Source organism: Phoxinus phoxinus (genome assembly GCF_949152265.1).
Source record: "Phoxinus phoxinus genome assembly, chromosome: 13".
Classification (NCBI taxonomy): Eukaryota; Metazoa; Chordata; class Actinopteri; order Cypriniformes; family Leuciscidae; genus Phoxinus; species Phoxinus phoxinus.
Window position 1 is genome coordinate 21,854,476 of NC_136888.1, and position 72,089 is coordinate 21,926,564.

General features: G+C 37.4%; 1 protein-coding gene across 6 annotated transcripts; it reads right to left on the reverse strand.

Moving 5' to 3' along the window:
* Positions 1-3,587: 3,587 nt before the first annotated feature.
* ccser2a (coiled-coil serine-rich protein 2a) lies at positions 3,588-55,285 on the reverse strand. Of its 6 annotated transcripts, none has more exons than XM_079633223.1 (13): positions 54,600-55,285; positions 42,196-43,333; positions 41,037-41,319; positions 40,694-40,908; positions 28,372-28,468; positions 23,923-24,345; positions 23,194-23,299; positions 21,096-21,264; positions 20,847-20,912; positions 19,730-19,828; positions 18,215-18,325; positions 13,761-13,842; positions 3,588-7,455 (listed from the first exon to the last, which is right to left on the reverse strand). In XM_079633223.1, exons 2-13 carry the CDS (start codon positions 43,291-43,293, stop codon positions 7,364-7,366), a joined length of 2,841 nt encoding a protein of 946 aa, XP_079489349.1. In that variant the 5' UTR covers positions 43,294-43,333; positions 54,600-55,285; the 3' UTR covers positions 3,588-7,363. The 6 variants fall into 6 exon arrangements, with proteins under 6 accessions (XP_079489349.1, XP_079489352.1, XP_079489347.1 ...); XM_079633224.1 differs by lacking the exons at positions 3,588-7,455; positions 23,923-24,345 and adding exons at positions 7,867-9,300; positions 12,343-12,382; XM_079633226.1 differs by lacking the exon at positions 23,923-24,345.
* Between the last annotated feature and the right edge of the window lie 16,804 nt (positions 55,286-72,089).

A 72,089-nucleotide genomic window follows, 5' to 3' on the forward strand; every position in this document is an offset into this window, starting at 1 on the left:
TATTGTGCAACATTGTTTGTCTTAAAGGTTTTCATAGTGTCTGTCTATCTTTGTTTAAAGAAAAAAGAAAAAACATCCTCATCAGACTTAAATATTAATTTCTGTATTCCTAGAGGATATTACAAAAGCTATATGAACAAATATATCCCAAACAAGCATTTGTATAGGAAAAAGTGTGAAGCAGACAATCATCAATCATTGTTATTCATCCAAAATTTTGATTTGAGCTTACAACCACTAAAATATTAATTCAATGGTTACTGATGGACAAAAGTACATTAATGTTTCATCAAACACTGATACAAACATAGGCTTTAACAATGACGGTTGATTCATGAAGGATTAATCTGACAAAACAGCCATTAAAAATAGATCATCATGCAACAGAAATACAGAGATAATCATTAATAACGAATTATCAATAAAGTATGAGGCATGGCAGGCAGAGGAGGTTGTTTGTGTCTATTTCAAACATCCATTTGCTATATAAATGTTTAACTCATTCAAATATGTATTTTTCAAGCATAATTAACGTTGGAGTGTGTATCTCTATATCAGCCATGGCTGATTCTAGATTTGCTTTAAGACAGGTTTACATTGAACATTAAGTGTCTCAACAAGAACCAAAACTGTTTATCATACAACTGTGAACAAAAATATCCCTAAATTCTCAAACACTTATATTCATCAATATAATAGTGAATTGCTTACAATAGCCTATACAAAACGTTAACATGACATAGCTAAAAAAGCAAAATCGACTAATATAATTTCAAAATGTTTCTTGAATTTTGATGGTTTCATTCTCTTGTGTACCAACATTTTTGGACACATTTTAATACATTTTGAAATTAATCTTATTTTTCCCCTTTATTAAACCCATTTACTTTGCCTTCCTAACTATGCATGATTCCTTGAATATTATTTTTTATTATTTGCATATTTGAGTTTTTTCTTATGTGCCATTTTTGGGTTGCGACCCACGCGTTGAGAACTACCGTTCTAAAATGTATCAGTCATGAATTCCTAAAAACACTGAATTCATAATGAACAAAAGCACTCAGTGTACTGCGTGTGACATACATCAAGTATGCTGATCTGTCTAGAATTTCACAGGTTACTGATCCACAAAACAAAGGCATCTGGCAAACTGCCATCCTGTAAAAAATACAGACACTGTGTGTGCTTTTTAAAGGATGGCAGTGCACTTCGCTGAATACATGCAACAGGTTTAGAGATTTGGAACACACTAAAGCCAAGGGCTGGTAAACAGAATATTGCTAGATGAACTGTATTGTATAACATAAACAAAAATGTTATAAATAGTATTGTTCATGATCTCAGAGATGATCTTAGAAAATAGCAAAGATCCTGAAGAATAATACGTACCATAGTAGCGTCCAGTTTGCTGTTTCACACATCCTACATCTGCAGCACTGCGTTGTAAATGCGACAGCAGTATTGTGCTTTCATGCAGACAGCATTAGAGCTGCGGCTCTAAACAGCAAGTAAAGTGATGTCTGGGTTACTACACTGAGCAATTTATTTAATAACAGCCATTGAGAATTATTACAAACTTTGCAGTTTACATGGGTTTAAGTGCTCACTGATTGCATGGTGAAGAGCAGAGGTTCAAGTGGGGCATGTCTGAGTACTTGACACCGTTCTTGTGTTCCTCTTCTCTAAGACTATAAGGATAGCCTATTTAAGCAAGCTGATACATGTTATATTTTTGTACATTTATCACTGCTGGGAAAAAATTCTGCAATTAACTTAAGATAACTTGCCTCATCTTATAAAATATAATTTTTTTGTTGATTGTAATTTTACTTAAGTTCGTTTTTTAAATACTGCTTGTACTGTATATAACCAAAAACGACAAAGTACTTTAAGTTCTTTCCACTGTAATGAGGAAAAAAATCCAAGTGAACGTGCCGGCACATTCGTTAATCCCAGAGGGTTACTCTGTGCTAGTTATTAGTTTCAAATTACAAACATATAAACAAAATTTTTTTTTATAATATTTATATATAATTGTATATATATATATATATATATATATATATATATATATATATATGTGTGTGTGTGTGTGTGTGTGTGTGTGTGTGTGTGTGTGTGTGTGTGTGTGTGTGTGTAATAAAAAATACTTTTTTTAAATAATAGTTTTTTTATAAGTATGATTCGTATTAAGATACTAACCTTGACATGCAGTTATAGACCTGGAAAGATGGAAAGAGAAAAAGTGGACAGTGTTGTTTCCTTTTCTTTAATCTGCTCTTCCAAACCGTCCTTTCTTTCGAGGTTTATCATAGAGAAATGAAAAGACTGCCAGTGCCTTTGTTTTGGACTGAAATAAACAAATGAACAGCAGAAAAACAAACACGCTCTGGAGGTCTGGATAATTACTGACAACAATTATGTAATTAATTTCTTTCACACTGCATTCTCCAATATCTCTGCTCTCCTTCTTTCTCTCTCTCTCTCTCTCTCTCTCTCTCTCTCTCTCTCACACACACAATTTACCCAGTCAAGAGACCATTAGACACACTCAGCACTGACTGCAAAGGTACCCATCTACTTTCTTGACCTCCAGATTACAGCTAGAAAACATGATTGCTGGGGCAGATGTGGTCAGAAGGTCAACACTTTGGTTAGCAACAGTCCAGATAAGGCATACATTCAATTCCCTCTCTGTGCTACAATAGCGATCACTGTCCTGGTTGGAGTTAACACTCCTACAATGAACTTCAAAGCCAAATACACTTCAAACGCACATATACACTCTCCCACTGGCTGACCGAGCAGCCCAATCTCACCTGAGCAGGCCCCTCCGACACTTCCCAGTAGATCAAAAGTAAAAAACTTGACTTTTTGAAAAAGTTACTGAAAAAAGTCCCCCAAAAATTAAGTAAATAAATAAATAAAAGCTTGTAAGCAAGGAAAGCAGAGAGGCAGTTCCCTGCAGAACACTCATTCAGGCTGTACGTCAAAACCACTAGCATTGAGCTCTGAACCGCTGCAGGGAATTGGAGGACGCAGCATCTTCAGTTCAGTGCACTGAGAAACGAGAATGAGTCATTGTCAGCAGCGTGGCGTGCCTGGATCTCTGCCCTTCAAACAATCTTCACACAATCATCAACACCCTGAAAGTGGATAGAGGCTGACAGCAACAAGACATTTGAGAACGACAAAAGCAGATGTATTCTCTCTCTATCTATCTCTCTATCTAGAATATAATTGCACCGTGAAACTGGAGAAATATCATTTATGTACATCTAATGTTTGAAAAAACCAAACAAAAACCAAGCTGAAACTTTTCTTTAGAAAGTGCTAAAGTTCAGTTCTTATTTATCTTCATATTGTCAATGCCGTTTATACACAGTGTTGTTTGGGGCAGACTGAGAATATTAGAGAATTCTTCCTGAATGTGTGGATTTACAGTATAATGAACATGGTGTTATAAAGCAGCCCTAAACATAATGTATTAGGGTTCTGCAGTGCAACACTGCAGTGTAAATGGAACAGCTGCAGGAAGCCGAATAAATGAATGGCTCTGACAGAGAAAAAGCAACAGAGAGCGTGAATCTTATTCCTTCACTTTATTGAAGTCTCACACCTTCCACTGGACCAGGGACAGAACATCAACACACAAACAGCCAAATAAAAGAAGTTGCACACAATAAAATGACAGCAAATCAAACAGATCAGGTCAAAAAGACCACAGTCTCTCCATCGTGGAGGTTGAAACGGGTCATTTAAAGTGCTTGAATTCATTCCTGTTAGTAAACATCTTTTCCTGTCCAGACCAACATGTTGGCAGATGTTGTTTTCAAGAAGCTATAATGGAGCAATAGTGTGGAGCAATGACAATGCTGCATACTCTTGTGTCACAATAGGTGAAAAACACGGCAAGACATGAACTATATGGAAGGAAAAATGGAAGATTTTTTTTGTAAGGAATTCATGGCAAGTGTTTATAGTTTCAGACATTTTCATGCTATCAAAGAATCATCCAGGTGAAAAGAACCCAGAGGAAGGCATACACACATGGGCAGCAAGTCATAAGTAGTTTACACAACAGTAAGAGGTCTTTGTATGAGTGCATTTATTTTAGCAATTTGGAAATCTAAAAACTAGACTTTTTAAAAAAACTTTTTGGATTGTTTTTCCTCTCTCGCTGCAGAACCTCAATGATGATTTGTTAAAGGAAACAGTATCTTTGAGTTGCAGATACTCATGAATCAGTGTTTTTACAGCATGTAAAGAGATGTAGAAAACATCACATTTAAAGCATCTATTAAAGCAAGAAATGCCTGGATGCATGGTTAACAATAATGTTTTTATAAAACTTAATGCTGCTTTACTCGGATTTATCTTAGTTTAAAGGCACAGTTCATCAAAAAATGTCATCACCCCTTGTCACTCCACACCTGTATGACTTTCTTTTGTGGAACACAAAGATGGTTTAAAGAATATGTTAACTGTTTTTGTCAATTCTGTAAGTCAATGGTCCCAGACACACGTTGTTGAACTTTTTGTCATTTCTATCTTGGACCCCATTGATTTTCCTAGTATGGACTTAAACATTTAGCAAAATATCTTCTTTTATGTTCCACAGAAGAAAGTAATTCATTCTTTGGAACAAAATGAGGGTGAACAATTGATGACAACATTTTCATTTTTGATTGAACTCTCCCTTTAATTATGGGTCATAACAATTTTGCCTTGTTAACAGTCAAATGAAAGAAAATGACACAAGCAAATGGAATTAATGTTCTTCTGTGACTTTGCAATAGCAAGACTACAGTCCTTCTGCACACGTATACGACACAATGGGAGACAGATGTAGAGAAAGAAATACAAACAAAGTGTCTCAAGAGCATTACAAAACAAGCCCTCCATTGATTTTCTGCTTAGTATAACCACAGAGTTGGGTGAGAGAGAAACACACACACAAATATCCTTCTTCTATTGATTTTCTTTAGTTGGTTTTAGACATGGCTGCCCATCACTGCTTAGGGTGTGTCTAGAAGTGTGCGGCCCACATAAGAGTGTGTTGTAATACCCAAAGCCCCTCGTATTCTGGGAAAATGGCAGTAAAATTACATTTCGCTTTGGATTAAACATCCACCGTAAAAGTTTAGGGTAAAGTATCTGTATATACTAATATGTATACAGTCTGATATATTGCACATAGACATGGGAGGGAGGTTCTTGCATATTTAAAATAATAGTTCGGATAAGTCCATGTGCTTCCATGCAGTGGATATTACAGTACATTTATGTATTAGAGTGTATTATGTATCAAGGCATGCCAAAAGCAAATTATTTGCCAGATGCCTCATCAACCTTCTGAGACATACTTGTGTAATCTTAAGAACAGAAAACACCATCTCAAGATCAGTAAACCTTTCTTTAAGAAAAAAAACAAAACAGAACCACCCCGAATGTCTTTTTAAAAAAACTACGGTGGTCAAAAGCAACTTACGGCACTAGACAAACAGTCCAATTTATCTCAGTATTCAACATTTTGCCATAAATGGACCTTGGTTTTTGTTTTGTTTTTTATTTATCATTGCTTGTAAAGCCAAAAATAAGTTAGTGCAAAATCAAGATGAAAATATTTTCCAAAAATTAAGAACTCACTCATGTCTCAAAGCAAAAATGTTAATCCTGCAGCATTGGAGCAAACTGAACAGCTTAATAAAGCCATTTTAACTGTAAACATCTTTATAATGTATAAATAATTAAAAAGCATTTTAACAGTTTTGTATGCAACTAATGGGGGGTGAAAAGGCAAGTTTATGCTTTGAGCATGCCATAATCCATAATCAAGAAAAATAACCTTATTAATACAGGAGGCATGAGCCTAATTAAAATGAAAAACTGCTGATCACGACTGAAGCCAAGGTGAAAATAAAGGAAGCACCGACAGCGGCATGTGCGCCCTCCTGCCAAAACAGTCTTTACGTCAAAGCAAGTCTTTAGCACTGAGAAAAAATTAAATAAATTGTAGCTTGGACTTCGTGTTTATGTGGTGAACACAGACAAGGATATGAAATGAGGCATGAAGTAATATACATACAGTTCAAAATCACAGCAGACTGACAGGTTTTCTCTGTGGAAACTGAAGATGAGACTTGGGTCACGAGACACTGACTCCTCTGTCTGTACGACAAGCTCTGGGAGGTTGCGTAGACAATAATATGTGTTTTCGCAGTTAAGCCTCGGGAGGTTGGTGATGCAAATGTCATATTCACCCACTAAATGAGTGGGCGTCCAGAGGGCATGCCGCATGGGAAAATATTCAGACACTGAGGGCCTTGAAAAAGCTCCACAGGCAGTCTATGGCACTTTGTCTTCTTTGACGTTTGTTGAGTAACGCTAAAAAAAAAAAGAGCTCTCTAGTGGCTCTATTTCTATTAGGCCTTCCATTGCTTATTTTCTCAGATTTTGCCTTTTCTTTCAGTCTGAATTTCTGTCAGTCATCCTTTTCTCCAGTTTGTCAATCCATGAGAAGCTCAACTGTATTAACATGGTTATGTATGAATGATGTAATTGTGAGTGGTAAAGGTTTCTCAGTGGTTATGGAATGATGATCAATGACTTTTAGTCTGAATCAAAAGAGTGGTTTTGTGCGACAGAAGCGCTGATTGTGACACTACTTTTTTGTTGCATAGTTAGATGCGATAGCTTATCTTCTTCGTTTAACACTAACAATACCATCTAGTGCAAGCCGCATGTGTGATCATGCGTTCAGGAGGTAGCCTTATCAGTGTTTATGGCTGCAGCTGACGCTCAGTGGATCTTTGGCTTTTCAAGTCTTGTGGAGATACCGAGCGGTACCGAAGCGTTGTGTTCTGGGTCAGCCTCTCTCCTGACCACTGCTGGCCAAGGCTGGGATAGCCGGCCGCGAGTCACGGCGTCATTCCCTGCACTGTAGCATGGCAAACCTCTGGACGGAGGAGGCGGAAGAAGTTGATGGGCCTTGTGGTTCATTGAGGGTCCTGGTTTTGGGTTTGACCCACTACTGCCCCTTATAGGCAGAGTAGGGAGAGTTACCCGTTTGTGTAGACGTGGAGGCTGCAGGACACGCGGGCTGAAGGACAGGGTACGAGTTGATTGCAGGAGTTTGTTTTGATGGCTTTCTGGGGTTGGTCTCACAATCTGTTCTCCAGCCCACTGTGATTCACTCTCATTGTTGTCTTGTATGCGAAGGTGGGTGCTAAGCAACCAACTCAGCTCCTCTGGGTCAGGAAGAGATTTAGACACGTGAGGATCTCCAGCAGGAGGAAGAATTGGGTCGGTGGAGGGGACTGGAGGACAGGACGTAGAAGGCTGTTCTCCTTCGGTGCAGGCATCACTGTGGCCCCCGGTGGGGACTGTTCTTGCTAGCTTTCCCTGGATGGGGGGCTCGTTGGGGATGCGACTGATGGGCTGAAGTATTTGAGGCTGTGAAGGACAAAATAGAACAGTATTTAACATAATAAACTAGAACATACTGTAGATCTGCAATCAGTTGATATGATCGTTTGGGACTGAAAATTGTGGTGTTTGTGATTGAAAACAGGTGTGACTCTCGAATTGTCCCCAATTCATAAAGCAGCTTCCAGGAGCAGTTACAGAAACACTGTACGAGGGGATAACTAATGTGATAGCTGTGAATAACAAAAGTGATTTAAGTAAATGTCAAAGATAGAGACTACTATAACATCGGAAAGTATTCACAAATTTGAGGGGGGGGGGGGGGGGGGGAAACTCCTATTGAAGTTCATTCATCAAATCTTAATTATCCGACAGCAGCTGCTGTTCACTAGTTGCATTCACACAGCAACAGTAAGTCAAATTCACTCTTTGTTGTGAGTCATCATTCGCAGTGCTTCACAGGAGGGAGTTGTCGCTGAGAGATATTTTGGAAGTTTACTTGTAGTGATTCTCTGATCAGAGTAGGTTTCTTTGCAGAATAATGGGTAATGTAGTTTTTCACCAGGAATTCAAATGTTAAACACAATCGTAAAAAAATTAAAAAATAAAGTAGGCTGGCGGCTTCAACAAAAGCATACATCAAATCCCCAAAATATTCACAAATCGAGAAAATGAATGGGAATTTTACTTCTGGAACCCAAATATTGCACTATTACAATTCAGTAAATTCCTCTTCCTGTAATTCAAATTCCAAATCAACTTCCCGAGGGGTGTGGCAGATTCTTCAATTCTGAATTTTACACAAAACTGTATCTAGCACTCTAAAACAGCACTGAAAACTGTATTCTGCTGCTTTATGAACATCGCCAGGTTGATGAGACGATAGCGGTCAGTCGTCCTGTCGACAGTTCAGTTCCAAACAGAGTGCGACTGTAACAGTGTGGATTTAAATGTATGAGCATGTATACAGGTGAGTTTCAGTAAACACAACTGAACTGTGCACCATGACAGAGGCATACGTCCTTGTTATCTTCTCATTCACTCTCTCTGTCTCTCATGGGCTGTTTTTGCTGAATAGCACAGCTCTACTTTAAACCACACCACCCCCTACTGGCTAACAGTGGTTTCATGCAGCCTGACACATTTCTATTCAGCCAGAGACCATTTGTAAGGTGTGTATTATCTCCAGATACTATCACAAAACAATTTTATCACAAGCCCGACCACACAGGGTTGAGAAAATGTCAGACTGAAGAGAGGTAAAGCATTACAATTTAAAACACCACTAGAGAGAGCAAAAAACAACAACAGCTAACAAAAAAACAAAAACATGCTTGTTCTCCACTTTAAGAATACAGAATACGAGTGCAGTCTGGGAACAAGGGAGTAAAAGTGTGAGCGATGGTTTGTGCATGTGTGCAGGAGAGTTGTCGGTGGCGTGAGACAGTACAGACAGTCACATCCTCTACGTGACGTTACAAAATCTCTGGGGTGGAGAGACGTCAGCAGACACCTGGAGATAACATCCATAATGCATTCATCTCTGTCTCTTAGTGAGAACAGACGAGTCTCAGAGACTGTAACCTTTTAAACCCTGTGACGACATAAATCTCCGTTCACACTGAAATCGTTTTTAATAACAAGTTTGTCACTCCAAATGCAGATAATTTCGGACATTATTTTCCATGCATTTTTTCTTTTCATGTGAGCTTCAGTCTTTACTCCTTTTGGTAGTTGTCGCATCACATCCCAGCTCACTTGTATGCGAAACTTCTCAACTTTGTCCACTTGCAGGACACGGCCAAATTGACAACGTCACGGTCAAATTGAAAATGACTTCTGGTAACTTCCGGAACCTCAGTGTGAAAGGAGCTTAAGAATAAAAGCAGATGCAATGAGTGCCCCCTACGTGAGAGACAGAAATTTACACAACTGATAACTCCATTACTCTTTTCATGCTTTCATAAAAGAATTAAATGTTTAAAACAGATATTAATGAGCCATTTATACCAATAATTGATTTGTCTCAGTCAACAACTACACATCCAATTTATTTTAATGTCTTGCTTTAATGTTGAAACCCCCAGTTCCAGAGGATGACTCTCCCATTAAAAAAATAAAAAGATCAATATTACTTGCCAGATTAATTGTTTATAATTTATACAATATTAATTGAACAGTGGTGTATAGTTATCTCATCGTGTTGTCATACTGGTGTTTCTGCAATGTCATAAAAGGAATAAGCCACTCAAGGCCACTTTTACAGTCATTTTACTATGGTTAAGGTATGTTCTTAAGCATAATGCAAGGATGAGTACCTAAAGCCCCCTCAACGGTGGTAAAATTACTGTAATGAACAGCCTCACAACCGTATTACTTTTATTAAACAACAGTAACAGCATTATGACAAATGACACCAATTTTCAATAAACAATTTGCACACGATAAACAATTATTCTGCCAAGTGATATAGTTCATTATACTGACAGTTTTGGGGTTGCCAAGCAACATATAAACTTAGAAACAACAGAATTCATCACAGGTGTTTTTATCGGCTTTGAACAAGGCTCATCACATCTAATTACAATTTAAAGTTAAAAAATATCTGTTTTATAATACAATATTATTAATATCATGAAAACAAAGGAATCCAATCATGCAGCACCAAACAAACAACAGCAACAAGACAGTAAAATGAAAAACAAAGTTGAACAGATTCTATGCCGAACAGATTCTATATTAATCTTTGTAAAACCTGTCTTTTATAACGCCGCTACAGATGAGGATGTGCTAAAATTGCAACAGTGGCTTGCAGGATGCTTGCAAGACTATTATAAATCCTAATAAATTATTAATTTTTTTTTTTTTTTTTTTTTTTTATGGAATGAAAAAAAAAAAGGCTTTTTCTAAGGCAATTAAAATGTTCCTGAAAGTAAAAGCCATTTTTGTTGTGGTGGGGTAAATGTAAATCTGAACTTTCCCCCCTAAAGGCCTAGAAAAATAAATCCTTATTATTAGGCCTTGAATACCAGTAGTCAAAATTGCAAAAAATGGTTTGTAGAATGCTTGCAAGACTATCATAAATGAGCAATGCTTTGCACTGTATGCCACTGTTTTCTAAAAACAATAATTACAATTCATAGCTTTACTGTAGTTTCATTATATTGCATAATTTCTAGCTATTATTGCAATAATAGCTGGAAATTACAACTATTGTTGCAATAATAGCTTTTTCTTGTAAAGAAAACTTTTCTGATTGAATTAAATATGGAAATATATTTTCCTGAACCAAACAAAAGGATTTTAAAGAAAAATTTATAATCTTTTGTGGTGGGGTCCAAGAAAAAAAAAAAATCCTTATTATTGAGTCCTAATAAGCACATATATTTTAAAGAAGCGCAGGGAGAATCAACTGCCTCTGAAACGTTTCCTAAGATAACATTTGTAACACGATTGCTAGATATTACAACAGAAAGAGCTGTAATAAAGTCTGGCTCTAATTCAGTCATTCATCTTACTATAAGATTTGGCTGATGCAATGTGGCCATTTTGATAATAGAGAAGGTTTTTAATATCCTGAGTTTGTAGAAGTGGAGGTTATAATGTGAATCCCGAAGGAGTTATTGGATCATTTTATTTTAATTGTCCTCTAAAACTGTTCAGTGTCTCCCAGTGCAGTCACAAGACCAAGGACAATTGCACCATGGGCTAATTCCCTGCTTGTGTGTGTGTTTGAGATGTTTGAACCCTGGTCCACCTGTGCAGACTGATGTCTGTTTGGATAAAGTCTCTTGCTGAGAGAAGTGGTGAGTCTCCCAGAACACACCAGTATACACTGTAGCACCATTACAGCAAAGACAGATCTGACACAACCACAGCAATCACAGCCCATGGAGGAAGAGATGAGAGCAGACACATTAGGATTTCAGACAGGTGGTTGGGGCCAAAGATTAAAGGGGTGGTATAATACCCCTTTTTACAATATGTAAAATAAGTCTGTTGTCCCCAGAGTGTGTATGTGAAGTTTTAGCTCAAAATACCCCACAGATCATTTTTTACAGCATGTTAAAATTGTCCCTTTTTGAGGGTCAGTAAAAAACGTGTCGTTTCGGGTGTCCCTTTAAATGCAAAAGAGCTGCTGCTCCCGGCACAGAGGGCGGAGCTTCAAGAACTCCTGTGTTTCAGCAGCTCCGATTACCTCAAGCAGACACCCACTAAAATGTCAGAAACTGTTCTGCCTTTTATGTTTAAACTGGAGTCGGACAATGATGGAGAGACTCAAGAAGAAGTGACAACATGTAGAATGCAACAGGACGTTTATGAATGGTTAGTTTATGAATTTATGTTGCTGATGTGGAGTTAACTATCTTCAAGTCTTTGATTAGCATATTCTTTCATGATACTCTATAAAATCGCTAGTGTGGGAACTGTTGTTAGATGCCTACAGAGTGACATGCTATTGCATTTGTGTTTCGTACTGTACTGCATGTGAGCAGACTCACAAATGTGCTTGACTACAACAACTCTTCCTCTTCTCAACAACTGCATTCCCGGGGGTGGGATTTATGTAAATTTTAGGAATGTCGTGTAGTCCCTACCAGCCGTTTGTTGTAGTCCTTAAAAATCTATTTCTTTAAAAGCAAATATCTTCCTTTGCTTTGAACTTTGAGCGTTGTAACTTTGCAGATGTTTTTTTATGCTCAAACAGCAACATTACACACTAACTAAAGTTAGAAAAGTGAAATCATAATCAACCACCCCTTTAAGGGGAAAAAAAAGTCTCATGCCAAGTCTCAAGTATGTGTGAAAAAATTGGAATCCATGCTTTAAAAATAAAACTCAAACAAGCATGCATTGTTTGTTCACGTCACGTGACCATGCAAAGGGTGAAGCTTTTAGTAGAGGTTACTGTACCACGCTGTGTCGCGGAAGTAATGCACAAGATGCTCCACCCCTGTCCCCAGGTATTATCGGATAGGCAGAGGGGGAGAAATAACACAGAGCACAAGTTCATCCAATCAGGAAACAGGAAGAGGAAAGAGAAAGGGAAAAGAGAGGAGGACAAGGAAAGAAGAAGATAGAACTGACAAAGCAGTGGAGTAAAACCAAAAGAGAAGGAAGGAAGAGTAGAGGAAGATCTGTAGAAGAAGAGACTGAACATAGTCTGACATCTGCTCTATAGCTACGGACATGTTTACAATCACGTAAAACACACATTCTCTCAAATGATCACAGCTGCCTGCCTTCCTTTGCTCCCTACCTGTCTGATGTTACAACTGCAAATTAAATTTTACTAAAATTTACATTTTACTATTATTATATGCACTACTGTTCAAAAGTTTAGGGTTAGATGATGCTCACCAAGGTTGCATTTATTTAGCTGCATTTATTACAAAAAGAAATGCAGTAAAAACAGTAATATTGTAAAATATCATTACAATTTAAACCTTACATTTTATGAAGCTGCTCATAAATTTTTACTCACATTTTTTTGCTGTCACTTTCAAACAATTTAATGCATTCTTATTAAATAAATTAATACTTAACCCCAAACCTTTGAACAGGAGCATCTTATTATTATTATTATTATTATTATTTCTAATTATTTTGAGATTGCCACAAATTAATTTAATTCCTAAAAACATCAGATTTATTATTTTATTATCTTATTTAAAAATAAAAAATAAAAATTTAGAGACCAAAACAGGCTTCCATGCCTATCCCAGGTTAATGCGCAGAGACATTTCCCTGAGGCTTTTGCAACTCTGTGTTTGGTCTGACATGTCAACTTCTAGCTCAGTCAATGGGATGAGTTTGAGGCAGGGCTACCTGTTTGATTATTTATTAAATAGATTTAGAAAAATATTCAGAAAATGTAATTTTCCCAAAGCAAATGAATTTGACTGCAAAATTCCACAATCCGTAAACAAACACACCTGAAGACAGGGCTCGAAGCACGGCCATCTACACAAAAACACACAGTGTAACAGCTGATGTGGTCCAACCAGCGCAGTGACCCACCTAGACCTGAGAGACAGTTCAAAACTGCCCAGTGGGGAACTGCTGACTGTCTAACCTCTTAAACCACTTCCTCTTTCATCTCTCTCACACCACATCTCCTCCTCCTCCTCCTCTCTTTTAAGACTGATATCCTACTTACACATCTCTGACTCACTCCATGATGTGACTATATTGCGCATATATATTTATAAACCAACAGGGATACAGCATATGAAAGAGAAGGGAGCAGAGATGAAGAGTCAGGGTGAGGCAAGAAAGCTGAACATATTGCCAAAGGAACGGGGTCAGAGGTCAGGGGGTTAATGACTCACTTTGTCGGCGTTGAGGCATGCTGGCACGAGGTGTAGCCTGGTACTGGCACTGCCAGGAAGAGAGGAGAGGAGTGGGTACAGCCTGCAACACACATAGAAAAACCGTGACGCACACACGGCACCCGCACAGCTGCGGAGAGAGACAAACCCCAGTGAATCTAGACAAACACACAGTTTAGAAAGAAAAACTCTTTTGCAAGCACATCGCACAGAGAAACGGCGCACATCTCATCTCCTCTGAGAAGACAAACTACCATCAATGTCTGAACATCAGACTAAAATACCAGCGGGGAACAAGCCGTGAATGCATGAGCCACAACACAATACGTGCATGCAATATTCCTAGCCAACAGATGCGGATCTCACAGATAATATTTTCTTTTTTCTGTGTAAATGGCACATGCACTGGGGAAATTTCTGAGATAAGGAAATCACATTTTCTTAGGTTATATGTACATTTACCTCTAATATTTTGTCAGGCTCAACAGTAATGTTCGTAAACATCCAAACCTGATCTTGAAAACGGATTACATACCATTTAGAGGTACCTTTGAGAATTTAAGATATAAAGGCAAATAAAACAAATTACACAACCTGATACCCAGGAAGTGTGCATGGTCTTGCTGACCTGTGATATTACATATATACAGTAGTGGTCTTGCTGCCCTGTGATATTACATATATACAGTAGGAACTCCATGACTCTAGTCTCTCTTTTCATTATGGACAGACAACTAGACCTGTTTACCTTTATAACTCAGAGTATGCTTACATGCACAGTTTTATTTGAACAACACTTTTCTTTTTTCTGCCTAGTCAAGCTAGTGTTCATCTGTCTGTCCAAATACTGTTGAAATGACCGAAAAATGCACAAAAATATATGAAGGATCATTTGAAGCAAGTGCACAACACTAAGGCCAACTGCAATCCAATTAACATGGCAAGTAATTCAGCTTTGCAATCACAGGAATAAACTGCATTTTCAAATGTAACGAAACAGAAAACGGTTATTTTAATATTTTAAAATGTTACTGGTTTTATTATATTTTTTATCAAATAATTGCAGCCATTGCGAGAATGAGACAAATCTTACTGACCGTAAACGTTTGCACCGTAGTGTACATGCTGGCAAAAATCAAGCAATATTTGCATTATGTCTAGGTCTGTTAAACTGACTTCGTAAAAACTTGATGAAATGTTTTAGTTTTTACTGAAATTGAACAATATGGGTTTGAAGAATTTGGCAGCAAGTAAATGGGAACTTATTTCTTTGATACTAATTGTACTTTTGAACTGACAAAAAAAATCTGTGGCATTATTTTAAATTTACAATTTATTCCAGTATAACTGATTTCAGATTCATCCTGCTTTGCTGTTCCTGGTAAAGGAACAAATCTCACCTTCCAGTCACTGCCTGCTAATCTTAGTTATCCGTTTAGCATTAGGGCAAGGGTTAGTTCTATGAATGGATAAGAGGAAAGTTTTTCCAAGAACAACAAAGGAAGTCCATTAACCATCCATGGTTGCAGATTTGTGACATTACATTACAATAACAGATCACTAATAACTTATTTTATGAAGTCATGCAAATGTAACTTTTAACATGAGGGATGGTTAACCTAAAAAAAAGAAAATTATGTCATTTATTCACCCTTCATTCCAAACCTGTATAACTTTCATTTATAAAAACACAAAAGATTACCTGTATTTGAATGTCTAAGGCCCCTACATACCAAGTCTTCTAAATCCATATGACAGCTTAGTATGAGGAACAGAATGTTTAATTGCTAATGACAGTTAATCTTGCTTGACAGCCGTGATGACTTCACTTTCATCATGTGTGACCCTGGATCACAAAACCAGTCACAAGTAGCACGGGTATATGTGGCAATAGCCAACAATACATTGTATGGGTCAAAATTATAAATTTTTCTTTTATGCAAAAAATCATTAGGATTTTTACCAAAGGTAGGGTAGGTCAGAATTCGCCTTTGGCTAAGCCACGCCCTAGAATGTAGATTGACCAATCACAGCGCAGCCAAGAACGAGCTCCCACAGAGGCTCCGACACTTTTTCACGGCGCTCCATTGACTTCAACGCAGGCGGCTCATATTTTTGGTCTCGGCAGGCCATTACGTCGTCGTTTTATAAAAAATATGGTTAAACGTTGTGCCTGGGGCATTTGTAACACAGATACGCGTTTCCCAGAGAGGTTGGAGGGGGTGTCCGTTTTTTCCCCTTCCCAAAACCGAAGTTAAATACTGACAAGTGTCGTCTTTGGATTAAACTGTGTGGACGTCCTCTCAGTCAGCGAAACCCCTCAACATCAACAACACACTTTTGTCTCTAAGATACATTTAGCTTTTAACCTTACTGTGAAGTTATACTAGTTAGACAGATTTATGCTGGTTTAGATGTATGATTTCGGTTATCTACCCTAATTGTTGATACGCTAGCACACGCTGCTAATAAACACAACTTTATACTCGCGTAGTCCGTTTGCTTTGTAAATAATAACGATTATAGAAGTGAATAGAGACCTACCCAGCTTTGCATGAACAGTGTTTCTCCTGATATTGTTAGTCACAGCCTCCGTCTCGATTAGGATATGCTGTGGTTCATTGTTTGACTGTGACCGTTATGCTTTTGCCTCTATTTGGATGCCTTGTTGTTGCTCGCGTTTCACCGTTTGTCTTGAATAAAGCCTTCAAACGCATACTGCAGCCCCTTTTGCCTACTTCTATTGGACACTTTATTTGCTGCTTTATAAAAGTCTGATAAAATTTCAGCAGGAAGAGCCGTCACAGCATAAGCCATGTTGATACCAAACCAGAGCCCAGATGAAGTTGTCGGAGGTAGCAACAGTAACTAAGGGGGGCGGGGCTTAGCCAAAGGTGAATTGTCTAAAAAAAACTTTTATTCAAATTTGTTTAAACTGTCTTTATATACCAATGCATAATTAAAATGCAAGTACTCTGAAATAGAGAGTATAAAAAACCGAGTGACTCTAGTGTATTTAATCTTCAATAAACACAGCTCATTAATTCCATTCACTCCCACCTAAAAACGGGTGCGCGACTGCGTGCACGTGGGCAGAGCCAGTAATAACGGCGGTAGTCATGGCGACGGAGAGTGACAGTCGCGCAAGCCAATCCTGTGATTCGTCCCGAATGGAAATAATGAGCTGTGTTTAATGAAGATTAAACGGTCTAGAGTCACTCGATTTTTATACTCTTTTTATCAGAGTACTTACATTTTAATTATGCATTGATATATATAGAAAGTTTAATCAAATTTGGTAAAAGGTTTTTATATAAATCCTACCTACCCTACCTTTAAGATATTTTGTAAATTTCCTACCGTAAATGTATAAAACATTTATTTTTGTGAGTGAATGCAGCAGAACCGCAAACATAATTGGACAACTTTAAAGGTGATTTTCTCATTAGTTTTTTTTTTTTCCACCCTCAGATTCCAGATTTTCAAATAGTTGTATATCGTAAAATATTGTCCTATCCTAACAAACCATACATCAATGGAAATCTTATTTATTCAGCTTTCATATGATGTATACATCTTAATTTCACAAAATTGACCCATGTTTTGTGGTCCAGGGTTACATATGGAAAAGAGCAGCAGGACATTCTGCTAAATATCTTTAATGTCCAACAGAATAAAGGAATTCATACAGGTATGGAAAACTAAACTGTCAAGTATCCCTTTATTGTTCAAACACTAACATGCAAACTGAACACCAGTCCTATTGTTCCCGATCCCCAATAATTCTGTTTCTCTCTCTTCCTCATTTCCAGTTTCAAATTCTCATCCATCTCTTGTTACCTCCCTCATCTCTCTCTCCTCCCTGTAATCTTTCCTGACTCCAGTCTTTCTCTGTGTGCTGTTGGCTTTACTGATTGTGTGCCGGTCTTCAATAAGAACACGTCCCCTGGTGAACATCCCAGGCTGGGGCTCTGAAAGCTAAACCACCGGAGTTGGTGCTGTGCGGCTTCACTTAAATAGGAGATGACAATCATTCTGCACTCTGTAGTAGATGCCCGTTTTCCCGTAGCAGCTGCAAATTGGCTAAATCGGCACCTCGGCAAACAAGCCTCAGCTCAGGGCGTCCCGAGAGACCGTCGGGCTATTTCACCACGAAAAACGAACAAGAGGAAGGTAAGGCTGGAGGAAAGGAAAAGAACAGAAGGAATGTGTTGTCTGATTTGTCACCCTGACAACACATTTGCTTCCCCCTTTTGTAAACAACTGGCCACCTATAAAGCCTAGAGAGTTTTTAAGGAAACAGGAAATAAAAACGAGGCAGACGGCTCACCAAGGACACACACACAGATACACCAGTCACAATACATTAACATTTTGGGAGAGTTTAGGGTGCCTCCATGATGCGATCAAGTTGACATGCATGTTTCTAGGACAGAGAGTGAGAAATAACTCACAGCGGGGTGATGATGGGGCGGTCGCCACACCGTCTGAGTGGATTTATCATGATGCGTTCTTCTCTCACCTTTGGCCCCTGACTTCAACTGATGACACTGACATCTCACCGGCTGAAAGAGAGAGAGAGAATTAAAGCAATAATAATTAGATTTTTACACTTGCTAAAGAAAAGAGTGGTTTGAGTGTCTTGGCCATTCAAAACTTGCTCCCGCAATGCTAGATTGTTGGCAGTAGTTTCCAGGGTGTTACTAGTGGAAATAAATGTATCTGTTTTTATGACCAACAACTAGACCAAATTTTCATGTTGGCTCATCATTTTTAACCGGTAACCAATATTAAGAACTGATTATTAATTATTGTTTTATTTTTGACACGTGACATGACTAAAGAAATCATAAAAACTACAATAAAAGCATGACTTATCATCAACAATCATAATAAATTAAAATAAATATTAAAAAATGTAATGTTCTATTTATGCAATCAAAATTTTCTTAGAATTGATAACCATTTTTTAAATATTTAAATAGAAAACTTCAAATGCTAGAATGCTGTAAGTATTTTCTAGGGCATTGCTGGTAGAGAGAAATTGATAAATTTTTTAAGACCAATAACTACACCAAATTGTTCCGTTTAAGTTTTTATATAACCACTTATTAAAGACCTTATTACTAATTATCGCTAATTTTTGATACACACCATGACAAAAAAACTAAACCATTAAACTACAATAAAAACAATGCATTGCAACTGACCATTATTAATATTTTTATTGAACACATTATTCATACTAAATTATTATTTTGTTAAATTTATGCAAAGCATGTAAAACTGATTTTCTAGAACCATTCTAAAAACATTTAAATAGAAAACTCTGAAAAAAAGAGCACCCTCAAGGCTCTACGATATTTTGATTATAAAGGATGATTTTATTTTATTGTTCACTAGGCGAAAATCAGGTTGCTGGTAACAGAACCTCTTCTCAATAAGCTGCACAATTTGAGGTATAATTTATGCCAGTAGCACAAGAAGTAAAGAGTTTGTTAAATTCCCTAACCAATATATAAGCATGTAATATTGAAGCTTGCCTTAAGCACGTACTCTTGTTCTAATGTAAAGAAATCTCATTTGCTTTCATCTTTGCTTTGCAATCAGCGTAATGCAAAAGAGGTGAGTTTATTAGCGCTAATGGTATAATTGCTCACCGAAGGTGACAGTAATTGGGATTAAAGGTTAAAGTGCATGTGTTGATGCGCCATTTGCTGCAGGTTTTTTGGTATTTTTTTTGGCTTGGAGCAGTGATGTTAATGAACAGTATGAGATGTGGGTTTGTTCTGAGAACATCCCGTCCTGATTTCATCTCATTCATGCAGACATGGAGTTAGCATGGCTTTAGTATCTTCCAGCAGACCCTGCAGGCTCTGATTAGCCACTCATGTATTATGTATATTCAATCAATACAAAATGGTCAAAATGAGCACCAGTTTAAATGTGTCAGGAATGGTGATGCTCACAGATTCTTGATGCTGTTGATGAGTGAGCCGTGTGATGATTTTATCTTTATTTTTCAGCTCTTCCCTGAGATGCGCCACCTCCTTCATCAGTTCCTCCATCTGACACACAAATACAAAACAACTAATAAATGCATACACAAATAATATGAAACTATATTGTCTACATAAATAATGCATGTGTACGGAATTGAAAAAGGGGGCATAGAGTTGATGTCAATTTGTAGGCCAAAACAGAATGCTAATTCACCACATGTTCCCTCAGGAATTACTAATGGCTTTTTAGAATAGCAGTTTGCAATTGAGTATAAGTAGTTCTGTGGTAAACATTAGTTGAGATATATTAAGGTTTCGTTCTACTTCTAAAACTTTAAAAACACAAGCTGTTATATGAGGATTTTCATGTACTTATAGTTTTAGTCTTTATGTAGCAACTTGCTTAAAATATGTGACCCTGGATCACAAAACCAGTCACAAGTCGCACGGGTATATTTGTGGCAATCACCAACAATACATTGTGTGGGTCAAAATTATCGATTTTTCTTTTATGCCAAAAATCATTAGGATATTAAGTAAAGATCATGTTCCATGAAGATATGTTGTACATTTCCTATCATAAATATATATATTTTGTAAATTTGTGAGAGAGAATGCTGCACAATCACAAACATAAATGGACAATTTTAAAGGCGATTTTCTCAATGTTTAAATTTTTTTGCACGCTCAGGTTCCAGAATGTCAAATAGTTGTATCCCAGACAGATTTTTTCCTATTCTATTAAATTAAAGTATATAAGCCTAAAATAAAGGCTTATTTATTCAGCTTTCAGATGATGTATAAATCTCAATTTAAAAAAAAATTATGTGACTGGTTTTGTGGTCAAGGGTCACACATGAACTTTGAAGCTGTTGTTAAGATATGACTACTATTTATGCAGTTGAACAAACCATGGAAGAATCTTCCAGATTAAGCATTCTGCATTTGAAAAACACTTTTCTAAAAACACTTTAGAAATTCCTGAGGGAGCCCATGGCTTGAAAATGCTCATTTTCTTTTTTAGGTTTTAGGACTGCAAGTTGAATAGCTTTATTCAGGTGGGTGTTTATGGGGTGTTATGGACCTGCTTGGCTCTGCTGTCATCTTCACTGGAATCCAAACTCTCTGGAGTAATCTCACCATCATCCATCTACATAAAATGGCAATTTATTCAGAAGATGCATCTCTCAAGTTTACAACTCATCCCTTTCTTTTACTCTTTTTTTGTTTGTTTTACAACTACACGCATACTAAAAGCTACTCAGAGGCTAACAGATGTGTTTGGATAGCTAAGTGCAAATATGACTCATCCAGCTGTGTGCGTGTGTGGTACCTGCAGCAGACTCTTGAGTTTGAGCAGCTGTGATTTGACAGACGAGCAGTCTTCTGCCACGTGCTTGAAAGTGAGCTCATCTAGCACCACCGTGTGACTGTCATGCTGAACTGTGGGATGGAGGGGCCGATGGCCTGTACGACAGGCATCGTAATGAAACCCGACCAGCCTAAAAGAAAGGAGTTCAGATTTAATATAATTTATAGAAAGAAACACAACATCAGTATTAAAGCAGTCATATAATAAAAATAATAAAATCACATTTCTTATGCTCTTTGAAATCGTAAGTGATGAAAACAGACTAATGTGCTAATTACATTAAGTTACTAATGTAACCCCGCTAATGTAACGGAGACATTACGTCAATACTGACGTATTTGGGTCTCGTCTGGGAGCACAATCACCTACAAGTGGTAACTAAATGAGCCAATGGAAATTGGCCAACAATATTTGCATGCCCAGGCACTCCTACGCGGACATACGGGTATAAACATGGCCGGCACTCACTTCTCATTTATGTTTTGCTGAGGAGCCGAGACAGGGATCAAACCCTTCAGCGGTGGTTCAGGGCTGTGGCAGGAGGGACGTAACGTCTATGTTCCCTGGGGTTACATTAGTAACCTAGCCATATTTAGTCAGTCATGTTCGATGTGACTGACTGAATGGGAACAGCTTCATCCAAACTTTATGACATTAACCAATATACACCGACTACTTGACCACCAATATTTACAAATCAACAACAGCTATTCAGTGTTCAGGAACTTGGCTCATTCAGTCATGACGAGGTCATTAGGATGAAGTTGAACAGATACTGCCATTTCAAAATCAACAGACGACATTATTATTCCAGTTTGTATATATCTGGCAATTAAAGTATCCTTAATTAAAGCTTTAAGAATGGGTGGCTGAAGATTATGTGTTACAATGTCTCTCATACCATTAGTCTGACCATAACAGTTTGTGTGGCATATTTCAGTGTGGTTGTTTTGTTAACTTGTCACAATCTACACCAGAGGTCTTCAATCCTGCTCATGGAGGGCCACTGTCCTGCAGAGTTCAGTTCCAATCCTAATCAAACACACCTGAATCAGCTCATCAAGCTCTTCAGGATCCCTTGAAAATACAAAGGCCGGTGAGCTGAAGCAGAACTAAACTCTGTAGGACAGTGGCCCTCCAGAAGCAGGATTGAAGACCTATGATCTACACACTATAGTGCAGGGATAGGCAACTCCGGTCCTGGAGGGCCACTGTCCTGCATAGTTTAGCTACAACCCTAATTAAACACACCTGAACAAGGCAATCAATGTTTTCAGGATTACTACAGTAGATAGATACAGGCAGGTGAGTTTTTATCAGGGCTGAAGCTAAACTCTGCAGTACAGTGGCCCTCCAGGACCAGAGTTGCCTATCCCTGCTATAGTCAAACATGTTAGGTTGTTTAGTAAAAAAAACAAAAAAAACAATCCTTTTATTCAGCAAGAGTGCATTCAATTGACCAAAAGTGACATTTAAACATTTATGTTACAAAAGTTTTCTATTTAAATAAATGCTGTTCTTTTGAACTATTGAATGATCATGTGACACAGAAGACTGCTAAAAATTCAGCTTTGCCATCACTTATTTATGTGCGATTCAGTGCCTGTTAATGGTTAAAGATGGTGGAACACAAACTACAATGGACCTGACAGAAAATAAGCAGCACAGCATACACGTCTCAAAGGCATGGCAGCTAATAATAAATATAAAAATAATAATAATATAAAGATAATTTCATTCTGAGGCTCAGAGAGAAGGTGAAAAATAATCATGAAAAATGTGTGAATAAATTAGATGAACTGAATAATGTTTTTTGATGCAAAAAAAACTATATTATGAATGGACCTCAAGATAGAAAAAAATATTAAAAGATTTAATACAACCTTCGTATTATAAAATGTACAACTCTATTCCCAAATGCTGAATATATTATTCCAGTTTTGCTAAAATAGAATTTATAATAAATTAGAAAATAATAGATAATAATATAAACTTTTATAATACACACATATATAACACATATTTGTATAATAGCCTCTGATATGAAACATGCATTCACCTGTTGTCATTATGAGCATGATCAATTCCACTCCATCTCTGCTGTCTCCTCCTCCATTGAGCTGGCCGGCCCCCCCTCTCAGAGCGCTCAAAGTGGGCCATCCCATCTGCATGCACAGAGGGGTCAATAGCAGTCAATGACAAATAAACAAACACATTGAACAAACCCCACTCACTTTTAAACACACTTACACATTCAGTTAGTCTCCTAGATATACTCCGAAACAAACACACACTTCTTGAAAAAAGAAGGTCATCTTTCTTTGGGAAGTTGAGCAGGGTCCTTCCAAACGCAGAGCTCTTTAGAGTTTCGATACACAGCACTCACACTGCCCGAGGCAAGATATCAGGGCAAACTCACACTAAAACACTCGCATACGAAATCTCTCTGTCTCTCACAAAAGCACTCCCTCAATCTTTCTATACACTTCTCACACAGCACAGAGTAAGACAGCAAGCAGAACAGACAGAAAACTAAATTCCAAAACAGACCTGCTACATTCCTCTTGTCCTTGCTGTCCGGTTCACTGCCAGAGCCTCAAAAAATGACTCAAAAAAACAGTCCAAAACTCATACGAATACAAATAACCTTAGAACAAAGAGCAGAGATGTCCAAAAGAAAAAAAAAAGTTGAAATATTGTTGGACAAGTTCCCCAAGGTTAAAAATTCCAAAGTTGTATGATGTATAACTCAAAGTATGTAGAAAACTTTGAAAAAGTGTCAAACTACCTACGAATTTCTCACTGGCCACCCGAGAATCTGCAAATCCAATAACTTTTCCGCCCTGTTGGAACGAGGTTGTGTGTATGAGTTTGTGAGTTCTGGGAACTCCCTGGGAGCTTTGACCAGAAACAGACACACAGCTGTAATTCCCTGAGCCGAGGGGCCTTCTGAAGAGAGTAGGAACTGGCGGTGGCGTTTTCAGCCAGGACGAGACACAGCCCTCGGGCAGAGTCTTCCCTCTGGTCTCGGGAAGCAGTGTCAAAACAGCAGGCCTTCCTGCCTGCCAAGTAGACAGATCGACCATGGAAGGAATGAAGGAGACAGAAAGACAGGGAGTGGAGAGAAAGGGGGGAGGGGGCTTGAAGTCATCTATTCCCTCCTCTGGCTCTGTAACCCTCCTCACATGACTGCAGGGCATGATGCCCGAGGCTATAAATACAGCACACACACATACACACAGTGGTGTAAAACTGATTCCTGCTGATGGCGCAGGTCAAAATACTGAATATAAACATGATAAAACACAAACACACAAAAAAAGTAAAAAAAAATGCTATAAAGAAGTATCTTTTAACATCAGACAAACATCTGACAGAATGGTGCTGTTACAGGAAGGTCCTGTACACAGAGGATGCAATCATACATTTGAATGTCATCTATAAAGTGTATGTATGCATATCCTTTTGTTTGCCAACTCTAGTATGGAATTTGTCTACGTATACAAGAATCTGCAGAACCCATAACCACCCTGTGACCTCACTAACACAAATACACTCCGAGACAGAAGGGAAAAGGAAATGAGCTCAACAAAAGGACGATCTCTTCCAAAACAGAGTTTATGAGACGTACTCGGAAGATTGAGGACATATTCAGTGTTTTTGGTAGGGGTTGTCTCCAATAGCAACTAATTCACGATAGGCTAGTAACATAAGCACTACTGTATGTAATGTAAGTATTTAAAGTTATATACTGTACACTAGTCAAATGTTAGATTTTTAAAAAAATGTTTTTGATTAGTCTATTATGCTTACCAATGGTTGCATTTATTTGATAAAACAACAACAACAACAGTAATATCGTGACATATTACAATTTAAAATAACTTTTCTATTTTTAAAATGTAATTAATTTCTGTTGATGGTAAAGCTGAATTTTCAGCAGCCATTACTCGTCTTCATTGTCATGTGATCCTTCACAAATAATTATAATATGCTGATATAGTGCTAAAAAAAAATCATTATTAATGTTGAAAACAACAGTGCTGCTTAATAATTCTTAATATTCAATTAATTCTGAATTTTTTTGTAACATTACAAATGTCTTAAGTGTCACTTGTGAACAATTTAATGCCCATATCCTTGCTGAATGAAAGCATTCAGCATTTTTTTGCACTAATAACAAATATAATTTAGCAAATGTAATACATTCTTTATTTTGACTGTATTTGGCAGTTGAAATGACTAGTCAAGCAGTGACAGCAATGACCCTTTCAGTGCAACATGCTCTACTTAATTTAAAACCTTTGCAGACATTTTTAACATTTTTCTCATTATACATGCATTTTATGACCTCAAATTCAGAGACTACATGAAATATTTATACATTTAAAAATTAATTAACAGCAGTATTAAATAACACAAAAGGTAAATAAAAATAGAGAAACACTTAAAATACTTGCACATTTATATTTTATTATTTTAACATTATTTTAACAAAGATTTGTTATTGTTTAATAAACCATATTAACTTAAGCTATTTTACCATAGTTCATCTATCAAAAACATCCAAACAACCGCCAGTAGTCGTGTAATAAATAATAATTTAAAAAGCCCTTCTCTCACTGTCTTAAAAAAAAATATATAGAAGCTGCTGAAAAGCATGTCAAAAGTCACTTTATCAATGACTGATCACTATAATTTACATTCCTCAAAAAAAAAAAATTTAAAATACAAAACTATATACCGTATTCAACCCTACAGAATCCTTTCATCAATTTGAATGAATTAAAAACACATACGAAGGTGCAGGAATCCCATCCTTAGAAAAGTAATTCACATTCAAAGCATGTGATCAATCAACAATGATTAAACCTAATCAGCAATCATTGTCTATGCAAATGGAAATTTAATTAATAGATCAAGATAAATCCAATGCAAATAATACTAATTCAACTCAGAATGACTATTGTGGTTATAAAAGTAAATAGATGTTGGTCATTTCGTGCGCTGGGGTTGAAAAGGATGAGAGAGACTTTCATTTAATTTATTTAGTCATTTATTAGCCATATCTACAAGCTTTGAGAAAACATGATTCTATTAATCATTTTCATCTCTGTAATCACTTTAGACATCAAATAGCGGGCGAAAGGCAAATTTTGGCTTAGTGAATGATAACTTAATGCTACAGTGCTTAACTCTCTGGAGTCTAAGGTGTTTTTGGGGTCCTTGAGATGTTTTGACATGACTTGATATTTGTATTTTTTTCAGTTGCTTATAAACATATTAATGGCAAAGGTGTAATTACACTCTATTTAGCACGAACATGTCTATCATAATATGTGAGCAACATGCATGTACATGTTTGCATTTTTGAGAGAATATTATTTATGCGTGGTTATTCAAAAAACTAAAACTTAAATTGTCTGATATAAGACCACAAACGACAAACTTCACATATTCCCACAATACTTTTGACTAATGGGTGCTGTCGGCTAAAGTGTTTACTTTAAAATGATCTGAAAATCATCCGGGCTAATCGTTCACATTAAACAATAGATTGATTTAAATTTTGTAAGACACTTTTTGTTTGGAAAGGTGGGCGTGAATGATCCAACAAGGTCATGAATAATGTCCTCATTCCCACCTGGAGAAGACAAAGAGCTGCTAATGCTGCATACTAATGAGCAATTCATAGGTGTCACTGAGCCACAAGATGCAAAGACAACACACACACACACACACATATACACACACACAAATATATATATATATATACATACATACATACATACACACACACACACACACACACACACACACACACACACACACACACACACACACACACATATATATATATATATATATACACACACACACACATACACATACATATATATATATATATATATAACTACAGAATTGGTTCAGAGTTGGAAACATCTTGAAAAAAAGTGTATTTTTCCACAAACTGTGTATGCTTGCCAATTGTATAATATCCAAGGTAAACATTTCTAGTAATTGTGCAGTTAATTCTCATTCGTATTTTCAGAAAGTTTTGGATGTAGGCTATCCTCTCCCCAAATTTGTCACTAATAAAACACAAAAATAATTTAAAGACAAGGCTTATATTGATATTTTAAGATTTTGTTTGCACCTTGTAAATTAGGTTTTGATGTGGCAGTAAAAACTTTATAATATATCCAAAACGAAATGTTGTCTTTCATATTTAGTCTGTAACATATTGCCTTTTATAGGCTAATATATATTAGGGCATAAATGTTAATTTGCAGTTTAATATGTTGCTTATCCAAAGACATTTTATTTCAACGTATTCAGTCGATTTTTACTCATCTCAGAAGGAAATATAGATATTTTCATTCACACACAGACACGCGCGAGCTGTAGTAGCTAAACAACAACATGCGTCTGTGCCGTTCATTCATTCAAACACAGAAACGCGATTCAAATTTAAACAGTCTTTTGCGGTTTACAGACACCATTTCATATCGCGATTAGAACAAAGCACTTACTGATCATCTGCAGCAGGATCCGTTGTTAGGCTACTCCAGCACGTTTGAGGTAAAATTTCCAGGATTATCACGATATTATTATTCCTCACAGCGAGCGTGTTTTCCAGCTGTTGTGGGCGTTGACTGGTTTGCTGCTTCAGATTAGAATTTGAATAGCGCGCGCGCTCTCGATGGGCGTGTCACATTAGCAGAGTAATGAGCTGCCAGAACGATAATGAGACCGGCTGATCTCTCGCTCTTTATATATAGATTACATAAACAGAGAATATTTCTTTTAGTTTTGAATTAGATAATTTAAAACTACACACTTAAATGATTACAGAGATATATAGCTCATGTCTGAGTGAATAGTATTCGCTGAGTTTTGTTTGAGTTTAGAGAAGTGCTTCAGAAAAAAAGTTCACTGAGACGGAGAGGCAGAAAGCACTCCCTGTTTACTTTCTTTATTTTACAAAAGCACAATGTTTTATTTCGATTGTAAGTGGACACATAAAAAAAGTAGACATTTAACAGCTTATTTTTTCATATTTCTTAAGGCTGTATGACCAAAACTGACGGAGTATTTTAGGTCTATTTTGCTGCTATGTAAAAAAAAAACGAGCAAAACGCGCCCACGCGTTTGCCGACCTCAGGGGGTTAATTACACTGTCTGTCTCTCGTGTGTGTGTGTGTGTGTGTGTGTGTGTGTGTGTGTGTACACTAACCATTGTGTAAGGCGTCTTCTGGCAGATCAACATCAAGCATGAGGTCATCATCTTCCAGGTCACATGAGCCAGTGTTATCAAAGTTGTTTAGAATGTCCTGTGCATGAGGAAAGACCAATGGAAAACTGCATTACATTTTTTTTTTTTTAAATACATCTTGTGGTAATACATTCACACCGTTTATGTAAGGACGACCACATAAAGGAAAGGGGATACACAGACACTGGAAGCAAAACATGAATAGAAAACATTCACTGAACATGAAGTGTATATAAAACCGTAGACTTCTCAGGCCACCTGATTATTTGAAAATGCAAAAGCATGCCATGGTGAAAATCAATACGCCTCAACAAAACCTCAATTTGTCCTCAGCCTGAAACGTCCCATTTCATTTTCTGTCTGTGTGGCAGACGCAAAAGGGGGCAGTTATCAGCTATTGGGGCGCTTTTTAATGCATTTTAAAGAGATTCTGAACATTGAGTCTGGCGTGGAGAGTTCAAAAGAAAATAAGCTCTTTGAAGGAAGTTGTTCTCCACATTTCTATCTGTTAAAATATTGTTAAGAAATACCATAAAACAAGGCCTCACGGCTCAGCCTTGATTTGTGCCCAGCAAAGAAATTACTCTGATGCAAGTCATCTTAAAAGAGTCTTTCTCAAGAAGCGCTCTGAATTGATTTCGAGGTTGAGTAAAATTTGAGAGCATCTTACAGAGGTGGAAAAAATTGAAGGGATATTACGCTCATTTAATTCATCATTTCCAAAACATACTAGTTGAAATACTGCATATTACTGTCATTTGTCTATGGTCATTTAATCACTTGTGTACAACATGGAGAGCGAAATTGCTTCTTGGTGATACATTTACATAAATTAAACTTACTCTTGTGGAAGTAGGACGTCTTGAAAACAATTGTTTTGTTTTTTAATTAGTTACTTGACATTTAACAAATACTTAATGTTGCATTAATTGCAGGGACATTTACTATAAATCAATGCAGGGTTAAGTGTCTCGTTTGAAGGGCACAATGCTGGTAATGAATCTCAGTAACACTTCAGTTAAATGGTTCATGCCCCACTTTGGTTCATACCTGTGACCTTTTGTGTTGCCAGCCCAGTGATTAACCTTTGAATTAACCCAGTGTCATCTTTGAATACAATTTTTCAACTGTGATGAGACATTCTGAAAGATCACGTCACACTAAAGACTGAAGACTGCCATGACAGAAATATATTTCTTTAATATATATATATTTAAATAGGAAACAGCCATTTTAAATTGTAATAATATTTCACAATATTACGGTTTCCTGTATTTTTGGTCAAATAAATTCAGTGTTTGTTTGAATATATTAGACTTACTAATAATCTTAGAGACCCCAACATTTTGAACGATAGTGTGCAGAACATTACATTGGACTAGGGCTGCACGATTAATCGGAAAAAAAAAATCACGATCTCGATTCAAACAAATGCGATCTCATTTCTTAATGATGGCGATTCACAAAAAAAAAAAAAAATTACACTGCCTACGTAGCTTCTCTGCAGGGACAGCATGTGCTGAGTGGGTGCTGCTAGATCATTGACGGGGAGCTGCGCAAAACTTGGTCACTAAATATTTAATATTCAGTTATGTTAATGATCACAATTAAAGTTTTAATTGTATTAAATTGAACAAGCGCAACATTCAGCATTCAATCAAATAGGCCTATTCTTAAAGATGTAGGCTATTATTAATAATAATGTTATTTCAACACAATATCTCGTTATTTCGAAATAATATGTGTGCGTGCATCTGTAGGCCTAAATCCGGTGACACGTGTATTGATTTTTATTAATAAACAAGTGTTTTCTCTAAAAGTGTCGACTCGGCTGCAAAGATGAAGTTGACGATCGCCATCTCCATGTGAACGCGCTTATAGAGAGAAATGCACATAAATAAGCCTAATAATGGATTACATAATCAGAGAGCGCCTTTTTCTTTTTTCGTTTTGAATTATTTCGTTTAAAGACATTTCAAGCTTTGTGTATTTGATGTATTTGTCATGTCTGTGTGAGGCATACACTGAGTTTCGTTAAGTTAGGATGTGCTCTAGTTCACGTGCAATGCAAGTGAGCGCGTGGGCGCCTCCGTTATATTTGTTTCGTCGGCCTATTCATTAAATACAGGCAATTGGTTGATGAAAAATTTATTAAAATTAAGATACAATTTATACAAAACGAAATTCACTTTAAAGAAAGCCTTTCTATAACAACTTCAACGGTCAAAATCATGTCTGACCCGCTCCATGTCTCATATTGCGCATCTATCTTACTCGGTCGTGCTGTTCACTTTTCATAAATCAACATAAATGAAAAAAAAAAAAAAACATTATAATATTTTAACAAATATGAAACACGCTTTTTTTTAATTGCTACAACAGTAGGCCTATAGTAGGCCTACATAGCCTACTCTCTATTTGTACAAATTTCTGCCCATTAATTTAATTCTGAATTTTGCACACACAAGTTGAAAGGCATTTGTTCAAATCAAGTTCACGGATAATTGTGCATGCATTTATTAGCCTAATCATTATGATACTAAAATCCTAACAAATAGGCTATGTAGGCCTACAAAAAATCAGATGAGCCCATAATATGAACGAATTATTTTCTTTAAGGGGTCTAAAATAAAGAAAAGAGAGTAGAGACGATTTTTTGTTACTCCTGCAGACCTGCACTTTATTATACTGAATATCCTGTGTTTTTTTGTTTTTTTTGTACTTGAGTGAAATCAATTTTGGTTGAAAAAAATGAGAATCGTGTAAGAGAATCGTGATCTCAATTCCCATGGAGAAAAAATCGTGATTCACATTTTAGCAAGAATCGTGCAGCCCTACATTGGACCAATTATTAATGGAACAGTTCCTTCAGAAATGAAAATTCTCGTGTTGTTCCCTTATGACTTTATTTAGTGGAAAACAAATGGTAAAATCTTTTAAGAATTTTTAATAAAGACTGGAGTTTAAAACAGGATGTACAGTGAAAGCACCATTAAGACAATAATATTACAATGATTTAATTTAGTCTTCTGATGTCAAACTTTGTGACAAACAGACTAAAATCAAGTCATTACTGATAATCTTCCAATCCAGTGGGCTGTTATTCTGGCAGATCACTGAGTCGCTGGGTTAAACTCTAGCACCAAAGCAGTCAGAAGATTTATTAAAAAAATATTTTACTCCAAGGAATGATTAAATCACAAAGACACACTGTAACTTATGTTCAAAATAATGAATAAATAGTTCAAACATACTTCCAAAATGTGTTTTTCCTGATTCACTACTGTTTTTTGTCTTACCCTGATTGACTACGGTAAGCCTATATTAGCCGGTAAGTGTTTATATTTTAGACCTAGGATGGTTTTATAGAGAAATTGCGAACATGCGTCACTCACTCGTGCGTGTCTACAGTAACTTCTTCAGCTAGTCAGCTTGAGATTCTTTCCATCTAAACTGGTTATATCTTTTAAGTGAACGTTTTATGAGAAGTAGAGTAACCATATTCACCCACACAGTCATGCAGAGCCGAAGCACCACCAAAACTATGTTCTTTGGCAAAATGCATGCGGTTTAGTTTAGTTTTTTAGCTGTTATAGGGCCAAAAGTTACAGAGTGTACCTTTAAAGGTGAAATATGTAGTTTCTGTAACACTAGTGGAACTTAGCATAATTACAAAAATAAAGCATATTTTTTAAACAGCCGCCAAATGCCCCTTTCGCACGCTGCCCCTCCCCCAACTCAAACATCCCAAACACAGCTCTTTCATGTGCTTGTGAAAACATATTAGGAATAATTTTAGCTATGTTGCTTTGTGTCTAGTGCTGGGCGGTATACCGGTTCATACCGAATTCTGGTGTTTATTTTTGTTATGATATGAATTTATGTACCGCAATACCAGTGTATGTCGTTTAAACAGCGCGGCGCGACACTGTTTGTGAGGGGTCCTTTTTCACTGTTGCACTGTGGTGAGGGCACAGCTGTTGTGTTACTAAGCGTGATGGTGAAGATGGATAGGTTAAACTATAATTGATAGCTGTCAAATTATATTAGTGTTTCCCATACATTGGTTCACAATATCAACACTGCCCGCTCCAAATAGAATTTCCAAAAGGCTTTGACATCATTGAATAAACAATAGCACTGCACGTTTCAAAATCAAAACACGGCGCGGGTGTTTTCATATGAATGTAACTGACTGTCTTTAGAAAATGTTCAATGCTATTTTCATTTAATCTTTCTTTATCTTTCCTGATAAAGCAGCGTTTATGAGCGCTGTGCTGCTTTGTGTACAGCCATTACCGGGGAAACTGCTGTTTCGGACGGGCCTCCTGCTGGCACCTCATTGTAAACAGTACCATGCCTTGCAAACCTGTATTAATACTAGTGGAATTTTTCTACAATATTTACTCATAACAGTAAAATAGGGCATTCTAAGCCAATCTACTGTAGTATTTCCTCTCAATCAGTAGAACATGTGGTTAACATGCTTGGTGTGGTTAACATCCAGTCATGCTTGAAAAACAAAAACAAAAAAAACTTCATATACTGTGAAACTGGTATAATTTTTGAAAAATACCGTGATATAAATTTTCGGTCATACCGCCCAGCACTATTTGTATCATAAGCAAGCAATTAAGGCGGCGCACACTTTGTCTACACTAGAGCCAACGACAGCGTCTTGCTCATAGTAAACCGATCCAATGTATCTGTACCGGAATAATTTTTTTGACTCTCCACAACCATTTGAGGCTTTCTACACTGGAAAACGCTGATGACGTGTGATGTCTGTGCGAGCAGGGCGCACAGAGGCATGCAAATACATAGATTGACAGGCAGGTAGAACATCTTATTGCATTCGGAACACATGCAATGAATGAATGGACAATGATTTATTGTCCCGAGACTTCCACAGAAGTCTTTATTTTTAAAATATATTAAGACCACTTTAATTACAGATTGCTATCAAATTTGTGAAGAGACATTCAACCAGTTTTAGGAGTAATTAATTACCAAGTATTCTAATTGCTGTAATTTAATTACTTTTTCCTTGACAAAGTAAGGTATTCATTTTTCCGTAATTTAATAATTAGTTTTTTCTGATGTAATTGCATTAAATACTGTATAACAATTCTATATAAAACAATAGTGGATTTAACATCAAATTCTAATGTTAAAATGCTTATTTTTAAATGTAACTTTCTCCCTTTACACACTTTGGTCAGTTCAAGAATAATTTATGCAATTGTATAACATTTATTTGAAAGAATAAACAAGTTTTGTATCTGTCCTTGTATTGTTCAACTGGTCAAGGTTGATATGGGATTTAGAAAGTCATTACTAATAAGTAATCCAATACTTTTTCGAGAGAGCAATTAGTACAGTAGTCTAATTACACTGTTGAAGATGTAATTAGTAACTAGTAATTAATTACTTTTTTAGAGTAACTTACCCAACATTACTTTTAACCAGTATTGCCCATCATTAACTGTCTAAAGTGGGTTAGAGCAAAGTGAAGATTTCCATAGACAGGGAAAAATGTGTAGAAGCAATTTCCCTCTATTTTCCCTGACATTTCTAGTAAATTTCACAAAAAAATAGCAAGTAACATTGAATTAAACATGAAAATTCTGAAATAGAAAAACTGAAATATACTCCAATATTCTTTGTTTTTATTAACAAATGAAATATATATTTTTACAGTGTAGTATAATTTCTGCTTTTTTATTACACAGAATTATCAAATGGCTGGAAGACTTTGAATGTAGTGCTTTTTTATTTAGTCATTTTGGCGTTTAAAAGTCCTAGTCAACATTAATTTTCCTTATTTTGAAAAAAGTAGCCAGGACATTCTTCAAAAATTATTCATTTGTGTTCCATGGAAGTGGAAGAGACAAATTATGTTTAGAGTAAATTATGACAGAATTTTCATTTTGGCTGAACTCTTCCTTCAAGCTATGTTAAATACATTGGCTTCTCTAAATGGGGGACTTTCTTGTCTTGCCTTGAAAAAAAAAGAAAAAAAAAACTACACTATGAAAGTTTCTGTATAATGTACCATATTTCATATTCAGCAGGCAGCTGGGGAAAGAACCACAGTACAAATATGCTTTCAGCATACTTTAGAAAACATTATCAATCATGCAACTGTGATACATTCACAGAACAAAACGTCTCTTCAAGTCATCGAAGTTGACAAGATGTTCTCCAATCCAATCCATCAAATAAATATGCACTTAAACAGAGGCAGGCCCCTCTCCTGGACATTAATACACATATTGTACACACCATACAGTCTTACAAGTGTCTACAAAGTGTATTCAAAGCAGCCAGAGTTTATACACTTTAGTTCACCTACATACACAGTCTCTCAGGTTCCCCTCGCTCTGAATCTCTCCATGTATTATAGGCTTAGTCACGGCAGGTTGCTTCAGAGGAAATGACATTTCACTGCGCCGGGCAGCAGCTTAGACACGCAGCCCAAGCCCCATCAGCACTCTCCTCCTGCGCTGAAAGAGCCGAAATAACGCACCCCATTTCAGCTAGGCCGGCGCGAATCAGCCGGGAAGATCGGATTAAAGATCCCTTCAGAACCAGACCGATACAGACAGAACCTCAGATAACATTTAAGAAAGGTTCTATCAGACAAGCCCAGAATCCTGATCACATTTCACACAATCTGAGCGTTGTGCTCAGGAGTGAAACATCATATTTGGGGGATCAAAAGGAATGCGTTTGAATTACTGAACAATATTATATCCAGGACAAAATTACTCAGACATCTACAACAGTTCTTTGAACAGAGCCAAACTTTCAATGGCGATTTAGAAAAGAGGTCAATACGCATGGTGTTCAAATATTTAAATTAAATTATCTTCTTTTTTAATAAGTTTATATATTTATATGTGTGTGTGTGTGTGTTTTTTATGATACAACTTTCAAAAGAATAGCATTTTATTCGTAGAGTAATGTCGGGATTAGTGAATGAGGGTATAGGGGGCGATTTTGAATGCAGCCTCTTAACATGGAAAATATTCCTTTTATCGCGTTACATTTTCGTCTGCCTCTTAATATTATGTACAAAAGATTAGTCACAATACCCCCACACCCCTTAAGACCTTAAACAACTTAAGGTTTGGTTTATTGCACGTTATGCCCAAAACACACCCATTAAGAGAATAGACAACCCTTTAGACCGTAAGCCGGGAGTGCCGACCATTTTTCCCATCGTTAAACTAGCAAAAGTGGATTCGGAAACGCCCTAAGTACACTTGCGCCATGTGCTTTAGAGTTTAGACCATGCGCTTCGGATAGTTCAAATAGGGCCCTAATTTTTAATTCAATCACATAATATTTATTTGAGGTTTCAGAAAATAGCCATTTAATATGAGGTAGATTTAGGCACTGATGTCTATGGAAGCTGCAATAATAATCTTTTCAATTATAATTTGATGAAGCGTTTTACTCATATCAGATACACATTGTGTATGAAACAATAAAGTTCACTCTATTCTTGTCCCAGTTCACCGGCCACAAAATTTATGAATTTACATGATGCAAATCCAACAGATCCTCTGAATTGCTGTGGAAACTAATCGCGAATTATATCAACTAACATGAACACGTGTTTAAACAACTCAACACATTCAATTCCACATATTTGACAATCAAAATATATCATATAATTCATGATATACGTTTGTGAATTTTTTTTATAAAAAAGCAATATGAAAAATATGAAAAAAAGAAATAAACAATACATACTGTAGGCTGTCTGTACATCTGTCTGTATGGCTGCATGATGCATCGGCAATAAAATAATATGTTCTAAAATAACGGTCGCGCTGGGGGCTCAGCTAGAATATATTCCCTAGGTATAATATCTAACCCCAACTCGGGGTTTGTGGCAAAAATTCCTCCGAAACAAAAAAAATGCTCCAAAAATTCAAGATATATAGGGCAAAAATGTGCCTGTATGTGTTCTTGTTTTAATATTTATATTAGCCAATGTTTATATGGTTATAACTCAGGATATAGAGTGCTGTTTTCCGGAACATCTTGGAAACGTGATAGCATATTGATTTTATTCACAGTGCAAAGCTAAAAATCTATGGCGTCTGAAAGTTGTGAAAAATGTACGTTTTTGACCAACTTTTCCACTTTTGATGTTATTGTCAAGAGAAATTACTATTGTAGCAATTAAATATTTGTTTAGTTATCACCAAAGTTCGCTCTATTTGGCTGTAGATCATTAAACCTATAATGCTGACTTCCATAGTAGGAAAAAAAAAATACTATGGAAGTCAACTGGTATGGTTGGTTACCAAGTATCATTTCTATTTTTTAATTTTATACCATATAATAACATTTGCTAATGAATTATCCACTAACCTCATTTATAATAGCATTTTAATGAAACGAGAGAGCTGGTCCGTGGTGATAGAAGAGATGTGCGCTGTGTTATAATGCGTTGCTGTTGACGACGGTCTTATAATTGAATGTGTATGCTTGAATGTGTAAAAAAAAGTGCATAGAGCTGCTACTTTTATTTGTTGTTTGTTGATTCCAAATATAAAACTTGTTGAAATCTTTTCAGTGTGTATCAGTTCTTTTTGAACATTTTCATCTAATTTTAATAAAAAAACGTGATAATATTGATAATCATGATCATAATGGTCAAATTAAATTTTCATACAGTTAAATCCCCATTACAAACATTCTTCAAAACATCTTTTGTGTTCAGCCCAAGAAAGAAATTTATACAGGTTTGAAACAACTTGAGGGCGAGTAGATTATGACAGAATTTTAATTTTGAAGTGAACTAATCCTTTAACATTGTTAAATATCACAGACTAAGTAATTGCCATCGCATTGCATACACTCTTTTAATATTTGTCTGGGGGTGGGGGCGACTGTTGCAAAGGCCACCTTTGGTGGTTGTGTACATGTGTGAAAAGGCTCTCAAAAGCCATTAGGAATTGCAGGTCTCAAAGAGATTAAGCAAAATAAGAAAGAGTCAATAAACCAGTTAAGCTTCATAAATTAAGAGCCGATTAGAGAGGTTAAATATTTATAAAAAATTAAACAAATCCTGTTTACAGTCTTAGTAATGTCAGCAAATGATAAAGTGTAAACAATGCTCTATACCTCTCAGCTAATTAATACTGAAACAGCAGTAGATAAAAGCACGCCTCAGAATCACTTACTGTGTTGAAAACAAAGGCTTATGCACCTAGATCATTTAGCAGCTAATGAATTGGCCTGTAAATGCCTCCTGCAAGACAGACTATATTTAGAACAAATAAACAACTCTTAAATGAGCCTAACAGGGAACTGCAGAAGTCAACTGAGGGATTAAACACACAAGTGCAAAGAGAGACAAGGAGATGTTGAAAACATTTATTTAGTCTCTTGAATCCATACTGCCCTCTTGTGGTCTTAGGTAAAGTACATGTTTTTAAAGAGTTAGTTCACTTAAAAATGTAGTTCCCCCAAATAGGTTTCATTTACTCAGTCATTATTACCTTCATGTCGGTCCAAACTCGTCCCAGAAAGTCCAAAGACTTCCCATTCATCCTCTTAACACAAATTAAGATATTTATAATGACATTTGAGAGATTACTGTCCCTCCATTGAAAGCTATGCAACTACCACGTTGATGCTTCAAAAGGTTAATTAAGAGATTCCATATGAATTGAGTGTTTTTTTCTGGAATTTCTGGACAAAATTGCTTTATAAGCTTTATATGATGAACATATTTAATATAAGATTTTATTCACATATAAATATCAATTCATTATCATGTGTTACGCAGCACGTTTGAGCCAGAGCCGTTGAAAAACAGTTGCAACATACTTCACGCGGTCCATGAACCATACAGTCACGTGGTTCATGGAGCTCTAATTAGTTCCAAACAACTCGCGCTGTCAATCGGTTTCAATGTGTTTAAGCACGATAGACAGCAATTTCTGGAAAATATTAACGCATAATGAGCATTGATTACTATGCTGACGACTATTACAGTAGCCTATTACAGTAACTACTGTAGATCTGGTCTTCTATGTAAATATTTTTAATGGAGTCAACAGAAAATAAAGAATTCTAAGAGTTCAATCTATCACAGTCCTATGCTTCAGTGATAATGGATTCTGGCACGAGGGGCATACAGGAGGATCTTCACCCGTTAACAAAAACATACGAGTTATTCTGGAGTGCCCTATTTGACAGCGTGTATGGGTAATATGATGACCGCACATCTGAAGTGTACAGTTTTATCAATTAAATAAATGTACTATATTTTAGATCAATAACACTGAATACAGAAACAAAAACTAAAAAAAATCAGCAACAATTAAAATTGCATTATTATTATAAGCAACAACAAAAATGTATTAAAAGAAACAACAAAATTATTTATTTATTAATTATTTATTATTATTATCATCGTCATTATAGTTCAGCAACAACAACATTATTATTATTATTTTTTAACAACAGTTACTACTACTTTACTTTTTATTAGTACTTCTTTATTCTTTATATACTATTTGTTATTTATCTAATTTATTTTGATATCAGTAAATGTAACAGTTCTGTGTGGCTGTAATAAAGCCCACAGCACAACTTAGTAGTATTTAATAAACTAAAGATAACTTGTTACATCACTCGCTAAGTGCAAGATCAGATGATATCTAAATAAAGCCAAACCTCGATTTCATTATCCGCGAGAGCAGAGGAGTCTTAAACTATAGATAGACGCAACGCAGGGATCTAGAGGAGATCCACTGTCGTCAGGAGGGAGAGTTAATCGTTCAATTACTGTGCTGTGTGAGGCAAGCCACTGATTTACATGTAACAGGATAAAACTGGCTTTAGCAAAGCTACTTCCACAAAGATCCAGGAAAAGCATTAAACTTGAATACTTCAGAAGGGGTTTGATAAAATCTCTAACCCTAAGTATGAGCAATAACTAAGATGCTTGTTTTAGGAACCACCCCAAACACAGGTGAAATGTTGGAATTTATTTAGTACCTACAGTAGACCACTAGATGTCACTCAAAGCCCAGCTCAACCTGAAGCGCAGTCAATTACGTAAACTGAACGTCTGCTTCTCTCTATAACTACATAAGAGGAACAACGCCCCCCAGTATGAAAAACAATGACTTAGCCGTGCTCTAATGTATACATGCTGCTATTACATAATATCAGAAGTCACAGTCAAGTCAGCATGTCTGTGTGGGGGTGCATTTGTGTATATACTACAAGAGAACTCTGGTATTTTACATTTGATTACCGTTTCAAATCCAGCCTAACTAGTTTTGTATTCAACAGAGCCAATCTGACATTGTGAATCAGAACAAACAAACAAAAAAGAAAACTAATGACAATGTCACAGCCTGCTTCACTGAGATCAAAAGCTGGAATGTTAAGCGGCACCGTTCCGCATTCCCACTCGATCAGGGGCTTTGAAAAACAGCCGAGACAGAACAGGACCTCTGTTCAGAACGGAGGGACTCGGAGTCACACTCCTGCAGAGTCACGAGTAAGAGCCACAGGGGCTTATCCCTAATTAGCAAGGAAATAATTAGCAGTGTAGGGACGGAGATATCCCGTCACACGCACAAGCACACATATAGAAACCAGCAATAAGCAGTATAGGAACGATAGGTTTATCGAAACACACAGCAGATGAAAGATTACGAACACCCACAAAGAATTTAACAGCATTCTGTGGGACTCGCAGAAGCCACAAACTCAGAAAAAGGGTTTTATACAGTCGCATTACAGTTGCGAGAATGGGTGTGGTTAAATATATGGGCTGGTAACGCAAAAGTTGTAGGTCCAAATCCCAAAAAAGGGTGATCCATGTAAAGAAAAACGTACAAATAAAATGCCCAACACGATACTACAAATATTATTTTAATATAATAATAATAATATAAGAAACAACAAAAATGATGAGCAACAATTCATTAATTTGATTATTATTTTAGTATAAGCAACAACAAAAATAATTGTATTATCAGAAACATCAAAAATGTTTACTACAAATTATTATTATCAGCAACAACAATTTTATTTTATTTTATTATTAACAACTGTTAATACTTGTTAGTAGTACTTATTCTTTATTCGCTACTTAGTCTTTATATACTAATACTTTATATAGTTTCTTTTTATATCAGTAATACACATGTTGTTGTATACTTGACAAATAAATCTGAGATTTTAAAATCCATTCTGAGGGGACCGCAATCTAATTTTGGGAGGATAACTGTGTACTCACTATGCTGTTGAGGTCTGACTCATAACTGCTGCAACGGTGTATATGTGTGTTGTGTCCCAGTTGCTCCATGCCCTCCTCATCCCACATGTATGTTCCTCCAGAGCTGTTAGAGGGGGAGAGCTCCAGAGAGGAGGCCGCATGACGTTCCACATCAGGGGACATGAGCGGCGGCGGCCGCCCGCGGAGCACACCAGCCCTTAAATCTGCTTTTCCACCTGAGAGCAGACATGATATAACATCATAAACAGAGTATGTTTGCGACAAATAGGAAAATATGATCAGCTCTGTACTGTTTGTCACATAAATGCAAGAAAGGCAGGCACAACACTTAGCTATACTGTACCTTCCAGCCCAATCCCAGTCCAGTCCATGGTCTCATTCAAGAAGCTCTGCAGGCGTGTCTGGGTGGGTGTGGCTAAAGGAATTTTGTTATGCAGGATGCCATTCTGCAATTGGTCCCCTATGTTGTCAAAGTCATCTAGGAACTCCTCACTGGTGTCATTCCTCTCAAGAGAAGATGCAGAGGAGAGAGACATGTTCTCCGTTCCATCCCCAGAGTAGCGGAGGTTCCCATCCAACCCTGGCTCTCTCACATGCTCCTCTGGGGAAACTGTAGAAGCTGATGCCTTTTCACAGCCACAAAATGGGAAAATTTAAAATAAATAAAATAAATTTAATTCAACTAAATTCAAAGATTGAAAAGATTAGAAAATAATTTCTGACATTGATAATTCTCTCATGAACTGTAATGTTCCACAGTAGAAAAAGTCATAAGGGAACTATTTCTTGAACAATCCAAAAAAATAACAATAATCAAGATGCAAGACATTATGCATGTTAAAGGATAATTCCGGTATTTAACACCTTGAGTCTATATTGTAGTTTGTTTTGGATGAACAAGAGTGGTGGACAACATTTTTTTGACAATGGTTCCTCTCTCGAGTTTTTGACTATAAAATAATTGGCCATGGACCCATTTAACATTGGAGTCAATGGGCATGTCCGAAAATGTCATTAAAACAGCCAATAATGTTCGTTTACAAAACTGTTAAACTCACAGAGTGGTTAGTGGTGTTCGTTGATGATTATAAACAATATATTGTCGCAATATATGATTCCAATCCGTTTATTTTGCTATAGTGGAACTATTTTTTCAACAATGGGATTTTACAAAATGACGAATAAAACACGACAGAAACTGTATTTCGCAACACTTTTTGTTTCTGGAACATCAACTAACATCACTAATCACTCGGTGAGTTGCACAGTTTTGAAAAATAATGTTAAAGGTTGTTTTAATGACATTTTCAGACATGCCCATTGACTCCAATGTTAAATGGGTCCATGGCCAATTCTTTTATAGTCAAAAACTCGAGAGAGGAACCATTGTCAAAAAAATGTTGTCCACCACTCTTGTTCATCCAAAACAAACTACAATATAGACTCAAGGTGTTAAATACCAGAATTATCCTTTAATATAAATGATAGAGTCAGACACTCACACTCTTTTTGGCACAGTGGCGCAGCTCTGGAGTGAGAGGCGGGGTTATAACATCACTCTCCAGAGGGTACCTCCCAACCGCTAGAGGGCACTGTGGTTTGGCAGCAATAGGTCGATTTAGCCTGCAGGCCTGTAACGAGTGCTTTGTCAGGGCAGAGTTAGGCAGAAGTGGCCTTTTTATGGAATTAGGAGGCGTTAAGCTCTCTAAAGGAGGAGTCCCAGTAGATAGTCTATCTGTGAACCCCTTTCCAAACCCCAGGCCCCCTAAACCGAGCACTAGCCGGCCCTTACTGAGGCTCAGGGAAGATTTGAGTCCAAGTGTTCGAGGAGGACGCAGCTGGGTGTTAGCTAGCGGTTTGGCTAGCTCCACAGCCTTGTTGAAAGAAAAGGATCGAGTAATGGGTGCGGACGCTGGTGAGGGCAGTTGCTTGAAGTGGGTGAAGCTCTGAGAACGCACCATGTAGTCAGGCACGGCAGACTGTCGTGAGAGGCTGTCGTTGGACTGGGACAAGCTGTCTCTAGAGGTGCTTCGAGTAGAGCTAGAGTTCGCCCTTGGTCGCTGGAGCCCTGAAGAGGCTGCTTGGCCTAGTGAAGACCCCAGAGATGATGTCCCATTTTGAGTTGGCTTGGAGCATGAGTTTTTTTGGGAAATGTCCTGACTTTTGGAGGTGATCTGAGTGTTTTTGGGCGTTGGTTTAGGACTCGGGATGGATTTAGGGGATTTGGCTACAGGTTTGGGGCTTCCGGTGGACAATGAGGAGGCAGACCTGCGCACTTTGGTTGAAGGAGTGGAAGGGCTTTTTAACTCCCTACTTCCTGGAGAATGCAGGGAGCGAACTTCTTTTTTCTCTTCTGGTATACTGCCCACGACTGGGATTGAAGGGTCCACTGACCCATCACTGTCCTTCCTCCATTTCATGGAAAAGGAGGCGGCTCTGACCACTCCGTTTGGCCTAGCAGGGGGATTTTTGCTCTCTTGGGTGAGCGCAGTCTGCGTTGTACCATTGGGAAGGGGTGAGGGGGTACCATTGACAGGACGCGCACCAAATTTTGGCAGTCTGGAAACCATTGAGGACTTACTGAGGACCTTCTGTTCCATCAGCAAACAGCAGAGTCATGGATAAACATGAAAGGGACACCTAAAGAAAAAGGAGAGGGACAAAGAAAATAAAAAATCCATTAAAACAATAAAATAATACATAATTTTGTGCTGTGGTGTGACATGCTATACAATACTTAAATCCTAAACTATTTCAAGCAGCATTTGATATTTATTTTAATAAGGGGAAAATGTGTTTTAACAAATCTATAAGAATTAGACCTAAGATTTAGAAAGATACAGAAACACATTATGCATCAACTTCCCTTAAGGGTTAAAGGAAATGTATGTAAACTTCACGGACAATGTCCTGGCAAAAAAATAGAAACAGCTTTCAAATGTACATAAAAAAAACAGTTCCTGTTTTACAACAATTATGGCATGGTAGGTGGCAGGTTTTTTTTGAAAAGTTTGAATGGAATAACCCTCGTCTACAGTTTATTGTGGTGATCTGGTTGGAAAGTTTTTTTCAACACAAATAAATGTTTTTCTCCAAAACACGTTGGCCACAATTATTGGCAGTGCACCCTTTTATTAAATACTTTTTGCAAATCTCCTTTTGACAAGATAACAGCCTTGAGTTTTCTCCGATAATGCCTGATGAGTTTGGAGAACAACTGACAAGAGATCAGAGACCATTCCTCCATATAGAATCTCTCCAGATCCTTCAGATTCCCAGATCAATGTTGGAGCTTCTTCTCTTCAGTTCACATCAGGTCAGGGAACTGGGACGGTCATGGCAGAGGCTTCATTCTGTGCTCCGTAACCAATTTTTGTGTTGATTTCGATGTTTGTTTTGGATCGTTGTCCTGATGGAAGATCCGACCACGGCCCATTATAAGATTTCTAGCAGAAGCCGTCAGGTTTTGATTTTTTATCTGTTGATATTTGATAGAATCCACAATGCCATGTATCTGAACAAGAAGTCCAGGACCTCCAGCAGAAAAATATGCCCACAACATTAAAGATCCAACGATATATTAAATTGTACACATGGGGTACTTTTTATCCTTGTGTGCACCAAACCCATCTAGTGTGTTTGCTGCCGAAAAGCAATTTTTTTAGTTTCATCTGACCACCTGTGCCGTTTGAAGTTCCAGTCATGCCTGACAACTGAATTTGCTGGAGTTTGTTTTTGGATGAGCGAGGAGGATTTTTCTTGAAACCCTCACAAACAACATGTGGTGATGTAGGGGGGGGTTTGATTTTTTTTATAGGCTTTCTGACCCTAAGACTGAACTAATCTCTGCAATCCTCCATCTGTGATCCTTGAAGTCTCTTTGGCCACTCAAACCATCCTCCTCACCGTCCATTAAGTAAGGGTTAATGCCCGACGAGGTGTCCATTGTCAGGTTTTAATGGACGACGGCGAGGTGTGAACCGGCCGACGCGCAGCGGAGGACGGTTGCCTCCGCCAAAGTCCATTAAAACCTGACAATGGACACCTCGAAGGGCATTAACCCGCTTATACCATGGTCACTTGCCAAATAACACATTTTTAAAACATTAGTTTATATTTAAATTAGTTTTACAATCGAAATCTAAAGTTACAAGTTACAAACAATAACTTGGTTTCCTTGGTTACACCTGACAGTTTATTAAGGTGTCCTCTATCACTTTTTAACGGACACCCTGCAGCCAATCAGAATCGAGTATTCACCCAGACCATGGTATAAGGCAATATAGACACACGTTATCTTCCTGGCAGATTCGTAACATCTTTAGTTGACTGGAACTCCTTTAAGGAAAATCCCCATTTTGACCATCAGGGCAATAATTAAGGAGTCTCCAGGTCAATTATTGCCCTGATGGTCAAAATGGGGATTTTCAATTATTTAGCTATATTTCTTACAGCCACTTTCTATTTTGTGATGCTCAACAATCTTTTGATGCACATCAGAACTATATTCTTTGGTTTTACTCATTGTGATGGATGATTAAGGGAATTTGGCTTTTGTGTTTCCTCATATTTAAACTCCTGTGAAACAAGAAGTCATGGCTGGACAATTTCATGTTCCTAGTCACCCTGGTGTGCTAAAAAAGGTTGATATTAATGGGAATTTACTTCAGAGATATTTTACTATTTTATTTTACTACTAATATTATCTAAATTATATAAAAAATGATAGGGGTAACAATAATTGTGGCCAACATGTTTCGGAGAAAAACATTTATTCCATAATGTGATTTCCCCCCACTTTTGATTCTTTAACTTCATTGAAAGGTTAGATTTTGGGTAATTTTTTGAATGAAAGATCAAAAGGATTTATGCAGATTTATTTTTTACAGCCAGTTTTGATCATATTTACCAGGGGTGCCATTAATTCTGACCATGACTGACCAAATACAGTTTAATGACTAGTTTAAAAAAGTAAAAAAATATGGACCTGTAAAAGTGTACTTTTCAAGGTTGCAAGACTAGGAGAGGCAGCTTTCATTTCGCTATTGACATGTATTGATTTCTTTTTCAGTGAATTGTGTCATAGGCTCAAAGGAAACCAAAACAAGTAAATTGAAGAGTATGTGAGAGAGAGGTTCTGGGCTGAAAGCCAAATCATATAGACAAATGAATAGTGCCTCTAGTCTATAATGTCTAACTTAATTTTGTTCTAATCCAGTTTTATTCACAACAATCAGCCTCGTTCATTCTTTCACAAAAGTACAAAGATAAAAGATAAGGTATTAAGTATATAGATAAACAGTAATCCATACACAACAACATATTTTGGTCCATTAGAGCACCAGTTTTGTGTATCTGTGGATCAACTTTTTGGTTTCCGAGTTTATGACAGTATAATGGGAAGTGTGTGTTAAAGCAAGGGATGAAAAGGGGGTGAATAGAGCGGCCTTTATTCACACACTGACCCACATTCTGTGATGAGAGATTATACTAGGAGTCACACGACACAAATGAATGGACAGAGAGAGAGAGATTGCCATGCTTTATAATCCTCTTCATTCTGCCAAATCAGGTCAGCCAAAACACACCCTGCCAAAGCCTCTTTACCCAACAACACCACTAGTGACGCCATTATATTTCATGTTTTCAATAGTCAAAACACAAGCAGATTCTATCACCAGATCTTTCTTGTTCAGAAGTGAAATGCCATTCATCATGAAACAAGTATGGTTTCCACAAAAATATTAAGCAGAACTGTTTTCAACATTGATAATAAGAAGTGTTCTTGAGCAGCAGATCAGAATATGGATGATTTCTGAAGGATCATGTGATTCAGAAGACTGAAATAATAATGCTGCATTTAACTAATGTTGCTTTTATCATAACAGGAATATTTTACATTTTAAAATATATTAAAATATTGTAATAATTTAATTACAGAAATTTACTGTATTTAATTGAAAGACTTGACAACTTTCAAAGATATTTAAAAAAAAATGTGTATTGACCCAGACTTTTGAATGACAGTCTGTCTGAATATTGTAGAATGTAAAGATATGTATATTTTATACTTAAAATCAATGACTTAACTTCAATGTGTATAGTGTTATGTTTATTCTTAATAACATAATTTGCAATGCTTCATGTTAGTACAGTCTAGTACTTTGTATCTGGTTTTTAGCTATCTTAGGTTTTGAACTCTTTACTGAAAGATCTTTTTAAAAAGTGTGTTACTCTACTGAATAAACTACTGCATAAATCTACATAAACATACAGCACCCATTTAGAGGGCAAAAGAGGGTAATAACTGAAGCCTGGGGTCATATCATATGATGTCATAGATGGGGTTACTATGGTAACACTTCAGACCATCTGTCAACTGGCTCCTTCCCACACAAAACTCACTCAACTAGAGCAAAAAAGACACTAAAACAATCCTTGAAAATGACAGTGAGGATACCTGCATCTCAAGACACAAGCAAACCCACCCACGCACATACACACACACACACACCAGCAAACATCTTTCTGACTCCAAAAGACATCCAGATGAGAATTATTATGGGTAACTAGAGCCAAGGAAACAAGGCGAGTCACTTCAGATCAAACAAAGTAGAATATGATGAGATGTCTAAATGTGATCTCAGGCCACAGCAGAAACCCTCTATCAGTGTCTTCAGATAAACTATTGCCTTTAATCACATTTCCACCACCAAAGCCAGCCAAACCAAGAGGGTATTTTTTGTGTCTCTTAACAGTCCAACTTTACACACTAAAAATGTCTTTCAAAGTTGCAAATAAAGATTGTTGGAGAATGTTTAAAAAAATAAATAAATCCATCCTTATACTTAAAAAAAAAAAAAAAAAAAAAAAAGTGTAATTTGCAGTTTCTTTTTAATTAATTGTGAAACTTATTTTCAATTTCAGAATATAAATTATTTCAACATTTGGGCAAAAGTTAAATGTTGAGAGCAAGGGGATGAACAGAATGATACCTTTTACCAATCTGACCACTTTTCTGATGTATCCCAGTCGTCAGAGAGCTAACATAATGTGTGCACAACATGTGACGGAACCGACATTAAAATCAATTAGACAGTTATCTTTCTGTCTGACTGCAGCTCTATACTGAATCCGCTTGCCCTTACTGAAGGGGCGGTTATGCAAAAAGTCCTCCAGAGCACATTGTATGAGGTAAGCTGGTGTTTGAGTCTGACACTGGTTTGTTTCTATCTTCAGCTGAGCTGGCCTCAGGTGTGCACAGGTTGGGATTTGTCACAGAGAGCAGCTTATTGAAATAAGGCAGATCTGCATGAGGGCTGGATTAAATGCATTACAGTCCACCTTAACGCAGATAACAGTCTTTGCGGTGTTTCCAAGTGCGTTCTCCATTTGACATTATTTCTCAACAGCATTTCTTTCTATTGGGTGACTAACATCAGAACAGACCAAGGCCAATTTTCTCCTACGCACCAAGCATTTATTCCAGACCAAGACATATTCAGGTCATACACCTAGAAAAATGCACACAGTTATATGTCTGGAGGAGAGCAGTGGGCACTCAGAGTCTGTTAATATTTAATTGTTGCAAAATGAAGGTGGAAATCCAAAACAGAATCACAGTCAGGATCCTCATGCATATAACCACATCTTGCATTTAGAAAAGGGGTCGGGGATTTCTCAAATTTTGGCAGGCATGTGTTTATTGTTCAAGCCACAGTAATCCACAAAAAAAGATTGTTTTATTTAAAAGTTGGCACTGGTAAAACAGAAGCTTGTTTCTCATTTATATGGCACTAAGGAACTAAACTAATTAAGAAAACCACCATCCGCCACACACTCGCAAAACAGATGTAAATATGAAATATATTTCTACCACATCAAACAGGGTCTGCCGACATTTTGACCGCATGAAAACAAAATTGGAGTTTTTCAAGTCCCTGTCTGTTAGCTTTGAGGGTAAAGTTAATGTACTTCTAAAAGTTGGCAAAATACATTTGATCATATAATCTTTCATTTATATATTTTATTTAAGCTTTATTTTAATGAACAAAAATGTAGTTCATTAATTGATTCTATTCATTGTAAAATGTAGGCAATAGATTCAGGAATTTATCCAGACCAAATTAGAGTTTGCTAAAGCAACTTGTAGATGCATTTAATTAACAACATTATTCCAAAGTGACTAACAGAAAAATAAAGTTGTTTCTAAAGAAGGGCTACTATTTGATTAAATCAAATAAAGCTGAAAAAAGAACAGGAAGACCAAAAAAAAATTCTTGGATAACTGACTGATAAATCAATCACAATAAGACCAGGATAGTTTACTTAAGTGCAAAAGGGGTTAATCTTTGAAAAGTCTGCTGACTGCCCTGAATTACATGTAAAATGGTCTTCTCCATACAGTAAAGATTTGTTTATAGCACTCCAAAAATTTGGACTTAGGCCTCGCGTCTGCTAGTTTAATGTGAGCTAGCAACTCTTTAGCCAGACTCTCTAGTTAAAGAACGTATGATGCAAGTTACAGTAGCCTTTAGCAATGTTCTTCATTTAAAATCAATGTTGTTTTGCATAGACACAGACAGCTAATGAGAAATCCAACAGACTACAGCTGCATGAAGCCTGAGGTTAGAAGCGCTTAACACTCCACATATAGAAAATTGATTGACAGTGATCAGAAGCCTGATTGTAGATAAAAGTACACAGAGTTCATTCTCACCAATATACATGGCCAGGGCAAATTCTTATTAAACTTGAGAAATTGCTTTAATGAAGATGGATTTTGAAGGTATATTGGAAAATATGCAAGTCTGAGTTTTCCAAAACATATATGGGTCCTCAAATCATTCAACCTCAAATAACCTACATCCAACAAGATTTCCACCCTAAATCTGACGTCACAGTATTAGACCAGGAATAATAAGCAGACAAAACTATACTCCAGTCTCAACCTTCTTATTAAACAAAACAATGAGGATCAGACAGCTGATCCTTAAAAGCAATCACAGTAACGTGATCCATTACAATGAGCACTTTGTAATTAACAGTGATTACTAGAGGAAAAAAACCTTTCAGCAGAAAAACCTTATCCTGCTTAATTAAGTCATTTGATCAGCATGAAACTACAAAATGTATACTGCACTTTAATGCACACAGAAAATATTAGGAGGAGCATTAGAGAGACAAAAGAGACTAAATACAAGGTTTTGTGAAAAGAAATCTAAAACCTCTCATGGAACAATTCGGAATTGAACCTCCTTTTCTTGTTTCTCAATCTCATCTTTCAGCCTAACAAACCTAATCCACTTACGATAATGCAAAATGTCCTTTCCGTTATTGCAAGCAACAAAATAAAGAGTTTTCAGTCACATTACTTGGCAGGTCTCTTTTCCTTTCCAAGCCATTCGTCATTCACAGGATGTTCTGCGTTTTATTCCCAATGACCTGGTCCATAAGGCCAAGGAGCTGCTTAAAAAAACCACACATAATGACAGAGAGAGATGCATTATTCACGACGGCCATGTGCAATGACTCAGCTCTGCACAAAAACAACTATACTATAATTCATACAAAATATGATACCATAACGACAGGGATCATAATGATTGTGATTTTCTATAAATGAATGAGTTTTAGTGACAACTTATGGTTGTGCGATCAAACTTAATGTGACAGGACAATATTCAACAAATAATAATTTAAGATTATGATAAACTAAATCATGTCAGATGGTGTCTAGGTTCAGTAAGTAAACAATATTGTTTCAAACCATAGTAATTTCTCTTCTGTGAAGTTCTGTGAAGGTCTTTCAGTTTGATTTTGGAACACCAGACGGGCCAAACCTAATATGCAAACAAGTCCATTTGAATTTCAGTCAGGGTGAACATGACATCACCGTTGACTAAACAGAAGAACAGATGCTGCGCTGATGTAGTTATTGTATAACAGAGAGCCCAAAATACACATTACTACTCATCCACAGCTTTGAAAAAACAGCTTTTTAAAAATCCAAACAGTCATGTAAAGCTGCTGTGATTAGCCGATCCTGCTAACGCTCACTTTGACACTAAGCATCTTTCTCAAAATCTGTAGAGAGCTTTCTGTCACTTTCTCTCTCAACACTCTTTAAAAGCTGCTCAGAGCTACTGTGACTACTGTCTATGTTGCTTTTGGCTCTAACATAAATTAAATTTTAATATGACTCTCCAACCATGATGTCATACAAGCAAATACCGAGGACATCCAAACAAGCTGAATAATCACAGGCAAATGTCTTTTTTGAACAGAAACTCTATAATGAAATGAGTCATGCAAGTTGATGTCAACAGGCACTGAAGTTCTCCGTTATCAGATTATTATATTATGAGTGATTATTATACTCACAAACAGGGATCTGACCTTTAGAGGATCCTGGACACAGGACCATGAAATTATGATGTCTGTTCACAGATATAGAGCCAGATTGACTAAGAGTGCAAACAGAACACAAGTGCAAACTCTCTTTAAAAAACAACTGTCAAGATTTACTAATGACATGCAGTGAAAAAGAGAATTTAAATAAATCATGGAAGGTGATTTACAAACGTCTGCTCTAGTCAATTTATTGGCATTTGCGCCATTAATTATCACCCAAAAAAACACGTCTTAAACTAGATGCTAATTTGCGCTGCTCTTGGTAGATTGCATTGGCCATTATGGAAATGATCTGGCTGCGTCTGTGTTCTTTCATGTGTGCGTCATCAATAGATCACAAGCAGAACTTTTCACTCCCATCTGCGCTTTTTTGTAATTGCGGTCTCACGCTAATTTGCCCTGTTTAGTAAATCTGGCCCATAGTCTTATTCATACAGAGAGGTGTGTGTGCTAGACGCACTGCAGAGAGACAAGTGTTTACATAGATGAACACCGCCATAAAAAGGTATATACACAACACACAAAAATATGTTTTTTGAAATAAGATTAAAAAAATCTGCAAAAACAGTAATATTGTGAAACATTAACAATTTAACGGCTGTTTTCTGTAGAATATATTTTAAAAATGTACTTTATTCCTGTGATGGCAAAGCTGAATTTCACTTGATCCTTCAGAAATAATTCTAATAGAGATCAGATGTGCTCCTACAGTAGTCACATTCAAATCCAGACTCAAAACACATCTGTTTAGCTGTGCATTTAATGAATGAGCACTGTGCCACATGGTCAGATTGTTTGTACTGCATTTTATTTTATTTTTTATTCTAAACGGTTTTAATTATTCTTTCTTTTGATTATTTAATTTCTTCTATGTAAAGCACTTTGAATTACCATTGTTTTAGAGGAAACTTTTTAGGGTTCTTTGATGGATAAAAGGTTAAAAAGAATAGCATTTATTTTAAAGGGTAACTAAACCGTAAACCAACTTTTTTTAGTTAATGATCTGTAAGAATGTCACTCCGTCAGTGCGGGTCTCAGGTGCATACACCGTTGTTAAAGATTGTCTTAATTTATTGTACTGGTCAATATGTGGCACTTAATTGTTATAATGTAATATAACAATATAATTTATAATATGATATAATTAAATTGTTAAATAATTTCCCTATTTTAAATGTAGACTTCCTTTGCTCTCATCTTACACTCACTAAAGTTAATATTTAAAAAAAAAAACGAATTATTGAATAACAGCATTAAATATAGATCTTTAGCCAATTTCAAAATGAATATCCATTTTTAATTCTGTACATTATAATGCTGTGATGCCCAAATTCACTTTTATGTCTTATTTCAAATAACTGGTTCTAGTTTTAGCATTTTATTTTTTGTTAATTTTGACAAAATAAAATAGAATTTTAATATCCGCCATCTACGAGTTATAAGCCACAACATAAAAATAATTATCGGCTTATCAGGTCTGAATATTACTATCCCATATCAATGATGTAAGTGTGCAGTAATAGAAGAAGAACTCAACACAACTAAAGTTACCATGCAGAACAGCTGTCTGGCAGCGAGGACAGACATTTAGCTGCCTGGATTTCAATTACACTGACTGTAATGCAATACGGGAATCTAGCTCATGGAACGGAGCTCAGGCCTCAGGATGATCACCTAACAGCCATTGCTGTTAATAAACAAACACCCCTCAGAGATATCTGACGCTAGGACAGTCACGTGGACAAAGCAGCTAGGAGAAGAATTGTATCAGGTAGTTGTTTAGAGGTGTTCAGCTGGTACACACACACACACGGCTCACAGCTGCTGGAACATTCAACACACATGCAAACTAGAGCAATAAACAAAAGATCCTTGCACCTGTCAAGAACACACACATAGCCTGTCAACACAAGTGCCAAGTGCAGAGTTTTAATATTGAGAGGGGGGCGTGTTGATGCTTTGGCTTAACACCGTCTAGTCTGCATCTCTGACAGTTCATGGCCATTACCATCAGCACAGACTGCAGCTATGCAATCTTTATACATATTCATATATCCATCATATTGTTTCTAGATATAAAGTAGCATGCTAGCATGCATTAAAATATACAGTAAAGCATTCTCAATAAAGGCTTATCCCAAGTCGACATCTAATAGGCATGTATTAAGAAGGGTGATGTTACTTCTGAAAGCATTACTATAATCTCTGGTTATTTCCAGGGCTGGTTACTGAAAGACAAGATCATAGCGGAAGTCATTATGTCAGATATCAAAGTCTTTCTAGGCCTCCACACAGTACATTTTCCCATGATGCACTGTGCATTTCATCACATGGAACTAAAAATACAAAGGTGACAGGGTCACGTGTTCGCTAAAATCAATAAATGACACTTCTAGAAAATGAAAGCAAAACACACACGATTCCCTTTCAACTTCAAGGAGTGAAAATACTCTTCAATATTCTTCAAGAATCCATCATGAATTTTCATTTAAAATACCAGATCCAAGCAGTCCTATTAAATGCACTGTTCAGTTAACATGAATGACACATGTGTTTGTGATGTACTACATAACTTGATACACTTTTGAATTACATAAGTTGCTCTGACACATATTTAATATGGTTCAGTGAATACTGTATGTGAAAATCTATTGGGTTACACTGCCCTAAAGGCTGTGTTGTGCAAAGCATGTTATCTTTATTCTGTCTGCTGCTTGGATGGACTCTGCTGGAAAGAGCAGTTACGGTCTGGGGGGCAAAGGTCATCTGTTCTCAAAATAACAGTCCAGTTCAACATTAGCATGAACAATGTCTGAACTGAGCCGAGTGAGCGAGGAAAACCATGCACACTGAGCTAGGCTTTTCAATCACATCAACTTAAGGGATCATTAAGAACATTTGAGTGAGGGTTGGGAACCAAGAACTAGTTCTTATTCAGAACCAGTTCTAATTCTTAAACAATATCAGACTTTTAAGACTTGCAGTTCCATAAACATGCTTTCTTCTGCAGGTGTGGCCAGAACACCATAACCAGATTGATGATACTTTGATGTTCACAATTTTAACTTAATTGGCTTTTGTTCTTAAATTTGTGTTGCTGTTGTTGTAGTATACTTACTTACTTACTCGTTGATAGTAGGCTACAGTTTGTTTCATTTTGTACACATCAAGTATGGTCCTATGAGTAAAAAAAAATACTCATAGGCCTCACAATTGTGAGCAGTCACTGACTCACTGATCAGTGCAGTGGCATTTTGAATGAATTAATAAATTATAATGAATGATACCTTTTTTAGTTTTAATAGTTAATATAGTTATGTGTAGTGTTATATTTATATTTACGGAGAGCAGTAACTTTAAATGCAATATTTTTTCAAATATTTATTACTTAAAGTGAATCGTAAACGAATACGAATTGGAATGAGTATCAATTCCCTTATGGATCATGTCACGTATGTGCGCACATAAATATTATATTAGAGATGTGACTTACCTATTCGATGAAAATCATCCGCGTCTATCCATGATGTCAATGCTCAAGAGTTCACGGTTAACTTCACAGCTCATGCATTGGGTAGGCTACTCAGCTGACATTGCATCATATTACACAATAAAACAGCAAAGGTATAACTTACTCCTGCAAAGCAAATGTGTTACTAAAATAATCAAAATAAATTAGAAAAAAGCTTCCCCTTAACCAGAGCGTTTACTCCAGACCATCGATTAAAACGTTTAGGCTACTACAAGCACAAGTTAACGCGTTATAATCAGTCCGAAAACAAATACTCGTATTCTTAGTTTAGGATCGATCCAGGATTATAAATAGTATTTCGCGCGTTTTAAAGCGCCAAATAACGAAATATCAGTGATGCTACTGAACGGCTCCCCCTCGTGATGTTTGCGATGTTTCGTCACTCATTCCAGCATCCTCGTCATCTGCACCTTGCTCACAGCGATTCACTTGAGCTTCCAAATAAACGCGTCGCGAACGATATCAAAGACCAGTTTGTTTATAACGCTAAAGCAAGCAAGATTCCTCTGCCTTGAGCTGATGTATTGAAAAAGCGTGCGCTCAGCTACAACCAACACAACCAACGGCACCCATTAACCATACTCTGATGCGCGTCGGAAGTGTGCACTGACTGACGTAGGACGTGATTCACAGTGCACGAGCTGCGCGCTGGCTCTGTGGACGGGAGCGCGCGCGAGTGTTGAATGGCGATATTGACATGTGATATGGGAACCTTTTTGTATATAGGCTACTGAATACATGGAATTTTTATACACATTCTGCAGTTTATATTTATTTAAATTATCTTGTAGGGATTACAAATGTGTGTGATATATTTGTTGGTTTGCCTATAACTAGTAGCCTAGAGTAAAATGTAGGATCGATGGGCCTACAACAATTTTGTAAAATTTATTTATTTGGACAAACATAGGCGGCCTATATAATGTTACAGTTTTTCTGAATTGCTAATACACTAAACCCTTTTTTTCTGTAACTGCATGTTTTGGATTCTGTGTTCTCTTTTTTTTAATGTAGGCTAGTGTCTAATGAATAATCTGTAGTGTTAATTGACTGACTTGTAATCTGAAATGGGGTTTGAAAATGTTGTCTTGTGTTTAAGGTTTTGAGAAAGTGAGTGATGGTTTCAAGAAATGTGTTTTAGCAATTTAGAAAAAACTGTGAGTCACTATATCAACAAATCTCATAATGGGAGTGGGGGAATGGATTTCGACAGCTGTTTGTTTTTTACAGGGGGAACAGAATCCGACAGCAAAAAAAACAGCCGTCGGAATCCGTTCCCCCTGTATTTTTTACACTCGGGGGATCTTCTAATATCTATCAAAGTGCCGAAAATAATTAGGCCTCGACAGCCTAGTGGTCAATTCAGTGACATATAAAGCTGGTGATTTTTAGGTGAAACAAGTTCAAGTCCCAGCTCGTTCATTTTCCTATCAAAATAAAAGGCAAAAACTCTAAAATATATTTATTTTACACTGGTGCCAGATAAGCTCCATCCCACACAAAATAAAATATGCATTGTTTAAGCCACTACATCAACACCTCTCATAATGGGAGTGGGGGAACGGATTCCGACAGCTGTTTTTTTTTTTACAGGGGGAAAAGAATTCGACTGCAAAAAAACAGCCGTCGGAATCCGTTCCCCCTGTATTTCTTACACGAGGAGGATCTTCTAATATCTATCAAAATTGCTGTAAATGAATAGGCCTCCACAGCCTAGTGGTCAATGTACTGATTTAAGAGCTGATGATTTATAGGTGAAACAAGCTCAAGTCCTGGGGTCCGTTCTTCGTACGTTGCTTAAAACATCCGAGATCAAACGAGACATCCAAGATGATATAATCGGCCTAATCATGATCTGGCTAATTGGGTTCTTCGAACACACCTGCCGGTTATGATTAGTATAGCTGGATTGAGTTATCTGAGATAATTGCGCGTGCATGCGCTGGTTTAAAAGGGGATATGTATCGATAGTAGAAACATTGATCAGCAACGCTGCTATTGGCTGCTCACCGTGGCCAAAGAGCACGCACAGTTTTTCTCCGCAGCAGAGCAAAAGCTAGTAGTCGAAGTTTATGCGGAATTTTAATGTTTAATGAAAACGCCAGGGAACACATCAAAGTCTGTAAAAGCCAGGAGATGGGGCTGGCAAATAGTAGCAAACAAATTAAATTCAATAGTGGGGACCATGTTAAATGTTTCCATCACTTGTTACAGTATATCAATTTTTGTATTTTAATTTAATTTCATAATTACTTTGTTCATTGTAATGTCAGAGCCACCACCCACTAGAACATTGGAATAAGTAAAAGTGAAAATGGTAATCTTTACTAAGCTACTTATACTGTTCTTGGTCTCTTTTAAAAATACACAGTTAAATGATGTGCATGTGTTGTCCATGTGCAGCAACCAAGAAAAAGGCTATAAAAATTAATAAAAAACAGGTGGTGGTCACTTACTCCCCGACAGAAGGGCTGGCCCTTGGGTTGAATGTGAATTGACCCTATTGTGGGGGGCATCTCTTCCTTAGACCCACGGCAGGGACCAGTAGCAGCAACAGCTTCATTACTGGTAAATGAGCTTTTAATTATCTTAGTACACTGTAAAATAATTTGTTGCTGCATTAAATTAAGTAGGCCTATTATCCAAATGGCTGGTCTAAAGCCTGAATTGCTTTACTTTATGAAAGTGAACACTGCATGTAGGCTAATGTAAAAATATCTCTCTAAAAGAACACACAGAGTACTATTGCTGACCTTGCATAATATCTCTTATTGCAGGCAAAAGATGGCTTGATCACTGGCTTTTCTTTACAAAGAATTGAAATAAAAAAGGAACTAAGCATATTTGTCTTGTCTTTTATTAAACATTTAGTGAATTTTAAAAATGGTGTCCCACTATTCTGTCCCGTGCCGCTCTGCTACTAGGTCCGTCCAAGTGCACTGGTGGAGGTCATCATCAGGCTGGAGGTCATCATCAGGCTGCACCTCCACCACAGGGATCCTCTCCTTTCTGATGTGTAATACGGCACATGTAACAATAATGTCACAGTCCCTGTCAGGTGCAACCCTCAGCCTTTTCAGACACTGAAATTTTCCCTTTAGTTGCCCATGCTCAATTTAAAACTGTGCCCTTGTCCTGGCTAGAGCTCCATTGTCCGGGTTGTGGGTCAGGGAATGGGGTCATAAAATACTGCCTGCAGGTATAGCCCCTGTGTCTCCAAGCATGTTGTAATCACCTACATAATGAAAAAAATATAGTTATGTTAGGCTCAGAATACGTGTAGCCTATGTAATACAGTGTGCTTGATATTTATATTTTCCGTTTCCATGTTCAAATAATGTGCTACATGACTATGTGACTGATATGGTATAGTGTCACACACCGCCAAGACATTTTAGTCAGTCAACTGCATACTTTTTGATTCCATTCCATTCCTTTTTTTTTTTTTTTTTCATATAATAATATTACTAATATGATATATTTAGAATTGTAATAGTAACTTACCTGCACATTTACACTGTTCACAAAATCCTCTTCATTGAGGCTTTGATGGGAACGTGTGTACAGTCTCGTTAGTGAATCACGTTAGTGAAGCCTGACACAAAGGCTACTGTAAATCATACTTTTGGCTAAGTCATGATTGCATGATCTTCATAAAAAAATATAATGTACCTGCATTAGCAAAAAAAAAAAAAAAAAAAAAAAAAATCTGCTTTACAACCTTGGGTCTGGAAAAACCATAAAAACACCTAAAAAAAAAGCTTGAGCGCGAGGTAAACTTTGTGAATGGCACGACGGGCAGCACTTTTCACCAAGTTCACCGTATCACTCGCAAAGAATCTCAGGGAAATGCACACAGTTTGTGCTGTTGTTAAAGCCCGACTCCGACATTAAATGTGTTGTTCAACAAATTAATGATACAAATGACACTCACGAGAAAAACTATATCTCTCTAAAAGTACGCTATCGCGCTGCGCTAAAGGACTTCCCGGATCACCTCCGCTTATAAAGCCGGGATCCTGTTAACATGAAATAAGCCTGATCGCGAGCAGGTTTAAGATTGCGCACCTGTTGCTATGACAGCAAGTCCAGGATGAGCGTCGAAGAACCAAACAATCCAAGATCATGCCAAATCGCCAACAATCAAATCCAGCTAAGTGAGTTAGCAACGTACGAAGAACGGACCCCTGGCTCTCTGACTTTTCTTGATCCTGTACTCTGCTGTCATAATAAACAGCAAAAACTCAATAAAATTATTCCTTAAACTGATGCACTATTTTAAAGAGCTTTCCTGTAGATCAAACAGTAGAGGCATTGGTGCTTGCAATGCCAAGGTCATAGGTTCAACTCCCAGGAAAAGCAGAAACTGATAAGAATACAAAATGTGTACCATGAAATTCAATCTACGTCGCTCTGGATCAAAAGTCTGCCAAATGACTAATTGTAAACGATGACAGTTAACCTCCATCCACAAACAAAATACTATCAACCTTTATTCAAGCCACTACATCAACACCTCTAATAATGGGAACGGATTCCGACATATGTTTTTTTGCCGTCGGATTCTTTCCCCCCTGTATTTCTTACACAATGAGGATCTTCTAATATCTATCAAAGTGCTGTGAATTTTTAGGCTCCCACAGCCTAGTGGTCAGTGCACTGACTTCAAGAGCGGATAATTTTTAGGTGACTCAAGTCCCGGCTCGCTGACTTTTTTTTAACGGATTCCGACAGATTTTTTTTTACAGGGGGAACAGAATCCGACGGCAAAAAAACAGCCGTCGATATCCGTTCCCCCTGTGTTTTTTACACTAGGAGGATCTTCTAATATCTATCAAAGTGCTGCTAATTCTTAGGACCTCATAGCCTAGTGGTCAATTCACTGACATATAGATCTGGTGATTTTTAGGTGACACAAGTTCAAGTCCCGGATCGTGGACTTTTTTTAATCCCATATTTTCCTATCATAATAAAAGTAAAAAACTCCTAAATATATTTATATAGACTGGTGCCAGGTAAGCTCCATACCCACACAAAATAAAATATGTATTTTTAAACGCCACTACATCAAAACCTTTCATAATGGGAGTGGGGGAACGGATTCCGACAGATTTTTTTTTACAGGGGGAACAGAATCCGACGGCAAAAAAACAGCCGTCGAGATCCGTTCCCCCTGTATTTTTTACACTAGGAGGATCTTCTAATATCTATCAAAGTGCTGCTAATTCTTAGGCCCCCATAGCCTAGTGGTCAGTTCACTGACATATAGAGCTGGTGATTTGTAGGTGACACAAGTTCAAGTCCTGGCTCGTGGACTTTTTTTAATCCCATATTTTCCTATCATAATAAAAGTAAAAAACTCCTAAATATATTTTTATAGACTGGTCCCAGGTAAGCTCCATCCCCACACAAAATAAAATAAGCATTTTTTAGGCCACTACATCAACACCTCTCATAATGGGAGTGGGGGAATGGATTCCAACATATGTTTTTTTTACAGGGGGAACAGAATCCGACGGCAAAAAGCAGCTGTCGAGATCCGTTCCCCCTGTATTTTTTTACAATAGGAGGATCTTCTAATATCTATCAAAGTGCTGCTAATTCTTAGGCCCCCATAGCCTAGTGGTCAATTCACTGACATGTAGAACTGGTGATTTTTAGTTGACACAAGTTCAAGTCCCGGCTTGTGGACTTTTTTTGATCCCATATTTTCCTATCACAATAAAAGGCAAAAACTCTAAAATGTATGTATTTTACACGGGTGCCAGGTAAGCTCCATCCCCACACAAAATAAAATAAGCATTTTTTAGGCCACTACATCAACACCTCACATAATGGGAGTGGGGGAACGGATTCCGACAGATGTTTTTTTTTACAGGGGGAACAGAATCCGACGGCAAAAAAACAGCCGTCGAGATCCGTTCCCCCTGTATTTTTTTACACAAGGAGGATCTTCTAATATCTATCAAAGTGCTGAGAATTCATAGGCCCCCATAGCCTAGTGGTCAATTCACTGACATATAGAGCTGGTGATTTGTAGGTGACACAAGTTCAAGTCCTGGCTCGTGGACTTTTTTTTAATCCCATATTTTCCTATCAAATAAAAGTAAAAAAATCCTAAATATATTTCTATAGACTGGTGCCAGGTAAGCTCCATACCCACACAAAATAAAATATGTATTTTTAAACGCCACTACATCAAAACCTTTCATAATGGGAGTGGGGGAACGGATTCCGACAGATTTTTTTTTACAGGGGGAACAGAATCCGACGGTAAAAAAACAGCCGTCGGAATCCGTTCCCCCTGTATTTTTTTACACAAGGAGGATCTTCTAATATCTATCAAAGTGCTGCTAATTCTTAGGCCCCCATAGCCTAGTGGTCAATTCACTGACATATAGAGCTGGTGATTTTTAGGTGAAACAAGTTCAAGTCCTGGCTCGTGGACTTTTTTTAATCCCATATTTTCCTATCATAATAAAAGTAAAAAACTCCTAAATATATTTCTATAGACTGGTACCAGGTAAGCTCCATACCCACACAAAATAAAATATGTATTTTTAAACGCCACTACATCAAAACCTTTCATAATGGGAGTGGGGGAACGGATTCCGACAGATTTTTTTTTACAGGGGGAACAGAATCCGACGGTAAAAAAACAGCCGTCGGAATCCGTTCCCCCTGTATTTCTTACACGAGGAGGATCTTCTAATATCTATCAAAGTGTTGTAAATGATTAGGCTTCCACAGACTAGTGGTCAATGCACTGACTTTAAAAGCTGATGAATTTTAGGTGAAACAAGTTCAAGTCCCGGTTTGCTGACTTTTTCTGATTCCATATTTTCCTATCACAATAAAAGGCAAAAACTCTAAATTATATTTATTTTACACTGGTGCCAGGTAAGCCCCATCCCCACACAAAAAATATATAATCAGCAGTTTTTAAGCCACTACACCAACACCTCTCATAGTTGGAGTGGGGGAACGGATTCCGACAGCTGTACTTTGCTGTCGGATTCTGTTCCCCCTGTATTTCATACACAATGAGGTTCTAATATTTATTAAACTGTTGCTGATGTATTGACCCCTATAGCCTAGTTGTCAGTGCACTGGTGTTAAGAAATTTAGGGCTTTGGGTGACCCGAGTTCAAGTCCCAGTTTGTGATTTTTCTTGATCCTGTACTCTGCTATCATAATAAACAGCAAAAACTCCATAAAAATGATCCCTTAAACTGATGCACTTCTTTAAACAGCTTTCCTGTAGCTCAAACAGTAGAGCATTGGTACTTGCAATGCCAAGGTCATAGGTTCGATTCCCAGGGAAAGCAGAAACTGATAAGAATACAAAATGTGTACAATGAAATTCAATCTACGTCACTCTGGATTAAAAATCTGCCAAATGCTGAAATGTAAACGATGACAGTTAACCTCAAACCACAAACAAAACACTATCAACCTTTATTCAAGCCACTACATCAACACCTCTAATAATGGGAACGGATTCCGACATATGTTTTTTTGCCGTCGGATTCTTTCCCATCTGTATTTCTTACACAATGAGGATCTTCTAATATCTATCAAAGTGCTGTGAATTTTAAGGCTCCCACAGCCTAGTGGTCAGTGCACTGACTTCAAAAGCGGATGATTTTTAGGTGACACAAGTTCAAGTCCCGGCTTGTGGACTTTTTTTGATCCCATATTTTCCTATCACAATAAAAGGCAAAAACTCTAAAATATATGTATTTTACACGGGTGCCAGGTAAGCTCCATCCCCACACAAAATAAAATAAGCATTTTTTAGGCCACTACATTAACACCTCTCATAATGGGAGTGGGGGAACGGATTCCGACAGATGTTTTTTTTTACAAGGGGAACAGAATCCGACGGCAAAAAAACAGCCGTTGAGATCCGTTCCCCCTGTATTTTTTTACACAAGGAGGATCTTCTAATATCTATCAAAGTGCTGCTAATTCTTAGGCCCCCATAGCCTAGTGGTCAATTCACTGACATATAGAGCTGGTGATTTTTAGGTGAAACAAGTTCAAGTCCTGGCTCGTGGACTTTTTTTAATCTCATATTTTCCTATCATAATAAAAGTAAAAAACTCCTAAATATATTTCTATAGACTGGTGCCAGGTAAGCTCCATACCCACACAAAATAAAATATGTATTTTTAAACGCCACTACATCAAAACCTTTTATAATGGGAGTGGGGGAACGGATTCCGACAGATTTTTTTTTACAGGGGGAACAGAATCCGACGGCAAAAAAACAGCCGTCGAGATCCGTTCCCTCGAAACGGACAAAATAAAATAAGCATTTTTTAGGCCACTGCATGAACACCTCACATAATGGGAGTGGGGGAACGGATTCCGACAGATATTTTTTTTACAGGGGGAACAGAATCCGACGGCAAAAAAACAGCCGTCGAGATCCGTTCCCCCTGTATTTTTTTACACAAGGAGGATCTTCTAATATCTATCAAAATATCTACGGATCTTTAGACTGGTCCCAGGTAAGTTCCATCCCCACACAAAATAAAATAAGTATTTTTTAGGCTACTACATCAACACCTTTCATAATGGGAGTGGGGGAACGGATTCCGACAGATATTTTTTTTACAGGGGGAACAGAATCCGACGGCAAAAAAACAGCCGTCGAGATCCGTTCCCCCTGTATTTTTTTACACAAGGAGGATCTTCTAATATCTATCAAAGTGCTGCTAATTCTTAGGCCCCCATAGCCTAGGTGTCAATTCACTGACATATAGAACTGGTGATTTTTAGGTGAAACAAGTTCAAGTCCTGGCTCGTGGCCTTTTTTTAATCCCATATTTTCCTATCATAATAAAAGTAAAAAACTCCTAAATATATTTCTATAGACTGGTGCCAGGTAAGCTCCATACCCACACAAAATAAAATATGTATTTTTAAACGCCACTACATCAAAACCTTTTATAATGGGAGTGGGGGAACGGATTCCGACAGATTTTTTTTTACAGGGGGAACAGAATCCGACGGCAAAAAAACAGCCGTCGAGATCCGTTCCCTCGAAACGGACAAAATAAAATAAGCATTTTTTAGGCCACTGCATGAACACCTCACATAATGGGAGTGGGGGAACGGATTCCGACAGATATTTTTTTTACAGGGGGAACAGAATCCGACGGCAAAAAAACAGCCGTCGAGATCCGTTCCCCCTGTATTTTTTTACACAAGGAGGATCTTCTAATATCTATCAAAATATCTACGGATCTTTAGACTGGTCCCAGGTAAGTTCCATCCCCACACAAAATAAAATAAGTATTTTTTAGGCTACTACATCAACACCTTTCATAATGGGAGTGGGGGAACGGATTCCGACAGATATTTTTTTTACAGGGGGAACAGAATCCGACGGCAAAAAAACAGCCGTCGAGATCCGTTCCCCCTGTATTTTTTTACACAAGGAGGATCTTCTAATATCTATCAAAGTGCTGCTAATTCTTAGGCCCCCATAGCCTAGGTGTCAATTCACTGACATATAGAACTGGTGATTTTTAGGTGAAACAAGTTCAAGTCCTGGCTCGTGGCCTTTTTTTAATCCCATATTTTCCTATCATAATAAAAGTAAAAAACTCCTAAATATATTTCTATAGACTGGTGCCAGGTAAGCTCCATACCCACACAAAATAAAATATGTATTTTTAAACGCCACTACATCAAAACCTTTTATAATGGGAGTGGGGGAACGGATTCCGACAGATTTTTTTTTACAGGGGGAACAGAATCCGACGGCAAAAAAACAGCCGTCGAGATCCGTTCCCCCTGTAATTTTTTACACAAGGAGGATCTTCTAATATCTATCAAACTGCTGATGATTCTTAGTACCCCATAGCCAAGTGGTCAATTCACTGACATATAGAGCTGGTGATTTGTAGGTGACACAAGTTCAAGTCCTGGCTCGTGGACTTTTTTTAATCCCATATTTTCCTATCATAATAAAAGTAAAAAACTCCTAAATATATTTTTATAGACTGGTCCCAGGTAAGCTCCATCCCCACACAAAATAAAATAAGCATTTTTTAGGCCACTACATTAACACCTCTCATAATGGGAGTGGGGGAACGGATTCCGACAGATGTTTTTTTTACAGGGGGAACAGAATCCGACGGCAAAAAAACAGCCGTCGAGATCCGTTCCCCCTGTATTTTTTTACACAAGGAGGATCTTCTAATATCTATCAAAGTGCTGTGAATTCATAGTCCCCCATAGCCTAGTGGTCAATTCACTAACATATAGAGCTGGTGATTTTTAGGTGAAACAATTTCAAGTCCTGGCTCGTGGCCTTTTTTTAATCCCATATTTTCCTATCATAATAAAAGTAAAAAACTCCTAAATATATTTCTATAGACTGGTGCCAGGTAAGCTCCATACCCACACAAAATAAAATATGTATTTTTAAACGCCACTACATCAAAAGCTTTCATAATGGGAGTGGGGGAACGGATTCCGACAGATGTTTTTTTTACAGGGGGAACAGAATCCGACGGCAAAAAAACAGCCGTCGAGATCCGTTCCCCCTGTATTTTTTACACAAGGAGGATCTTCTAATATCTATCAAAGTGCTGTGAATTCATAGGCCCCCATAGCCAGTGGTCAATTCACTGACATATAGAGCTGGTGAATTTTAGGTGAAACAAGTTCAAGTCCTGGCTCGTGGCCTTTTTTTAATCCCATATTTTCCTATCATAATAAAAGTAAAAAACTCCTACATATATTTCTTTAGACTGGTCCCAGGTAAGCTCCATCCCCACACAAAATAAAATAAGCATTTTTTAGGCCACTGCATGAACACCTCACATAATGGGAGTGGGGGAACGGATTCTGACAGATGTTTTTCTTACAGGGGGAACAGAATCCGACGGCAAAAAAACAGCCGTCGAGATCCGTTCCCCCTGTATTTTTTTACACAAGGAGGATCTTCTAATATCTATCAAAGTGCTGCTAATTCTTAGGACCCCATAGCCTAGGTGTCAATTCACTGACATATAGAACTGGTGATTTTTAGATGAAACAAGTTCAAGTCCTGGCTCGTGGCCTTTTTTTAATCCAATATTTTCCTATCATAATAAAAGTAAAAAACTCCTAAATATATTTCTATAGACTGGTGCCAGGTAAGCTCCATACCCACACAAATTAAAATATGTATTTTTAAACGCCACTACATCAAAACCTTTCATAATGGGAGTGGGGGAACGGATTCCGACAGATTTTTTTTTACAGGGGGAACAGAATCCGACGGCAAAAAAACAGCCGTCGAGATCCGTTCCCCCTGTAATTTTTTACACAAGGAGGATCTTCTAATATCTATCAAACTGCTGATAATTCTTAGGACCCCATAGCCAAGTGGTCAATTCACTGACATATAGAGCTGGTGATTTGTAGGTGACACAAGTTCAAGTCCTGGCTCGTGGACTTTTTTTAATCCCATATTTTCCTATCATAATAAAAGTAAAAAACTCCTAAATATATTTTTATAGACTGGTCCCAGGTAAGCTCCATCCCCACACAAAATAAAATAAGCATTTTTTAGGCATCAACACCTCTCATAATGGCAGTGGGGGAACGGTTTCCGACATTTTTTTTTTTTTTACAGGGGGAACAGAATCCGACGGCAAAAAAACAGCCGCCGAGATCCGTTCCCCCTGTATTTTTTACACAAAGAGGATCTTCTAATATCTATCAAAGTGGTGCGAATTCATAGGCCACCATTGCCTAGTGGTCAATTCACTGACATATAGAGCTGGTGATTTGTAGGTGACACAAGTTCAAGTCCTGGCTCGTGGACTTTTTTTAATCCCATATTTTCCTATCATAATAAAAGTAAAAAACTCCTAAATATATTCTTATAGACTGGTCCCAGGTAAGCTCCATACCCACACAAAATAAAATATGTATTTTTAAACGCCACTACATCAAAAGCTTTCATAATGGGAGTGGGGGAACGGATTCCGACAGATGTTTTTTTTACAGGGGGAACAGAATCCGACGGCAAAAAAACAGCCGTCGAGATCCGTTCCCCCTGTATTTTTTTACACAAGGAGGATCTTCTAATATCTATCAAAGTGCTGTGAATTCATAGGCCGCCATAGCCTAGTGGTCAATTCACTGACATATAGAGCTGGTGAATTTTAGGTGAAACAAGTTCAAGTCCTGGCTCGTGGCCTTTTTTTAATCCCATATTTTCCTATCATAATAAAAGTAAAAAACTCCTAAATATATTTCTATAGACTGGTGCCAGGTAAGCTCCATACCCACACAAAATAAAATATGTATTTTTAAACGCCACTACATCAAAACCTTTCATAATGGGAGTGGGGGAACGGATTCCGACAGATTTTTTTTTACAAGGGGAACAGAATCCGACGGCAAAAAAACAGCCGTCGAGATCCGTTCCCCCTGTATTTTTTACACAAGGAGGATCTTCTAATATCTATCAAACTGCTGATAATTCTTAGGCCCCCATAGCCAAGTGGTCAATTCACTGACATATAGAGCTGGTGATTTGTAGGTGACACAAGTTCAAGTCCTGGCTCGTGGACTTTTTTTAATCCCATATTTTCCTATCATAATAAAAGTAAAAAACTCCTAAATATATTGTTATAGAGTTGTCCCAGGTAAGCTCCATCCCCACACAAAATAAAATAAGCATTTTTTAGGCATCAACACCTCTCATAATGGCAGTGGGGGAACGGTTTCCGACAGATGTTTTTTTTTTACAGGGGGAACAGAATCCGATGGCAAAAAAACAGCCGTCGAGATCCGTTCCCCCTGTATTTTTTACACAAATAGGATCTTCTAATATCTATCAAAGTGCTGCGAATTCATAGGCCCCCATTGCCTAGTGGTCAATTTCACTGACATATAGAGCTGGTGATTTGTAGGTGACACAAGTTCAAGTCCTGGCTCGTGGACTTTTTTTAATCCCATATTTTCCTATCATAATAAAAGTAAAAAACTCCTAAATATATTTTTATAGACTGGTCCCAGGTAAGCTCCATCCCCACACAAAATAAAATAAGCATTTTTTAGGCCACTACATTAACACCTCTCATAATGGGAGTGGGGGAACGGATTCTGACAGATGTTTTTTTTTACAGGGGGAACAGAATCCGACGGCAAAAAAACAGCCGTCGAGATCCGTTCCCCCTGTATTTTTTTACACAAGGAGGATCTTCTAATATCTATCAAAGTGCTGTGAATTCATAGGCCCCCATAGCCTAGTGGTCAATTCACTGACATATAGAGCTGGTGATTTTTAGGTGAAACAAGTTCAAGTCCTGGCTCGTGGCCTTTTTTTAATCCCATATTTTCCTATCATAATAAAAGTAAAAAACTCCTAAATATATTTCTATAGACTGGTGCCAGGTAAGCTCCATACCCACACAAAATAAAATATGTATTTTTAAACGCCACTACATCAAAACCTTTCATAATGGGAGTGGGGGAACGGATTCCAACAGATTTTTTTTTACAGGGGGAACAGAATCCGACGGCAAATAAACAGCCGTCGAGATCCGTTCCCCCTGTATTTTTTACACAAGGAGGATCTTCTAATATCTATCAAACTGCTGATAATTCTTAGGCCCCCATAGCCAAGTGGTCAATTCACTGACATATAGAGCTGGTGATTTTTAGGTGAAACAAGTTCAAGTCCTGGCTCGTGGCCTTTTTTTAATCCCATATTTTCCTATCATAATAAAAGTAAAAAACTCCTAAATATATTTCTATAGACTGGTGCCAGGTAAGCTCCATACCCACACAAAATAAAATATGTATTTTTAAACGCCACTACATCAAAACCTTTCATAATGGGAGTGGGGGAACGGATTCCAACAGATTTTTTTTTACAGGGGGAACAGAATCCGACGGCAAATAAACAGCCGTCGAGATCCGTTCCCCCTGTATTTTTTACACAAGGAGGATCTTCTAATATCTATCAAACTGCTGATAATTCTTAGGCCCCCATAGCCAAGTGGTCAATTCACTGACATATAGAGCTGGTGATTTGTAGGTGACACAAGTTCAAGTCCTGGCTCGTGGACTTTTTTTAATCCCATATTTTCCTATCATAATAAAAGTAAAAAACTCCCAAATATATTTATTTAGACTGGTCCCAGGTAAGTTCCATCCCCACACAAAATAAAATATGTATTTTTAAACGCCACTACATCAAAACCTTTCATAATGGGAGTGGGGGAACGGATTCCGACAGCTGTTTTTTTTACAGGGGGAACAGAATCCGACGGCAAAAAAACAGCCGTCAAGATCCGTTCCCCCTGTATTTTTTACACAAGGAGGATCTTCCAATATCTATCAAAATGTTGCTAATTCTTAGGCCTCCATAGCCTAGTGGTCAATTCACTGACATATAGAGCTGGTGATTTGTAGGTGACACAAGTTCAAGTCCTGGCTCGTGGACTTTTTTTAATCCCAAATTTTCCTATCATAATAAAAGTAAAAAACTCCTAAATATATTTTTATAGACTGGTCCCAGGTAAGCTCCATCCCCACACAAAATAAAATAAGCATTTTTTAGGCCACTACATTAACACCTCTCATAATGGGAGTGGGGGAACGGATTCCGACAGATGTTTTTTTTACAGGGGGAACAGAATCCGACGGCAAAAAAAACAGCCATCGAGATCCGTTCCCCCTGTATTTTTTTACACAAGGATGATCTTCTAATATCTATCAAAGTGCTGTGAATTCATAGCCCCCCATAGCCTAGTGGTCAATTCACTGACATATAGAGCTGGTGATTTTTAGGTGAAACAAGTTCAAGTCCTGGCTCGTGGACTTTTTTTAATCCCATATTTTCCTATCATAATAAAAGTAAAAAACTCCTAAATATATTTCTATAGACTGGTGCCAGGTAAGCTCCATACCCACACAAAATAAAATATGTATTTTTAAACGCCACTACATCAAAACCTTTCATAATGGGAGTGGGGGAACGGATTCCGACAGATTTTTTTTACAGGGGGAACAGAATCCGACGGCAAAAAAACAGCCGTCGAGATCCGTTCCCCCTGTATTTTTTTACACAAAGAGGATCTTCTAATATCTATCAAAGTGCTGCTAAATCTTATGCCCCCATAACCTAGTGGTCAATTCACTGACATATAGAGCTGGGGCCTCATGTACAAAGACTTGCGTTGATTTCATACTAAAACATTGCGTACGGACAAAGCTGTAAATCTGCGTACGCACAAAAAAAATCAGATGTATGAATCTCTGCGTACGAAGGATCCCACGCATATTCTCTTTGTACATCCCAATTAACGTAAAATTGAGTGCACATGCACGAGCACAACGCCCCATCCAGTCTCCTCCCTTAATTAAATAAATTTACATATGGTAATGAGTCCACTTTGGCCAAAGAAAGCAGCAAGAAAATGGCTAAAAGCAAGCGGCAAGAAACGAAACTTTACAGAAAGTGAATTGGAGGTGCTACTATCGTAGGTAGAAACGAGAAAAAATATTTTATTTCGAACTTTGTCCTCCGGAATTAATAACAAAAGGAAAAAATATGGGTGGGAGAGTTTGGCTGATGCCGTCAATGCGGTGGGATCTGAAAGTCGCACAGTAAATGGCCAGAAAACCCGCCCGCAACTCGGACCGCAAAAAAAAAAAAAGAAAGAAAATATTGTACCCGACCCGCTTCCTTTTTTAAAGTAGCTAGTAAATGCTCATCGCAGCGTCATTGTGCCATAGACGGAGGAACTAGGGGTGCACATTTTTCTGAATGCTGTATTATATAGCCTAGTGTTATGTAATAAAGGCTTGATTTATTCATTTATTTTGTTTCATTTCCTTAACAATTAGGATGCTGCATGTGTTCATCCAGTCTAACCGAAGTGTGCGTCTCTCCCCCGAATTTCCCAACAAAAATCCCCCCCGCCCCCTCTCAGAAAATACATAAAACTGACATTACTGAGCTATATGCGTTTAAAAGTAGCCTATTAAAATGGAACAATGGCATTGCTCAGTTCAACGTGTTGGGAAATCGGGCATTTTGTCCCGCGTCAGCTTTTATTCAAAAGTTAATAACGCTCAACATTCAAAAGGTAAATAAGGATTTCCCACTTTCATCTCTGCCTGCAGACTGAGCTCGTGCGTCATCTTCGCACCAGTTATTCAGCCAATAAAGTGTAGACCTGTATTTCATAGACAACTGTGTCTAGTACTGTATAAATTACAAAGGTTTAATTGGCATCTTTATTTCAAACGACCCGACCGACCGCGACCCGAATATCATTAAAAATATTTTTGGATGACTCGTAACCGCGGGTGACCGCAGGCACCCGCTCATTTTGGATCAAACCGCGCATCACTGACTTGTAGAACAATTCGTTGTGTAATGTTTGCAACTTCACTTCATTGCCTGTAAGAGTCACCAACGGACAAAAACAATGAGAAATGTACGTACGCCAGACATGAAATTGGCGTGGAGGAACGCACATTCTCGCGTTAATTTCACTGTTAGTACATCCGACCGTGAGCGTGAAAGCTGGCGTACGCAACGTTTTTGTGCGTACGCTGTGTTGATACATGAGGCCCCTGGTGATTTGTATGTGACACAAGTTCAAGTCCTGGCTCGTGGACTTTCTTTTAATCCCATATTTTCCTATCATAATAAAAGTAAAAATCTCCTAAATATATTTTTATAGACTGGTCCCAGGTAAGCTCCATCCCCACAAAAAAAATAAAATAAGCATTTTTTAGGCATCAACACCTCTCATAATGGCAGTGGGGGAACGGTTTCCGACAGATGTTTTTTTTTTACAGGGGGAACAGAATCCGACGGCAAAAAAACAGCCGTCGAGATCCGTTCCCCCTGTATTTTTTTACACAAGGAGGATCTTCTAATATCTATCAAAGTATTGCTAATCCTTAGGCCCCCATAGCCTAGTGGTCAATTCACTGACATATAGAGCTGGTGATTTGTAGGTGACACAAGTTCAAGTTCTGGCTCGTGGCCTTTTTTTAATCCCATATTTTCCTATCATAATAAAAGTGAAAAACTCCTAAATATATTTCTTTAGACTGGTCCCAGGTAAGTTCCATCCTCACACAAAATAAAATAAGCATTTTTAGGCTACTACATCAACACCTCTCATAGTGGGAGTGGGGGAATGGATTCCGACATATGTTTTTTTTTACAGGGGGAACAGAATCCGACGGCAAAAAAACAGCCGTCGAGATCCGTTCCCCCTGTAATTTTTTACACAAGGAGGATCTTCTAATATCTATCAAAGTATTGCTAATCCTTAGGCCCCCATAGCCTAGTGGTCAATTCACTGACATATAGAGCTGGTGATTTGTAGGTGACACAAGTTCAAGTCCTGGCTCGTGGACTTTTTTTTAATCCCATATTTTCCTATCATAATAAAAGTAAAAATCTCC

Bases quoted from the DNA above. Each gene is read 5' to 3' on its own strand.
- ccser2a (XM_079633221.1), bottom strand. From the start codon at position 43,293: ATGGAACAGAAGGTCCTCAGTAAGTCCTCAATGGTTTCCAGACTGCCA. The intron at 20,913-21,095 runs GTACCACACACG...CATTTTATGTAG, and splicing joins AACTCAAGAGTCTGCTGCAG to ATGGATGATGGTGAGATTAC. The intron at 18,326-19,729 runs GTGAGCATCACC...TCTCTCTTTCAG, and splicing joins ATCAACAGCATCAAGAATCT to CCGGTGAGATGTCAGTGTCA.